The sequence below is a fragment of the Callospermophilus lateralis genome, chromosome 4, assembly GCF_048772815.1.
Source record: "Callospermophilus lateralis isolate mCalLat2 chromosome 4, mCalLat2.hap1, whole genome shotgun sequence".
Lineage (NCBI taxonomy): Eukaryota > Metazoa > Chordata > Mammalia > Rodentia > Sciuridae > Callospermophilus > Callospermophilus lateralis.
This window is the reverse complement of record NC_135308.1, coordinates 263,269-335,357: the sequence shown is the minus strand read 5'-3', so window position 1 is coordinate 335,357 and position 72,089 is coordinate 263,269. Positions and strand designations below refer to the sequence as shown.

The following is a 72,089-nucleotide window of genomic DNA, read 5'->3' as shown; positions in this document are numbered from 1 at the left end:
GGTTCCATTTGAGTTGGCAATGTAGTGTTTAACTTTGATGACAAGAGTTTAATATCCTGAAAGCAGATGTGGAAAACATAAAGTCCATGCAAATGACGTGGAGGCAAACCCTTTTCTTACCTGCCTGCAGGACTGCTCTAAGTCTTCATGGCATACTATGAATAGAAATAGCAGAAGTCTTATCACAAAGATTCTGTGGATAGCTAGATGTGGAAAGAAAGTAACTAGGTTATTTAAAGCCAAAGAATATGTTAGAGGTGGAGCTCTAACACTAAGGATGGTCCTCAGTGTTCAAATAGTACCTTTCTGGTAATTTTTGTGAATGCTTGTGACAGAGTTCATCTCCACTTGCCCATGAGAGGGAAGATATGGTAGAAGGCTTTTTACTCAGCCTCTGGAATTGTGATTCCATACTCAGCCAGGGGCCAAGGGAGAATGCTAAGTTTTGCTTAGTTTCTTTTCTCTCTCTCTGTGGAATTCAGGGATAGTGAATGGGCCTTCTGACCTTAGAGGACTTTTATATGTGTACATAATTATTCAAACTGGCACAGGCCAGCCGCCCAGCCACACCGGAGGAGGAAGATGCCAGGTGCGGAAGTCCGGCCCCGCCCCGAGTGCTAGTCTGGAGGAAACCCATCAACCCTTAAAATGCATCAAAGGGGGTGTGGCTACCAGCACGGTTCTGCGGCTGATCCAGGTACCCAGTTTCCAACTCCCCCACCCTTAGCCGCAATAACTCAAAATATTTCCCACAAGCTTTTGGGGGTTGTAGCTATCAACGCAAAACAACTGTACAGGCACCTGGTTTCTACCTCAGAGACTAGAGTAGGGAAGATACAGGTGGAAGCTCATTTCCTTTCACACTGGCTATACCCACCACCCTGAATACAGAGGCTTAAGCTAGGAATAGACGACGCCACCTACTGGAAGCAAGGAAAACAGTGTTCTGAGAGTCTTTTTTTTTCCCTCTCTCTTTCTCTTTTCTTCTCTCTCTTCCACAACTTCAGCATATGTGAAACCAAGAATTGTGCATGAACAACTGAATTACCAAAGTAATATAATATAGAGGAATTGCATATACCCCACCTCCCCCCCATTTTTTTGTTATTTCTATCTTACTTCCCTTTCCCTTGTATTATTTCTCTTTTCTTCCTTGTTATTTTTTTTCTTTTTTTTTAATTCATATTCTCTCTATCCCACTTTCAACCTCCTAACTTTTGCTATCTATACATAGGGTAACTATCTAAATAGGAGGTTGAGTCTATACATTCTTCCGTAAATTACCAGTCTAGTGGTTAGAGTTCTCCAAAGGTGCTAAGTTAGTTTAACCTCATACCCTCACTCCTTTCCCTCTAAGTATAACATCCTTTGTCTGAAATTAAGTTTTCTATATGCCACCAGATATGGTACACCTTTTATGAAACTAAGGAATATATTCTTAAGTAATAATTAAAACCAATATCTATAGTCTTAGAATCTAACTATAAATGTATTAATAATGAAAACTTGTGCTTAGATAATGTACTGTTGATATTGGGATCTGTTAACATTGTCTTTCTCCACAAAAGAGGGATTTTGGAGCTATACAAGAACAATACAAATATATAAGGGGAAAAACATTTGCACAACAGTTTCACAAAGCTAGAAAGAATCATGAGCAGTATGAAAAGACAAGGAAAGAAAGGACCACAAACAATACAGGTCAATTCAACATTAGATGAGGTAATATCTGCAGCTGATGGAATGTCAGACAAAGAGTTCAGGATATACATGCTTCAGATGATCTGGAGTTTCAAGGAAGACATTATTCATCAAATTCAGACAATGAAAAATCACTTTGACAATGAATTACATAAACAAATCCAAGAAGCAAAAGATCAACTCTATAGGGAGATAGAGGATATAAAAAAGAAACGAACAGAAATCCTGGAAATGCAGGAAACAATAAACCAAATTAAAAACTCAAATGAGAGTATTACCAGCAGAGTAGAATACTTGGAAGATAGAACTTCAGACAATGAAGACAAAGTTTTTCAACTTGAAAAGAACATAGATAGCTCAGCAAGAATGTTAAGAAATCATGAGCAGAACATCCAAGAATTATGGGATAACATCAAGAAACCAAACCTAAGAGTTATTGGGATACAAGAGGGTACAGAGGTCCAAACCAAGGGAATGAGCAATCTATTCAATGAAATAATACTAGAAAACTTCCCAGACTTAAAGAATGAAAAAGAAATCCAAATACTAGAAGCCTACAGGACACCGAATATACAAAATCATAAGAGATCCACACCAAGACACATAATAATGAAGATGCCCAACATACAGAATAAGGAGAGAATCTTAAAAGCCATAAGAGAGAGGAAGCAGATTACATTTAGGGGTAAACCAATCAGGATAACTGCTGATCTTTCAACACAGACTCTGAAAGCTAGAAGATCCTGGAACAACATATTTCAAATGCTGAAAGAAAAAGGGTTCCAACTAAGAATCATGTATCCAGTGAAATTAAGCTTCAGGATTGAAGATGAAATAAAAATCTTCCACGATAAACAAAAGTTAAAAGAATTTGCAGCTAGAAAACCAACTCTTCAAAACATCCTTGGCAAAACATTACAGGAAGAGAAAATGAAAAATAACAATGAAAACCAACAGCGGGAGGTAGTACAGTAAAGGAAAAACTAAGCATAGAGGAAAAACAAATCATACTAAGTATCATACATAACCAAATATGGCTGGAAATACAAACCATATCTCAATAGTAACCCTAAATGTTAATGGCTTAAATGCACCAATCAAAAGACATAGGCTAGTAGAATGGATTAAAAAAAGATCCAACAATATGCTGCCTACAGGAGACTCATCTGATAGGAAAAGACATACACAGACTGAAGGTGAAAGGTTGGGAGAAAATAATATCACTCATACGGACCCCAGAAGCAAGCAGGGGTGTCCATACTTGTATCAAATAAAATAGACTTCAAGCCAAAGTTAATCAAAAGGGATAAACAAGGACATTACATACTGCTCAAGGGAACCATACACCAACAAGACTTGACGATCATTAATGTATATGCCCCAAACAATGGTGCAGCTACGTTCATCAAACAAACTCTTCTCAAGTTCAAGAGTCTAATAGACCACAACACAATAATCATGGGAGATTTTAACACACCTCTTTCACCAATGGACAGATCTTCCAAACAAAAGTTGAATAAAGAAACCATAGAGCTCAATAATACAATTAATAACTTAGACTTAATTGATATATACAGAATATACCACCCAACATCAAGCAGATACACTTTCTTCTCAGCAGCACATGGATCCTTCTCAAAAATAGACCATATATTATGTCACAGGGCAAATCTTAGCAATTACAAAGGAGTTGAGATACTACAATGCATTTTATCTGATCATAATGGAATGAAATTGGAAATCAATAATAAAATGAGAAAGGAAAAACCCTACATCACATGGAGATTAAACAATATGCTACTGAATGAACAAAGGGTTACAGAAGACATTAAAGAGGAAATTAAAAAATTCTTAGAGGTAAACGAAAACTCAGACACAACATATCGAAATCTTTGGGACACTATGAAAGCAGTACTAAGAGGAAAATTCATTTCATGAAGTTCATTCCTTAAAAGAAGTAAAAGCCAACAAATAAATGACCTCATACTACACCTCGAAGCCTTAGAAAAAGAAGAACAAATCAGCAGCAAATACAGTAGAAGGCAAGAAATAATTAAAATTGGAGCTGAAATCAATGAAATTGAAACAAAAGAAACAATCAAAAAAATTGACAAAACTAAAAGTTGGTTCTTTGAAAAAATAAATAAGATTGATAGACTACTAGCCATGCTAACAAAGAGAAGAAGAGAGAGAACCCAAATTACTAGCTTACGGGATGAAAAAGGCAACATCACAACAGACAATTCAGAAACACAGAAGATAATTAGAAATTATTTTGAAACCCTATACTCTAATAAAATGGAAGATAGTGAAGGCATCGATAAATTCCTTGAGACATATGAACTACCCAGATTGAGTCATGAAGATATAAACAACCTAAACAGACCAATATCAAGTGAGGAAATAGAAGAAGCCATCAAAAGACTACCAACCAAGAAAATCCCAGGACCGGATGGATATACAGCGGAGTTTTACAAGAACTTTAAAGAAGAACTAATACCAATACTCCATAATCTATTTTAGGAGATAGAAAAAGAGGGAGAACTTCCAAATTCATCCTATGAGGCTAATATCACCCTGATTCCCAAACCAGAGAAGGACACCTCAAAGAAAGAAAACTACAGACCAATATCCCTAATGAATTTAGATGCAAAAATCCTCAACAAAATTCTGGCAAATCGTATACAAAAACATATCAAAAAGATCGTGCAGCATGATCAATTAGGATTCATCCCTGGGATGCAAGGCTGGTTCAATATACGGAAATCAATAAACGTTATTCACCACATCAATAGACTTAAAGATAAGAACCATATGATCATCTCGATGGATGCAGAAAAAGCATTCGACAAAGTACAGCATCCCTTTATGTTCAAAACATTAGAAAAACTAGGGATAACAGGAACTTACCTCAAAATTGTAAAAGCTATATATGCTAAGCCTCAGGCTAGCATCCTTCTAAATGGAAAAAAACTGAAGGCATTCCCTCTAAAATCTGGAACAAGACAGGGATGCCCTCTCTCACCACTTCTATTCAATATAGTTTTTGAAATACTGGCCAGAGCAATTAGACAGACAAAAGAAATTAAAGGCATTAAGATAGGAAAAGAAGAACTTAAATTATCATTATTTGTGGATGATATGATCCTATACCTAGAAGACACAAAAGGGTCTACAAAGAAACTACTAGAGCTAATAAACAAATTCAGCAAAGTGGCAGGATATAAAATCAACACGCATAAATCAAAGGCATTCCTGTATATTAGCGACAAATCTTCTGAACTGGAAATGAGGAAAACCACCCCATTCACAATATCCTCAAAAAAATAAAATAAAATACTTGGGAATCAACCTAACAAAAGAGGTGAAAGATTTATACAATGAAAACTACAGAACCCAAAAGAGAGAAATAGAAGAAGATCTTAGAAGATGGAAAAATATACCCTGTTCATGGATAGGCAGAACTAACATCATCAAAATGGCGATATTACCAAAAGTTCTCTATAGGTTTAATGCAATGCCAATCAAAACCCCAATGGCATTTCTTGTAGAAATAGAGAAAGCAATCATGAAATTCATATGGAAAAATAAAAGACCCAGAATAGCAAAAGCAATTCTAAGCAGGAAATGTGAATCAGGAGGTGTAGCAATACCAGATTTCAAACTGTACTACAGAGCAATAGTAACAAAAACAGTATGGTACTGGTACCAAAACAGGCGGGTGGACCAATGGTATAGAATAGAGGACACAGAAACCAATCCACAAAATTACAACTATCTTATATTTGATAAAGGGGCTAAAAGCATGGAATGGAGGAAGGATAGCATCTTCAACAAATGGTGCTGGGAAAACTGGAAATCCATATGCAACAAAATGAAACTGAATCCCCTCCTCTCGCCATGCACAAAAGTTAACTCAAAATGGATCAGGGACCTTGATATCAAATCAGAGACTATGCGTCTGGTAGAAGAAAAGGTTGGCTCCGATCTACATATTGTGGGGTCGGGCTCCAAATTCCTCAATAGGACACCCATAGCACAAGAGTCAATAACAAGAATCAACAAATGGGACTTACTTAAACTAAAAAGTTTTTTCTCAGCAAGAGAAACAATAAGAGAGGTAAACAGGGAGCCTACATCCTGGGAACAAATTTTTACTCCTCACACTTCAGATAGAGCCCTAATATCCAGAGTATACAAAGAACTCAAAAAATTAAACAATAAGAAAACAAATAACCCAATCAACAAATGGGTCAAAGACCTGAACAGACACTTCTCTGAGGAGGACATACAATCAATCAACAAGTACATGAAAAAATGCTCACCATCTCTAGCAGTCAGAGAAATGCAAATCAAAACCACCCTAAGATACCATCTCACTCCAGTAAGATTGGCAGCCATTATGAAGTCACATAACAACAAGTGCTGGCGAGGATGTGGGGAAAAGGGTACTCTTGTACATTGCTGGTGGGACTGCAAATTGGTGCGGCCAATATGGAAAGCAGTATGGAGATTCCTGGGAAAGCTGGAAATGGAACCACCATTTGACCCAGCTATTGCCCTTCTCGGACTATTCCCTGAAGACCTTAAAAGAGCATACTACAGGGATTCTGCCACATCGATGTTCATAGCAGCACAATTTACAATAGCTAGACTGTGGAACCAACCCCGATGTCCCTCAATAGATGAATGGATTAAAAAATGTGGCATTTATACACAATGGAGTACTACGCAGCACTAAGAAATGACAAAATCATGGAATTTGCAGGGAAATGGATGGCATTAGAGCAGATTATGCTAAGTGAAGCTAGCCAATCCCTAAAAAACAAATGCCAAATGTCTTCTTTGATATAATGAGAGCAACTAAGAACAGAACAGGAAGGAAGAGCAGGAGGAAAAGATTAACATTTAACAGAGTTATGAGGTGGGAGGGAAAGGGAGAGAAAAGGGAAATTCCATGGAAATGGAAGGAGACCCTCATTGTTATACAAAATTACATATAAGAGGTTGTGAGGGGAATGGGGAAAAAATAAGGAGAGAAATGAATTACAGTAGATGGGGTAGAGAGAGAAGATGGGAGGGGAGGGGAGGGGGGAAAGTAGAGGATAGGAAAGGTAGCAGAATACAACAGTTACTATTATGGTATTATGTAAAAATGTGGATGTGTAACCGATGTAATTCTACAACATTTGTAATGTTTTGAATAACCAATAAAAAAAACTGGCACAGATTTAGGAGTCTTTTGTAGATTACTAAGTTTCACATCTGGTTAATGTGAAATTATTTCTCATGAGGGCTCACTCTTTGTTGAAATCAGAGCTGAACAAAGCTTAGCTAGATCTAATGGTTATAGTATTTTCTTTCAAAAAACAGTCCGTAGTATCCAGTCATCATTCAGGCAGTAAGTACCAACTCTGTACTAGGCTCTGCAGATAAAATGATCAATAATATGGCCTGACTTTTAAGGGCTTGTGGTTCCATTAGTGTGATATAGCAGCTTCACAGCAGTTCATTTTATGTACACTTAAAAAAATAATATCTTTATTTCGAGGTACACAATGAAATTGACTTGTGAGGTACCTAATTCAGTACTTCCACACCATTGTGCACCAATCACCACTGTCTATGTGAAATTCTTCTCTACCCCAAAAGACAACCACTTACTCAATTGTAGCCATTCCCATTCTTACTTCTTCTCTAGCTCCAGGAACCATAAATTTTTCTTTCTCATTAATTTTCTCACTCTGAAGATTTAATACAGAAGAATTTACACTGCATGGCCTTTTAACACCATTTGTGGCCTTAACTCAGCTCATTTTCTTTTCTCTTATCTTTTGATGACCATCATATACTTCACTGAGTCATTTTATTTGTACTTCTATGGCCTGTGTTCTGTGGAATAAAAAAAAGGCCCACCTTTCTTCAACTAGTACTTATCAGAAGCCTCACTTTTGTCATTTTCCATGGTCCCTGTTACTAAATGAATAGTCTGATAAAGGTAAAATGACAAAAATAAGCAAAGCATAAACACATAAACATAATCAAATGATCAGAGAAGACTTGACCAAAGATAAGACATTTAAACCAAAATTTGAAGAAGGATCCAGTGACAGAAAAAATGAGGGTAGACACTGGGCACAGCATTTGCAAAAGAGCTAAGGTGTGCAGTAGTCTGGTGAGTTCCAAGTCCTGAAGGATTGCCAGAGTGGATCCAGTGCTATGAGGAGGGTGGCCACAGTTCAGAGGAGCAGGCCCAGGTCACCTGGGACTTTGTCTTTGGACACAGTTTTGGATTTTTTTCAGATGCAGTAGAAGGTTTTCATCCAGAAGACTGCCATGATCTGATTTTGCTTAAGAAAAACTAACTGCTCTATGGATAATGGATAGCAAAGGTCAAGGGGTAAACAATATTTGGGAAGCTTTTGCAGAAGTCCTGGCAAAGGGCACTGGCAGCCTTGGTTAAGACAGGGCAGAAGAAATGAAACAGAGTTAACACATGAAAAGATGTATCCAGGCCCATTTACTCACCTATTGCCTACCTATCACCTGCCACCTGCCACCCATCCATGGATTACCCAGTGTTAGCCTGCAGATTGCTCACTCACTGCAGGTGAATCATTGATCACTGCCCTTTGATGCCTGCAAGTGCATTGTCACAGTACCCACACTTTTGTTTACATATGACCACAACCATCTTGGGACACACACTGGACAGTGCATGTTTGCCATCAACATTGATGCCATTTTGAGGCATGGCCACATCAGTCTGGGGACACTGGCCAGGGCCTGAAGACATATTGGCATGCTACTTGTGGGTCTGGTTGCACCTGAGGTCTTTCTTTTGGTTGTGCTAGTGGCCACCATCTGGATGCCTCTTTGCAGGGTCACCCCTTAGTGTAAGTGCATCTCTTGTGATCTCTCTGCAAAATGAAATGGCACTGAAATCTTGGAACTGGAGCAAAGCAGAGTCTGGGGAAGCTGAAACACAGGTTCTTCAGATTGCAGCTAGGTTTGTGTGGGCCAGTCTGAGTCTGGAAAGCTGTGGAAAGCCAGAGACTAGGAGCAGTTCCTCAGGGGGAGCTCAGGTTGAAGAAACTGGAGATACCCCCGCTCGCTCCAGCCCAGTAGTCTTGAACTGCCTGGGTAGAGAAAGGGCTGTCTACAAAGGGTGTAAAAACTGAAAGAGGATGTAAGAGCATCTTGCTATTAGCTCATACAACCAACAGGTCTGAAACCCACCAGAATGAAGCCACCATCAAACTTCAGAAAATTCTATCTATTGGTGGAGAAGGAATATTGAGAAAAATTTTGAAAGGAAATAGAAACCATCATTTAATTTTCAATTGAGACTTTCCTCCCAGCCCTCATATTTCTATGTTCTTTGAATGCAATTTTTTTTATTTGTCAATTTATTGAGGATCCCATGTCTTAAAATTATATTAAATTATATATAATTCATATTAAATTATATATGTGTATATATAGAGAGATAACTTGCACAACCAGTAATATGAGATTATATATATATATATATATATATATATATATATATATATATATATATATAATTTGCCTAAATCTGTATATATTTTTTCTCTCACATGTCTGTCTTCCTAGATTCTCTTTTTCACTTCTCTCATACTAAAATCAAACATCAATTAATCTTTTTTACTTTTACCTCTATATTCTTTTTTTCTCCCTTAAAACACCACATCTTACAGTACTTCTTTTCTCTCATTTTCCATCATTAGAAATTGTTAACCCTTTTAGAAAACTTACTATTTATATTGTAGACAATAGTTTAACACATCATTTCTGTTTATTATGACAAAACAGTGGCTGCTTTAATAGTAGCTATTAGAATTAAACGTATATATTGTTTGCATTGGGTGCTAATAGTATTGGTCTTCCTCTTAAATGTGAGGTACTGCGTGACTTCAGGGACACTATAAGACTACAGGGTAGAAACAGCTGCCCCAGAGTCATACTGCTAGGTGGGAAAAAACACAAAAAACATGAAAATCAAGACATCAAAGAGCCTAAAAAAATCCAGCATGTTCGAACAATGGAATCTATAGATGACAGAGTAGAAGAAATATCAGAAGAGAAATTTAGAAGATACATAATTTGGCTGAAATTTGAAATGAAGAATGATATAGTAAAGGAAATACAGGATGTAAAATATCACATCAATAAAGAGGCAGAGATTATGGAATCAAACAGAAATCTTCAAATGAAGACAACAATAAACCAAATTAAAATTTTAATGAAAAATATCACTAACAGACTAGACCACTTAGAAGAAAAAAACTTCAGGCGATGGAGACAAAATATATACTGTGGTTTTTTTTTTTTTTTTTAGAGAAAGAGAGAATTTTAATATTTTTTTTTTTTTTTTTTTTTTTTTTTTTTTTTTTAGTTTTTGGCGGACACAACATCTTTGTTTGTATGTGGTGCTGAGGATCGAATCCGGGCCGCACGCATGGCAGGCGAGCGCGCTACCACTTGAGCCACATCCCCAGCCCCAAAATATATACTCTTAAAAATGAAATCAATCACACAAAGAAGGTGGTAAGAAATTATGAACAGAAATTCTAAGAAATATGAGATAAGATGAAAAGACTTAAATAGATGAAGTCTTGAAGATACATACCAAAGTAATGCATAACCTTTTATGAATTACTAATATCAGAAAATTTTCCAAATCTAGAGAATAAAATGGAAAATCAACTACAAGAAGCTTACAAGACCCCAGATGAACAAAAATACAGCAAAACCACACCAAGGCACATTATAATAAGAGTGAATAACCAACAGATTAAGAATAGAATTTTAAAGCCTGCAAGGAAAAAAATACATATAGGGGTAAACCAATTTAGATTTCAGCTGATTTCTCAACCTAGACCCTCAATGCCAGGAGGTCCTGGAATAACATATATGAAGCTCTAAAAGAAAGTGGATTCCAACCAAGATCTTTTTTTTTTTTTTAAATTTTTTTAAGAGAGAGTGAGAGAGGAGAGAGAGAGATAGATAGAGAGAGAGAGAGAGAGAGAGAGAGAGAGAGAGAGAGAGAATTTTTAATATTTATTTTTTAGTTATCGGCGGACACAACATCTTTGTTTGTACATGGTGCTGAGGATCGAACCCGGGCCGCACGCATGCCAGGCGAGCGCGCCACCGCTTGAGCCACATCCCCAGCCCCCAACCAAGATCTTTATATATGGCAAAATTAAGCTTCAGATTTAAAGATGCATGCTCTGAGAATCTGCCATATTTGGCGAAGGACAGAAATAACATGCCAAAAGAGTGCAGATTGGGAGGAGGCATCAGGAGAGGTTGGTGGCATGCAGCCACCAGAAAGTAGCCTTTTCAGCTGATTCCACTCTTGCTTAGGAGTCTTGTCTCAGTAAGAAATGAATTCTGTATAGCATGAGTAAATAAGAGATGAGCAAAGCAGAAGCTGAGAATGGGAGGCATTAGGTAGAAAAGTGAGAAGCAGAGAGCAAGCAGTGGGTGAGCCTGTCTTTATAGTCTTCCTCATTTTTATACAAAATTCATGTATGAAGATGTGAGAAAAAAAGAATAGCATTACCCTAGATTATGTAGAAGGAAGTGATAGGAGGAAAGGGGTGGGGAGGGGGAGATAGGAAGGAGAGTAGAACAAAACAGAAATTATTATTGCTGTGTGTATATATGTGACTTCATGACCCATGTGATTTTGCAACCTGTATACTCAGAAAAATGAGAAATTATATCCCATCTGATTCAAATGTTTGATTGTCAAGGTCATCATTGTACTGTCGTGTGTAACTAATTAAAACAAATAAAAAAGACATATAACTAATGAATATGCAAAAAAAATCCGCTTACAACAGACTCAGCTCAACAGCCTGGTTAGGAAAAGGTTCAGCATCTATCTCACCACAATCATTAATTGGAAAGACCCCTGTGAAAAATGTGCTGTGAAAAGATTAGAAAATTTAGAATCAGACAACCCTAGCAGCACTAGTTCATCCTTTACCCAGGATAATTATTCTTCATGATTTAGTGCTTAGTTTAAGTACCTGCTCACAAAACTATACTGTTTACCTTGGAAGATTATAAATTAGGAGGAATTCTTAGAATGTATTTATCTTTGAGAACATAAATCTTTCCTTCAGTTTAGACTTGCCCATTCATTATTAGAAAGAATAAATTATGTTAGTTGAGAGATAAATTATGTCTTCTAGTGATATGTAGAATGTGTATATTTTTATAATTAGAATTTATAACTTAATGCATGAGGCTATTTTGACAATGACATGCTGAGTAATTTTTGGTATTTAGAATCTCACCTCTATGAAGTCTGTGTTCATGTTTTTTTTTTTAACACCTACCTTTGATTCTATAAAAATCATTGAGATACCATTATTGCCTAATTTAGTACTCTAAATTATCATTTATCAGTGCTTTTTAGAATTTAGCATTCTATTTTGAAATCTACATCATTCAAGAACTTTGGAAAATTAATTCACTCCTGATACTTTTATTAACATTTTTTCTTAATTTCAGTCTGGATAGAAGCTGCCATGTTTGGACCGAAGTTACTTAGTCAAATTATAGCTAAATTTAAGAATTTTGTCTGTAGAAATGAATATGAAAATTACTTGTGTCAATTCAATTTGAAGTGAAAGGAGACATTGGCAACCTGTCTTTGGCTAATCTCTGATTCTTGTTTGTCTAGTTATTTAGTGCTTGGCCTTCATCTACTAGATTGTTTATGAATTTGAATAAATTGTAAATGCCATGGGTACAAATTAATAATTTCTTTCATTTTGTGATGAATTAAGAATATTGGCAGTTATGAATTTTTGAAAAGCATTTAGTAATTAAAATTTAAAATAAAATTATTTCTGAATTCTTCATAGAAAACATCCTTTATTTAGTACAATTTTGTGTTCTTACTATTAACGTCTTTAGGAATATATAATAGTTAAACATTGAAAAGAGGCAATACAAAATGGTAGATAAAAATGTGAACTCAGAAATCTGACTGACTGCCTGGGCTCAAATCCTGGCTCTGACGCGGCACAGCCATGTAGCCTTGGGCACACTACTTAACATCTCAGGATTTTTCTTTTCTTTTCTGTAAAGATGGCATAATAATAATGCCTGCGTCAGAATTGCTGTAGGATAACCTGTTGAAAATGTGTAAAAATGTGTAAATCTTTGGGCCTAAAGTAATACCTGGGTCATAGAAAAAGCACCATAGCTTTTCTTTCTTTCTTTTTCTTTTTTTCTTATTACAGGAGATCCCTCTTATTCAGTTTCCTTTCCATAATTTTAGTTACTAGGTCAGCTGCAATGCTAAGTTGTTACATGGAAAATTCCAGATATAAAGAATTCATAAGTTTTAAATATGTGCTATTCTGAGTACAGTGATGAAATACTGATCCTTCCCATTGAGGAAGAATCTACTGGCCACTAAGAAGATGCTCATGATGCTGATGCTGTGCTTCACTGGGGAGAGCTCCAGCAGACTGTCACTTATGTCCGCCTGCGCGCCGCTGATGCGACAGTCTGGGAGCACCTGCAGGTGGGAGACAATGCCCACGTTGTAGTACAGCCACTGCAGACGCTTGATGCCCCACAGGTAATCGCCGGCACCGCTCTCTGGATAGCAGCCTTCCTGTGCTGTGAGGCTACCGGCAAGCGCGCCCCAGGCTCCCCAGTGACCGTCCAGCTGGGCCTCCAGTGCCCTTGGTTGAGGTGGTTGCGGCAGCGCCCCCTCAGATCACCCAGGGCGGCAGCAGGGCCAGCAGGACTGCCAGGAACAGAGCCTCCAAGGCTATCCAGGGCCCCACCATCCTGGCCCAAGGACTGTGTGTCCCTCCAGCGGTCCATGCACCCTGGAAGCCAGGGACCTAGCTGCGCCAGAGGCGGCCCACGGGAGCGCAGGGTCTGAGCCCAGAGGAGCGGCAGAGAGAGGAGCTGGCAGTGAGCAAAGGCCACTTGGGGCTGCAGAGGGATGCGCTGCGGCTGCAGCTGGGACTCCACCAGACAGTGTGCGCCTCACTGCGCGCCAGTTATGCCGGTTTTAAAGGTACTATCCAAATTTCTCACAGTGCTTCTCAAATGACACTGTTCTTGTTACAGAAAATTCTTGGTTTGATTCTTCTAGAAACTGGAAGTGAAAAACACATCTTCTCTTTGCTTCCTTTTCTCACCCTACACATTAACCCTGAAAGTAAAACCCATCTTGTGGACAGTACTTCAAAGATGCTGTTTGTCATTCAAGACCCTGTTTTGGCAGACAGAGAAAGAACTGGTGATCCAGACCTTCTATCTTGTTATTCTGAGAAAAGAATGGTGCTGACAATGCCTGCTGAAGGGAGGGGGCCCCCCTCACAGTCTAGGCTGGAGACAGAGGTGCACAGCAGCAATGACAGATAATTTGCCCTCTGCATCCTCCAAATGTGTCTCATTTTACATGGTAAATCTATGTAATGTATCTGCAAGTGTGTGTGTATGCACACAGATGTGCATTTGTGTATCAGACACCCAGTGTACACATTTTATTTCATTTTGAACTTTGATAAGTAGACTTAATTATTTCAATTTGATGATTAAATAATTAGATTATTTTATTTCCACATATTATAACCTATTAAAGGGTGAAAGACTTTGGTTCTTCTCCATGTCTCAAGTAAAATCATGATATTAATTTTTAGACTAAAATTTTTTTTTTTTTTGGGTGCTGGGGATTGAACACAAGGATTTGTGCATGCAAGTGCAAGGCAAGCACTCTATCAACTGAGATATATCCCCAGCTAGAGAAAGATTTGTAACAAAAATAAAATATTTTATATCAGAGAAGTGGACATACATGTTTTTTCTCCAAGTGGGAAGTTTCAGTTGGAGAATAAAAGCTGAATCTTGTTTTATACATACCTATCTTCCTCTTAACATTTTTAACTAAAAACATTTATGGAAGTAGGATTCAGGTTCAGGACATATCTCTTTGGTCTCACGGTTTTGTTGCTCTACTTTCTTTGAAGCTTAGAAGTTTCTGCTGATATTGAGCATTCTTTACTACGATAAAGGAAATGTTGAAGAGAAAGACCATTTAGACCATATGTCTAGAGGTTGTGCATGTGAGTGTAGGGTAACCAGATCAGTTTAGTTTTTACCTAGATTGACCCTGTTTCAGTGGTTAATATTTTTTTTAGTCCCTGGGAAAATCAAAGTGGTTGGCCACCCTTCTTGTTTACTATTCCTGGGGTTATATAACTTGCCCTGTTGTATTTGTCTTTTCTTTACTACTTTCAAAGTTTTTATATTTCCAAGGAACTTAGAAAGTTCAGTGCTAAGTGGGGCTAAAATATTTTGTGAACAGAACTTATTTCCAAAGTATTTTCCTCAGTAATGTAACACTCTCTCTACAGCAGAACTTACTATATATTTCTCTTATATAACATTATTAAAATTAGAAGATGGCAAGTTGTTGGGTGTTAGTGAGGTAGGGGAGGGCCAAAGGTGAGTGGATTAGAGGACAGTCCAATGGATCTTTGTGGCCATGGAAATACTCTACCTTGACTGTTTCACAGCAGTATTCTGGTCAGGTGTCCAGTTGTGATTCTCAGACTGTTACCATTTCAGGAAATTTTGTAAAAGGGATGCATCATCTGTGGATTATTATTTCTTTTAAAAAAAACCTGTGAATCTGTAGTTATCTCAAGCGTTTAGATACAGAAAATGGGAAGAGAAATGTGAAAGCTGCTAACTGTATTAGAAAAGGTTTTATTTCCAGGTTAGGTCAGTGGCTTATTGGCAAAATAGCTTGCCTAATATGTGTGGGTCATTGGGTTTGATTCTTAGCATGACATACATAAATAAGCAATAAAATAAAGGCATTCTGTCCATCTACAACTACAAAAAAATAAGAAAAATATTTTATTCTCAAAGTCTGGATGGTTTCCAGAAGGAAACTCCTCTAGAAAATCTTTGTAGTGTTACGGGTCAGGCCCTGTATTAAGAGCTTTGAGACCATAGATACTTATTGCACAGCTACTGCTTAATTTCTTTTTGATGCTGGACACACCATGTTCAGCATATTAGTACTATTTCAAAATGTAGAGGCTTCTGAGTATTTCTTAGAGATGTGATGTGCTTTCTCAGGGCCCCAAAGAGCACTGAAGTGAAAAGGAAGCTGCGGTCAGTACAGTCTGCAGAGCCTGGGCTCAGACACCACAACAGGTTCATGCCTTAGATCTATGGTTGTATAATCTTTGGCAAGTCATTTATTATTTTGGAATTAGATCTTAAATGTAGCAAGAGATCAGAGAAGTCAGTTGTATCTCTGTCATAAGGGTGGTGTGAAGAATAATTGAGACAATGGATGCATTTTATGAGTGCTCTGCCGATGCCAACTTTTATTCAGTTATTATTGGAAGCAGGTATAGTAGTGGTGCACAAAGTCAAGAGATACATTTCTTCTTTCCTATCAACAACTATGATTGTAGAAAGTCTCTTAACCTTCCATAACTGTGTTTTCTTCTGTGGAATCTCATCATGTCTTATTGGATGACAGGTCAACAAGCTTCTTGGTTCCAAATGCCTGGATCCTGAAGTGAACTTTCTAGAGGCAATAAAGCCATGACTGAAAGCACAGGCTAGAGTCTCACAGGCTTCAATTTGTATCCTGCCTCTGCCTCAATTCCAAAGCACATGTATCTCACTGCTGATCCATATCTTGAATCCTCTGCTTTTCTATAAGACTGCAATTTTTTTTTTCAGAACAGCACTGTAAATCAACCCACCCCAGGTGCAAAACAAAATTACTACTACAGTACTAATACCTCTAATATTTCTACTAATTTCCTACTCAAACTACTGCCCAATAGGCAAATTTACCAGTGCCACTACCCTCTTCCTGTCTTGTGTTTCTCCAGTTAAAGTTTTTTTGGACAGCATTACTGATTCTTTACATCTTGGTTTTGCTTCTTTTCCAGCTCTATGGTTAGAGTTGGGTAAGTGGAAGAGACCATACAGCCTGAAAATCCTAGCTGTTTGCTGTTTGGTTCTTTGTGGAACATGTTTAATGACCCTCATCTAAAAAAAAAAAAAAAAATGTGACAGACACACCCCTTAGTTTCCTGGCTTGCCTTCCACCTGAGGATTTGAGGCCTGTGTTTTCCTCCTCCATTTTCTGGCTGAGTTGTATTAAATTGTTTCTAGGTGAGATGTTTCTAGGTGTGGTAACCTTCCAGAATTATACAGCAGTGAGCATGTGGACAGGCCAGGTGGAGTGGAGGAGAAAGAAGGCAAGGCAGGATTCTCCACAGCCATGCCTCAGCTGCTTTCCTGGTCCTGGGCTACTTATTTTTAGTATTTTTATTATATATATAAAAAATTCATACTTTTGTAACACTTTTTAAATCATTGGTTGTTGTTGCCTGTGACTGGATGAAACACAACCATAATATATAGTCTTATTAGTAAAATTGTGAAAAAAAATTGTTTGACTACTCTGTGCTTCAGATTTTCTATCTGCTTCTCATTTTAATAATGATGATGATGGTTAAAATAGGTAATCAATATAAAGCTTTGTCTCAGTTTTTTTGTGAAGCAAGCAAGTAATTGGAAGTTATTATTTTTATTTCCTATTAAGTCTATACATAATTTTAAATTACTTTGAGTCTATGTCTACATGGGCATATATTCACCAAATCAAGTACATTTATTTAGAAATGTTCTGACAAAAAGAAAATTTATTTCAGTTGGAAACCAAAAATATTTTCACTGTAGATGTAGTTAATTTGATCATCTGTGGGTAAATAAATGTTTTTTTTTTTATTTGAGTTGAGCTACAAATATGTTTGCTGAATGTTTTCAGAAATATACACATCCATTTTTTAAAATATTGTCTCAAGGAAGTATCCAATGTCATTTATGCTAATTGGCAATGTTTACAGTTTATAACAGAAAACAATAGGAAAAAATTATCTGTTTAAAAAATAAATGATAATAATAATATTGATGAATACTAATTTGGGCAGGATCTGTGATCTAAACATAACATTATTTCAAATATCCATTCTGTGGTACTTAATCCATAAAAATTGTTAATGGCAATGCCATGTAACCATGGCTATTTCAAAGTATAAAATTCAAGAGATGTTTTCCTTTGAATTCCTTTGAGAAAGAATTCATAATTACTTCTTTTGAGTGGGAGGACTTCAATACAAAAGTAGCCATATATTTTTCCTGAGTTGTCTTACATTAGGGATTTGAAAAATTTTATAATTATTTTAATACAAGTATATCTAAAGTGTTAGCTGTAAAGGAATTCTTTCACAATATTTGAATTATCTGTTTATAGTCAACCCCAACTGTGAATACAGATATTTAAATAATTTATTGCTGCATTAAACCACATCACCTCATGCAGACATGAGGTGTCCACTAAGATGACTTAGTTTTCTAACCAAGTCACCTATCTGGGATTCCAGATTAGCCAATAAACTTTAATTATAATGTCATATTTAAAGCAGGTTGTCTCGAGTCTTATAAAAGTCAGAAAACAGAGATAGGTGCGTGGGTTCTTGGAAATATGATTCAGATATTATTTTTCCCCCAGAAGCTCATGTATGAGACAATGCAAGAGGGTTTAGATGTGAAATGATAAGTTTTTGATAGTCTTACCTATTCAGTGAATTAATCTTCTGATAAAGATTGAGTGGTAACTAGAGGCAAATACGGTATAGCAAAAGGAGAAGTGTCCATGGGGTCAGGCCTTTGGGGCTTATATTTTCTCTCTAATGAGCAATGTGCTCTCTGTTTCCTGGCAACATCTTTTCAGCTTCTTTTTCCCCCCACACTCTCCTGCCATGGTGTTTTTTCTCATTCCAGACCCTGAGGAATGAAGTTAGCCATGTCTGCACTGAGACCTCTGAAACTTTGAGCCCCCAAATAAACTCTTTCTCCTCTAAATTTTTTTTTTGTACTTAATTTTGTTCACAGCCATAAAAAAAGCTAAATAAAACAATAAGATGCTTCCATATTTGGGTACCTAATTTTAGACTAATAGGTCAACTATGTGAGGCCTTACAGAGTTCAAATCAAATGTTGACTCTGCACCAGAATTTCAAGATGCCTTTGAAAAGTTAAAACAGCCTCATGACAGGAGCTCCCATAGGCTTGTCTGACACATATAAAGTGTTAAGGGTATATACAAATGAGAAACAATGTATAGTCCTTGGAGATCTCTTAAAAACATTAAAGACATAGTGTGATCAGTAATGAGTCAGAAGACTTTGACCATATAGTGAAGAAGGATCTTCCTTCATTTGAGGTATTATTGTCATTTTTTTAATATCACAAAATATTGAGAAACCCAATCTCAATTACTTCTTTTGGGGAAGATATATCTCAACATAGTACAGCAGAAATGATAAATTTTTAAAAAATCACATAGGAGGAAACATTCAAATGACACATAAATTTATGAACATGAGTACAAAGCAATACTATTTGAGGAGCTAAAATTTAAGCCAACAGAAACTATTGTACACTTACCAGGAAGAAAAAAAGAAGAAGAAAACACACAGAAGAAACTAATGGTAACAGACATGTTAAATGATTGGAATTACCCAGCCTGCTCTGGCAAGATAAAAGGTAATGGCACTTTGGAAAATGGGTGGTACTATCTACTAAGGCATATACTATGAACCATTAATTCTAAACCACACAGAACTGAAGTGGAAAAGTATTCTATGGAAATGCTCTAACTGCCCCCCCCCCCCTGCTGCCTTCACCACTGGGAACTCTTTCTCCAGCATCCACCACACTCTTCTGTCCAGGATTCTTCAACCTGGACACTGAGACCCAGTTTTCAAACAAGTCTAAACACCACTTTACCACAGAGAAAATCACGAGGTAGTGCTCTTTTAATGGCAAGGAACTGAAGAATAAGAAGAAAATGAAGAATGATGCAAGCTTGAAAGACCAAAATAAAGAATGAGAAGGGGGATTAGGAGAAAAAATTATCTGATGAGGATGTAGAGGGGAATAAATAGGATACAGAAGATAAGGAAGAGGATAAAGTGAAGCCCAATTGGCAGAAATCAGAAACTGTGGTGATAGCAGTAGAACCCTTCCAGTGGGTTTGGGAAGGGCTTCCCCTTGGGAATTGAGAGTGGAAAAAAACTACTGAAGTGAACATTGGAGAGCTGCCCCAGAGATGCCACTTTTTAAAATTCAGGCTTTGTATTCCCACCTATCTAGATGCTGACCTGCTGACTCTACCATTGTTATACCAGCTGGCCTGTTCCATTTGAGCTTTACCCTGGTTTCCAATTTCCCTTCTCCTCTTACTTGCTCTTTTTCTGCATCCTACTATTTATTCTCTGGTAGCCTCTCTTAGCAGGCTCTAGCATTGTGTCCTGCCTCAGCCCCTCCTTCCACATATCAGTATTTACCTCAATCCTCTTCTATCAGAGAACAGTGGGCTGAGGTGGGGTCAGGGTTTAAAAGAACCAAACAGATTCCCCCTTTTTGTATTGACTAAAGAGAGTAACACTTCTTTTTTTTAATTTTTTTTGGAAAGAAATAAATAGCACTATATAGAAAACAAAAAGAGTAATTACCATTGGGGATTATGGAGGTATATTAACAGGAAGAGAGCATGAAGTGACTTTCAGGACACCTTTAATGTTCAATTTCTTGATGTGTGAAATAATACATGGTTAGTTTACTTTGTGGGAATTCAAAGATCTCTTATCATTTTGATGTTTACCTGTTCTTACTGTGCTCAAGAAGATCAGATTTATGATGTAAAAATGTGGAAGGGAAATTAAAATGAGGGATTTAAAGTAACACTAGGAGACATATTATAGTAATGGATATGATAATTTTGTTGATTTTGGTGTTGGTTTCATGGATTCGTACATATACAAAAAGATAAAAATATACATCTAAGATAAATACAGGTAAATATCTGCCAATTCAACCTCCATAAGGCTGTAAAAAAGTGGGATGTGTCTAAAGTCAAGAGTAAAACAAAACAAAACAAAACAAAACTTAGTAAGCCATAAAATGACTAAGAATTTGTTAGAAAATCATCTATCTCAATCGTTGGAAAAGTACATTTTGTAAAAATAAGAGGAAAGAAAATCTAAGCAAAAGAGCAAAATTAGAAGCTATTGAAAATTAACATACCACAGAAGAAATTATCAAGGTGAATGTTGGTGCTTCTAAAAAGCAAATAATCAGGGCTGGGGCTGGGTCTCCGTAGAAGCACACTTGCCTGGCATGTGTGAGGTACTGGGTTCGATTCTCAGCACCACATAATAATAAATACAATAAAGCTCTGTCAACAACTAAAAAAAAATATTTTTAAAAAGCAAATAAACCACAGAAGTGGTGAAAACTTTTAAACTCATGATGTTAAAGCCAGTCTCAGAAACTTAGTGAGGCACTTAGCAACTCAACAAGATCCCTTCTCTAAATTAAATACAAAAAAGTGCTGAGAATGTGACTCAATGTTTAATTGTAGACCTCATAATGAAATAAATAGGTGGAGAACTCCAGACAAAACCCTTTCTTGCTATTTAGGCAGTGGTACCTCATAGATGTTATGTGTACAGAAGAAAAAAAATGGCATTCATTCCAAAGAACGATGTTAGGGTATTGAGACATCTGTGTGATAATAAAATGCTGTTGTACCCTTCACTCTTACACATGACTGCTTATTTTCATACACTAAATATTGAAAATAAGAATTAACAATAGATAATACTTAAATAGAAAAGAAAACATAAATAATTCATAATTTTACATAAATAAGAGGGTCATACAATGTATATTTTGTGTACACCTGAAATATCCTGTACTCTGAAAGCAATGGCAAGAGCACCACAATTCTAAAGTAAAATCGCACAACTGAGCAAAACCCCATCTCAAAACAAAATTTTAAAAATAGCTGAGAATATAGCTCATTAATAGGACACCTGGATTTAATCCCCAATATAAAAAAATAAATAAAAAATAAAATCACATCATATACACAAATATTATTGATTAACATATGGAATAAATGATTCTCAAAAAAAGAATATAGAGTTTAATCTGTTAGTATTCATTTTCAATTTTTTTTTTTTTTTTTTTTTGGCTATTAAACATACACGATACAAGGTGCAAACAGGGACAGGGCCTGGTCATGGTGGGCGCTGGTTTGGGCACTGGAAGACCCCAGATTCCAACGGGGGCTCTTGCCCCTTCGTAGCTGTGTGACTCAGAGCCCACTGTTTAACCTGGCCAGGCCAATTTTTCCTCTGTGGAGTAGGGAGGAGGGTGATACCCTCTTCTCAGGGAAGATGTGAGGACCCAAGAGGAGTCATCAAAGTTCTAGGCCACTATGATCTCTACTTTCACTGTGGTCCAAGCCTGGGCTGAGGCTCCTGGGTCCAGGGCCAGGGCTGGCACGTGCACACAAACACCTGGCCGGCCAGGTGAGACCAGGTGACCGCCTAGCACCTGGATTTTAATCCTTCAGGGTCAGGGGGGTTGGTAGAGAGGTTTTTCAGGGCGGGGATATGGATAGAAGGTTGTGAGAATGGCTAGTCCTGACCCTGGCCCTGTGGGCCTTGTAAAAGGGAGCGTGCTGAGCTCGTTCCAGACCTGGTCTGGGGGCGCCACTGTGAGGGCAGGGGAGTGAGGAGAGGAGTGAAGTCTCCTGAGATCTGGCTGCGGCGGTGGCAGCGTCCCTTTTGGGCTGAGGAGGTTGAGAGCCGCAGAGACCTAGGCCTGGGCAAGGGGAGCGGGTCAGTGGGTGGCCCGCATCTTTGGAGACAGCCCAGCATGCCCCTCAGCTGCAGCAGCGCCTCCGAATCCCTGCCATTCAGGGACCCAGAGTGGGGCGAGGTGCCAAGGGCCATGGGCCAATCCCCCTGGCCAGTCATTCCTCCCACTTGGGTGCAACCCCGGGGCCTGCCTCAGTTTCCCAGGGCGACGGGGTTGGCGCTTCTAGCCAAGGCAGCACCACTTTGCTGTGTGTCAGGCACTTAACTTGTGCACTTCCATGCTCAGGCTGCACAGAGAGATGCCACGTCCTGCCCAAAGTCACACTGCTGGGCTGTGGTGGGATGGCCTTCCAACACCGACGCAGATCTATGCCCCTTCCTTGCCTAAGGTCCTTCTCCCAGAGGTGCTCGCAGCTGGTTTCCTGGGGTCCTGGTGGGGCTGCAAGGGTGTGTCTGGGACTCACTCTGAAATTGGATGCAGCAGGGTGTGTGAGTTCCTTGGGACAGGCTTTTTCCATGCCTTTTGTCCAATTCCCAGGTCTACCACCCCTAAACTATCAAACTATCATTTGGCCCTGTGTGAGAGAGCAGAGGTGGGCTAAAAGTGACCTTTGTATGGGGGCTGGTGGTGTCACTAGCCAAAGTCTTGCCTCAGGCAAAGGAAAGTTTGATTCCCCTTGAAGCATGTGATTCCAGTCTGGAACTGTTGGTTGCCAACCACAGAACCAAGACTCCTCTCCTTGGTGTTGAACATTTGTCAAGCCCACTTTGCTACTGAGCAGTGAGGTTCAAAAATAACAGAACCTACCTACACACATAAGTGAAAGTGGGTGTGATACTTTCACTTACATGTAGAAGAGAAATAAAGGGAGGACAATATATGACATGAGTTGCTGTCTCACTTATATATAACCAGAACTTTGAGCTGTGGTGGAAGACAGCATGTGTTTGAGTGCTTGCACCTGCTGCTAATGAAGAAGTTTGAGTTGATTAAAAAAAAAAGTATTAGGATCTAGTTCAAACAAGAAAATCAAACAGGGAGATGAAGATGGAAACTAGGGAGAAAACACTTAGTGTTGGGATAACCTTATTTATGCTAATGAAAAGGAGAGACTAGATTGAACTAGGGATAACATGCCAAGGTCAATTACAGGCTGCCTCATCTACCACAGGTCATACTATGACCCTTTCATGGATTCCTTCTTTTTCCACCATGTCGGAGCACATTCTTTGTGTCTTGTGTTTGAGGTACTGCTACTTGAAGGAACAGTAATGAATTCCTTCAGTTGCTAGTAATAACAAGTAAAATATTAACAAGATTAAATTTTGGGATTCATTAGGGTGAGATTTATGTGCCATCTCATACTGTTTGCATATATATTAGTCTATGTATACTTGCTATAATTTTAAATTTATGTTGAGTTAATGTGTAGTGTGAAGAAATGAGCACTAATTTTCAGACAATATCCTTATTCTCCTGAAGCATTCCTTACTACTTTGTCTTACATAATTAGAGGCAAGGGGTGGGGTTTTAAATATTGTGTCTTAAAGTAATGCTCATTTAAAGTGGGTTTGATTAAACCATTTTAAGATCAAAATTCTTGTGACCAGGATGAATCTTGATGATACAGATCCATCCCACCCAAGCATTGTGTGAAGCCTAGATCCTGGCCCCCAAAGACTAAATTGGTGTCCCTCAATTTCTTTGATAACTAAAAATTTTTCTTAAGGATAGTTCTGCCTCTTTGAGAATATTATTAAGAACATATCCATTATCTACTTAATTTTAACAAGAAAGGGGTGCCAAACAACTTCTTTCTGGGAAAATTATTTTTTTCTGAAGTGTCTGACATATAAAAAAGGACATGATCTTGGTTAGTGACACTTTTGTCAATTATTCTAGAATCTTGGGAGGCAAGGTTGATTTCTGTCAGAAAATTTTATCTGTGTTTAATGGCAATTCATATTAGAAATGTTGACAACTAAACACTAGAATCATTTTAGCAGTTTGATGTGAGAACAGAGTTGTGAAGTGACAGCAGTGTGTACGACAGCAGATCTGAGTTGAGTAGAATATACATTCACGGCATCACTTTGGGGGGTGGGTTACTTACTAGGAATTGAACCCAGAGGGGCTCTACCACTGAGTTCCAGCTCTTTCTCCCCTTCTTGAAACGGGATCTTGTGAAGCTGTTGAAGCAGTCTCAAATTTGGGATCCTCCTGCTTCAGCCTCCCAAATTATTGGGATTACAAGCAAGCAGCAACATGCCCAGTTGTAAGCACTTTTAAAATAACCCTTTCTACTTACTGGTGTTCATATTAGCAAATTTTGAAAATGTAGATAGATGTACATATACCAGTCCTCATGGTATGGCTCATTTCAAATTATCTTTTCACTTGAAACACTGCTAGTTATGATAGAGTGTTGCAGTAATTCACTTGCAGGTCAGCATGGGAAAAGAAAGAAGAAGAAGAAGCATAGCAAGCGAAGCAGCAGCAGAAAAAAAGTCCTTTATTGTGTACAAGCAATCTTTTTATAGTATTGTGAACAAAGAAGGCAGCCTTCCAACAGCAATAAATCAGGTCTTTCAACTAATTAAACATAGCATACAGAAGTTTTACTTTCTAATCAGAAGTGACCCGCTTCTCATGGCTAATCTACTTTTGGCCCGGAGTATGTTGAGCTCTGTTCTTTGTTAAGAACAGATAATAAAATTTCTCGTAGTGCCCTCCTAGCCCACTTGGCAGAACATCCCTTTTGCAGGCAAGTCCTCCCAAGGACAGCAGATACCTCGTTTTTAAGCATGTCCACTGTTACCTTATCTAAACCTTGAAGGAGCCTCTCTTTTGCAAGCAGGCCCTCCCAAAGACAGCAGACACCTCGTTTTCAAGCATGTCCGCTGTTACCTATCTATACCTTGACAGAATATCCCGTTTGCAGGCAGACTCCATCAAGGACAGTAATAGTAACACAGTCACATCTGATTCTCTACAATAGAGAAGAAATAAAATAAAGTTTAGCTCAAGCTAGCTACAGTGTAACAAAAATTCCTTCAACTTTTAACTTCTAAAAAGGATGTTTATTTTGATTTTTAAAAAATCTTGTGTTTGTTATTTATTACTATTGAAAGGTGCTATGGAAACAAACATGTAAATAACGACTTCTCAGAAAAGAATATATTTTCAATTGTTTAGAGATATATTGAATCTCTTTGACCTGAGAAGTCAGCCAAATTAAAAATAATTAATTTTTATTATTTTGAGCAAGTAAAATGTTCCAGTTTCTAAGCATGGAGGATATGTTGTCAAATAGAAAAAACTTGTATGCCTTTATGGAGTTTTACCTTTGAGATACATAAGAGTTAACTAGAAGGAAAACAAATAATTTACCATACAATTCTGTGGTTTATAATTAAGGCATTTCATTGATTTTTAAGATGCACATTTGAGATGGATGGAATCTTAAAATTGGCATGTTGAAACCATATGGCATTTTTTCTTCTGAGTGGTACATAGAATAAGAATGTTCTAACTGTCTTAAAGGTGATGGCATCTCAGAGGCAATAAAATAGGAAATATATAAAAAATGTCAGCACATTGGTTAATTTTTAGCACCCAAAGCTAGTCAAAGGTGACTTGCAAAAAGAAGTTCCAGATTTCTATATCCTTTATTTTTGCGGGAGGGTGAGTACCAGGGATTGAAATCAGGGGCACTCACCCACAGACCTACATACCTAGCCCTATTTTACATTTTATTTAGAGACAGGGTCTCACTGAGTTGCTTAGTGCCTCACCATCACTGAGGCTGGCTCTTGTCTCAGCCTCCAGAGCTTCTGAGATTAAAGGCCAGGTGACACCACATTTGACTTCAAAATCCTTTTGTCTAAACTAGCTTTTTTTTTTTTTTCAAAAGTCAACAATCTTTTATTGTGGCTTCCTGGAGGCCCACAGCGGGGAGGGGAGCGCCATGCTGCCCTGGAGCCTGGAGCAACTGTTGCGAGCCCAGAGCAGCAAGAGGGAGGGGGCCAGGCCACTGGAAGCTAGCCAACCAGCCCACCCCATTGGCACCCCGTGGGAGGCGGTAACCATGGCGACAGCCATTGCCAAGCACGATTGAAATTCAGGGCGTCACCCAGGCTGTTTCAAAAACCCTCCCACACAGCGTCGGGGAGGGGAGGGGAGCCCGCAGCCCAGTCCGCCTTGACGTCGGAGGCTCGGCGCACACTTGCGTGCTCGGGCACCTTGGGGGCGCTGGGCTGGGCAGCCTCTTCCCTGTCTCGCTCCCCGCCAACGCTGCTGCTGCCTTTGTCCTGGCAGCACTGCCTTCAGGTCAGCTGGTCGGCTGCGGAGCCTCTGGCAGGCCAGGGGGCGGCGCCTCTGGCTTCTTGGGCTTGTCTGCGGCCTGTGGCGGGGAGGGGCGCATTCTCACAGGCCTCCAGCTGCTTGAGGTGGAACTTGAAGGCGTCTTTGCACCCTTGCCATTGACCTGCAGCAGCAGTCGTCCTGCACCAGCATGCATGGAGTTCTTGAGGTAGGTGCGCCCTTTGTGGTGGTGAACCACCGCCACCTTCCTGGCCTCCACTTAGATGGCGCCTCTTGCCCAGACTGCAGATGGGAGAGTCTGTCCCACCAGCTGAGTGTGTCCTGGCCCAGTTGGTTCTTCTTGCCGCTGCCCACGCTGCTGCCGCCACCCGCCACGCACTGTTTTCTGGGCGCCCCTGGGCGGCAGGGCCTCCTCCAGCTCCACCTACATGGTGGCCAGTGGGTTGGTGGCGGTGGTGCGCAGAAACCGGGGAAGAGGAAGGCGAGGGGCCGCTGCGGGCTCAGGGCACAGGGTGGCTCCACGCGGGAGCGGCCCCCACGGGCCTGGGGTTGGGTGGCAGGGCTGGGGCTGAGCGGGCCTAGCGCGTGAGGGCGGGGGGGTCTGGGCAGCTCGGGGGCTGGGGAGGGCTGGGAGCTGGGTCGCGCAGGCGCTGCTCAGAGGCCTTGCAACCTGGGGCGTGGGCGCAGAGCTCAGCTGAACCAGAATTCTTTATTCAGAAGTTTCCTATAGAGATCTTTCTCTTCATGTAAAACAGATGGCAGACTGGTGTTCATAAACATGACTACAATTTTTTTGAAAAGGGTTTGAGGAGGATAAACTTCTTGGTGCTTTTCCATGGAGAGCACATAGCGGGCAGTTAATGCATTTGAGTTAAGTTGTTCAGAAAACACAAGCAGAATTTATGGAATATGGATAACTTTTGTTTTTTTTTCCCCATTTCTGAAAGTTTGTAGGTCCCCTTATACTTTTTTTTTCAAGTAAGACGTCCTTAAGTTGAATTTCGATGATTCATAGTTGTTATAGTTTTTATAAGAGTGCATTTGAAAACATTTATTCTCTGTGTGCACAGTTTGCGTGGGAATCTAGCGCCATGCTCTCTCTTGGCTAGGAAGCCTGTATAAGGACTCTTTCTTTCTGATACCCAGGACTGCTTTCATAGGAAACTCAACCATATGAAGGTCACATACCTTTTTTCCCCAGGAGGACTTCAGCTTTGCTTATCCAAGTCTGAGTGTGGTCCTAGAGCAGCATATCTGAAGCATCCTGGATCTTGTTGGAAATGCAGACTGGTGGTGTACATGAACACAGACAAGATATGTGACTCTCAGACTTGAGGGCACTACCAGGACTGCTGGACTAGTACAAAGTTTCTGATTCAGTAGTGGGTGGGAGCCTGAGAATTTTGATTTTAACAAGTTATCACATGATGCTGATGCTGCTGATACAGGGACCATACTTGGAGAACCATTATACTAAAGTGTCCTCATTGTACATTTTTCTCCTCTTTCCTAATTTCATACTCCTTCAAATAGCTTTTTAAAAACAGATTATCATATCCTTTAACTTGATTGAAGGGGGGAAAAGCATATATATATATATATATATATATATATATATATATATATTTTTTTTTTTTTTGCGATGACCACACCAAGATTGCTTTTCAGCATCTAATTTCAGAGCAAAAAAATCTCTTTAAAGCTTGGTTTTAAGTCTTATCTATAGGTGTCTCTTTCTCTTCTTTCTGTATTTTTTTTTTAAATGTTTAAAAATTCTTTTAATGTAGATAACATGTTCTTATGGTTCAAAAGTTAAAATGACACAGGCATGCTTGGGAAAATCTGATTTGTAACTGCTTTGCCCCCCCCCCCCCCCCCCTTACCCTTCTTTATTAGGTAACCTCCTTTAATTTATTTCCCATAGATGTCAATTGTTTCCTTTTAGAGTAGGAGAAATGCCAGTGTACTATATTCTTTTTATATAAAATTAGCATACAATGTAAGTAATTCTGTCCCATGGCTTTTTCTTTATATGCTCTTGAGATATTTTCCTTTTAGTATTTATTTAGAAAGAATATAATATTTGTTTATAGAAAACACTTTAAAAAAAAAAGCAGCTATATTTAAACAGTGTCTATTAATGCCTTGTTTACTTAACCATCCCCCCCTGGTGGGTATATGGCTCTTAAATCTTGCAATAATCTCCATTTACCAGATTTCTTTTTAATGACAAAAATGGGAGTATTATGGGGAGATATGGAAGGTTGCATATGTCCCTCCGCTAATTGTTGTTTGACCAGATCATGGGCTACTTGTATCTTTTCTTTAGTTAGGGGCCACTGAGGAACCCACACTGGTCTTTCTGATTTCCAAGTAATTTTTATTGTCTCAGTGGCCCTTTCTGAAAATCCAACCCATGTCTGTCTGTTCCTTTGTTTGGAACTCATCACTGTCTCTTCCACCACCACCATATGCTGAGGGGGTGGTTCTTTTTTTCTGCTTGTACTTTGCTCACTTTTTTTTTTTTGAATTTTTTAATATTTATTTTTTAGTTATCGGTGGACACAACATCTTTGTACGTGGTGCTGAGAATCGAACCCGGGCCGCACGCATGTCAGGCGAGTGCGCTACTGCTTGAGCCACATCCCCAGCCCCCAACTTTGCTCACTTTTAAAGAGAGAAAGAAAGAAAAGAAAGACAATAAAAAGATATTGGAGTTGAAGTCACAGCTAAAATCTTTCTGTTTCCAGTTTGAAGATCATCAGTGCATTTCAGAACAGGAAACAGACAGTCTTTCCTTCAAGGCCTTCCTGCTTATCCCTATCTTGGGTGCACCCTAATAACAGTGCTACTCAGCATTCCCCAAAGGCCCTGTGTGTCCTGTGATGCCATCATTTCCACCCAGATTCTTCCACACCTCATTCTGCCACTTAAGATATGTTCTACTCCCAGCCCAGTAAAAACCAGTATCTGTCACTTCAAGCAGCTTTCCTGTGTTGTAGCATCAGCCTTGGTAGATGGGATGCTCCTTGAGAGAAACTGGGTCTTTTCTGTATAGTAAAGAATCCCAGAACCCAGCAAAATACCTGACAAAGTTCACATTGAGATGTTTGTTATACCAGCAAATGAAGAATTTACTTTGGACTTTTGCCTTACATGTCTGGGTAGCTCATCTCACCCATTACACATTAGCCTCTAGAATACAAAGACTATGCCTCTTTTCAATAATAGTAATGAGAAATATGATAAATAATAGGGGTTCAGGCGGTGAGTGGCAGATTTTTTAATTACATGAAAGGCTATAACAGTAAAAACATTGAATGTTTGTTATGTTCTAAGAACTATTTTAGAGCCTCTGATGTGGATTATCCCTCATATTCCTTAGCAATCTTCCTAGTTGGGCATTGTTATTATACATATGAAAAATAGGCCCAAAGAGGGGGGCTGACATGACTTGCCCTCAGTCACATACAGGCAAGTGGGAGAGGTGGGGTCCAGGTGCAGGTGCTCATTGGTTCTATAAAACCATGGTGCCCCAGACATATGCACTGAATGCAATCATTTATGTAGGTTAGATTTGTAGTGGTACTCAACTTTACTTCACAATTGTCCCATTCTTTTGACTTGTGTTTTGTCCTGATTGATCTCAGATGCTCACATCCTCCAGGTGGATTTCTCTGACCACCTTTGCTGCTGGCATGTAAGTATTTGATAGAAAATAATTTTTACATTGCTTTTTTTCCCGCCTTCTTTCAGGTTCATAATAAAAGTGCTACAGTAAGACAGGAAAATAACTAAATATTTTTACTCTGCTAAGTGTTTTATGATTTTATATTTTAAAAATTCTTTAATTATTGTTTTTAGTCTGCTTCCTTAACGTGTAAAAGTGATATTGTTTTAGGAGTTTTTGAGTTGATAGAACCTATGGGTGGTAAGGTGGATTCCAGGAATGTGGGCTGTTTGAATAGTGACATTTGTCTTTCCCTATCTTTTCGAATCTAATGTTTTAATTTCTATTATCTCATCATTTTAAAGTTTGGTTCTGGGAAGGAGATCCTATATTACATCTACTTGCAATATTCAATGAATTCTTTTCTCTTAAAGAGGAAGTTGAAAAGATTTGAAGTAATATTGGTGATATAGAGGCACTTCTTTATCTTAAAAGTTTGTTGTGATTTTTTATTATAATAATTAGAAAAGTTTCCACCCACATAAAACAACATAAAGACAAAAATAAGCCCTCAACTTCTGCACAAAGAAATAACCACCATTAACACACTTTTGGAAACTTATTGATGGATATGAAAGTATATATAAGACTTTAAATAAACAGCAGTCTCTCTCTATATATGAAACTTTTTAATGTGTTTTATATATCTCTATTTGTGAGTTGAAACTGATGTGTATAATCAGGGGTGATCAATTTACTGGCTTCCTAGTTTTCTTTTTTTCTTCTTTGCCGGGGTCCAGCCCCAGCGGGGTCCAGGGAGTCCTGAAGGAGGAGTGGCGTCGGCGAAATGATGAGACAGGAGTCGTTCCGTTTGAGCAATCTCCAGAGAGAGAGCTAAAGCAGCTTTCTCTGGGTCCCCTTTTTATTACAATTTTTCTCATCATTATAGATTCACAATATGTCATTGATTATATAATTTAAAACTTTGCCAAGACATGACATTTCCTTAACCATGATTGAGAGCACACCAATCTACATTCTTCCAGGATATGACCCCCAGCTATACAATCATCAAAGTACAAAATCATCAATAAAACATGTCACCAATTTACATCCTTCAGATTTTCCCAAGATTTACTATTTTTCCCAAGATATGTTATTTCCTTATTAACTAATGCCAAACTACGTAACCAGACTCTAAGTCTCCTAGCCAATCATTAACCTAAAGTACACTTGTACTTTATTTCTAATTCAAAATTCCCATCTAAAAAAGTCCCTTTAAATCTTATATTTAAAATATCCTAAAGTTTATGAATCATCCTTAAAACATATCAGAAACCTATACAACTTAAAGACTTAAGAATTTCTAAACTTAAGAATCTAAATAAAATAACATTTCTAACATTATTTTAAAACTGTGTCTTATAAACCTATTTTAATTGATTCCTAAATTTATTCTCATAAAACTGGTTGAGCTGCTTTCTCGAAGAGTTTCTTTGTTTCTCAGTCAAGGTACACTAGTTCTCAAAGAGTTTGTTTCTCAGTCAAGGTGCACTAGTTCTCAAAGAATTTGTTTTTCAGAGGATGATTGTTGTCCATTATTAGGTTTGTCCACAATGTACTGAGATAGAAGAATAGCCTTTTACTTTGTCCTTGATATGCTGAGGGGTGGGTAGAACGGCCTCCAAGGCTTGAACTACCTGTTCTGTTCTAGCCATCTGAAATTTAATTTGTTTGGCATTTAACATACTCATGCCTCCTGTGAGAAACATAAGCATGAAAATGCAAAGTCCCAATTACATAAAAAAGGGTCTCATGGTTTCGGTTACCCACCAACCAGCGTGGCTTTGCCAGCATTCATCCTCGCTGTGACCCTGTCAAGACAGTGGGAGAGCGGCTTTGCCAACACTTTTTCTCACTGTGATCCTGTCAAGACAGTGAGTGGGGGATCGCCTCCACCACTTCTTCTTCTTCTTCTTTTTTTTTAGTTGTCAATGTGTCTTTATTTATATATGCATTGCTGAGAATCAAACCCTGTGCTTCACACATGCCAGGCAAGTGCTCTACCACTGAGCAACAACCCCAGTCCTGGCTGCCTAGTTTTCCATAATTTAGAGGCATCATACTTTATCTAGCTATTCCTTTGATAACAATTTAGATTGTTACTAGTTTTTGTTTCTTGTGAATAATGGTTGATGATAGTATACTTATTATTTATCTTCTTAGAGTTATAACTGCCAGGTCAAAGATTATATACATTTTAAATATTGGCTAAGCTATTATCTGTAAAAGTTACCCCCCTCAATGTCCGTGAGAATCCTATTTTTAAAACCCTGGCTCATACAAAGTTTTGTTATCTTTTTAATCTTTGCTAATCCAGTAGGGGAAAAAAAGTACATTTTTGAGATAACATGTTTTTTATTGGTACTGGGGATTGAACCCAGGGTCACTTCATCAGTAAATTAGATCCCCAGCATCTTTTATTTTATTTTATTTTTTTATTTTGAGACAGGGCCTTGCTGAGTTTCTGAGGCTGTCCTTGAACTTGAGATCCTCCTGCCTCAGTCTCCTGAGTTGCTGGGAGTACAGATGATGTTTTCCACTGTACCCAACTATTGAAGGAAACCTTGTGATATTCAAAGACTTTTTTAATTCAATATTCTTATTAACATAAAAAATTCTCTTCCTTAAGAACCTACTTGTGATTCTTATGTGTGAGAAATTCTTAGGCATTAAATGTAATGAAAATATCTAAATAGATTGAGTTATTTTTAGGTCTTTTGCCTTGATTTTAACTCATTATTAATATTTAAAACTTGAGGGTTGGGGTGTGGCATAAGTGGTAGCATACTTGCCTGGTATGCATGAGGCACTGGGTTTGATCCTCAGAACCACATAAAAATAATATAAAGATATTGTGTCCACCTTAAAAAAAAAAAACCTAAAAACTAAATATTTTAAATAATATTTGAAAACTTGATCAGCCAGCTATAATTGTTTTGAATATAGAATGTTTTCCTCTGCAAAGAGCAGTACTTTTGTGTTTTATTCCACCTGTAGGGAAGCCTAAAGTAACTTTCAAAATAAATTTCTTAACATTTTTTAAACATGGATACCAATTGCTAAATAGCATACTAAATATGGATTTTTATAATTGGGTGATAATAGTGTTTTTGAGTTATGTAAACTATGTGATTGTGCATCATTCATGTGTAAACCTATGTGTGTCTCTTCAGTCCAAAAGATTTTATCACTTCTTGATGTAAATATTATTTTTTTTAACATTTTATGTTTGCTTTAGATTTTATTTCAATCAAATAAGAGTTACATATAAGGATGGTCTCACATGAAGCAGATGCACAACTTTGTCATTGACCTACTGTTTATCCTTTGGTTTAATTAAAAAAAAATAAAATAAAATGTTTTCTATATATAAAGTACATCTAGATTGCCTTTCCTGAGTGTGCTTGACTTTTCACTTCAATTAACATTGTTTCCTGAATATCCAAAGGCTGGAACCACATGATTCAACTAGTGTTTTATTCACCAGTTTTCATTCAGCACTGAATACCTTCCTACCTGGTAGGCATCCACAGACACCAAAATGATTATTTACTTTATAGATTGATTGATTGATACTGGGGATTGAATCTAGGGGCACTTTACCACTGAAACACATCCCCAGCCCTTTATTTTATTTTAATTTTGAGACAGGGTCTTGCTAAGTTACTTAGGGCCTCACTAAGTTTCTAAGGCTGGCCTTGAATTTAGGATCCTCCTGCCTCAGCCTCAACCTCCCAATTGTTGATATGTATTGTCATTATTATGTTAAAGATGCAAAGAGAATAGTCTAAATTTTAATTTAGAGAAGACTAACATGGTTTCATTTAAATTTAGATGTGCATAACTGTATGGAACTCACTGCCATAATATTTGATGGTACTTTGTTTCAAATTTTGATTTGGACTATATTCTATTTAATTTTAATAATCACATAAGCCATTTATTTTAAATAAATTTTTCCATTATGGGCAGAGTAAGTATCTAAACTAGGTATGCTAGTAGATTGTATTTAAGATCTGTTTATGTTTCCAGTATAGTCATGATAATATTTTTCACAATATGTTGTTTGAAAATAAGGATAAAGTGAATGCCCCCCAAATAAAGTAAATATAATTGTATGGTTCACATTTTTAAAAATAAAAACAGAGAATTAGTTTGCCAGGCTTTGAATAGAATGAATATGTTTTTGTCTGGGACCTGCCTGTGAAGCTTTTCTGACTCCTAAACCAGTTTTTCACAGCCAAAGTAAACAGAGAGATGGAAGAATTAATGATCTAATAGATTTAAGCAGTATTTTTGTTTCTATTTTATATACTTTATTTCAATTGGAATACAGGATTCTAAAGACTACATATAACTAGTTTTAATCAGTATTTTTGTAGAAGTCATTTGCATATGAAACTTTTAAAATCAATTAAATAATACTCTAGCAATTTTTATTTGCACTTTAATTTGCCTAGCAATTGTCTCTTTTTTAATATTTATTTTTAGTTGTAGTTGGACACAATACCTTTATTTTATTGATTTATATGTGGTGCTGAGGATCGAACCCAGGGCCCTGTATCTGCCAGGCAAGCACTCTACCACCGAGCCACAACCCCAGCCCCCCCAGCAAGTGTTTCTTAATACATAGTTCAAAATTATATCAAGGAAGACTTGAAACTACTGGGTCTTCATTATTGGGCCAAATTAATGAGGTTTTCCTGGACTTTTTCTTCTAGTATCTCATTGTGGCTAATGTTGTAATCTTATTTGTTTTCTAAAATATTGAAGTTCTAGGTTTTTTAATCTCTTTTTTGTGGCAGTATAGGAATTTCTTTATACAGTGCCTTTCATTTTACTGATGAGTTAATTTCTTTAGTTTTGTGCTCTAAAATGTACTAAAAATATTCCTGGAAAGTGAGGGATTAAACAGAAATTGTAATTAAAATGAAGGCTTTATCCTTTATTTCTCCTGTTAGCAGCATTTTTTTTAAGAGAGAGAGAGAGAGAGAGAGAGAGAAAGAGAATTCTTTAATATTCATTTTCTAGTTTTCTGCAGACACAACATCTTTGTTTGTATGTGGTGTTGAGGATCAGAGGATCAAACCCAGGCCGCACGCATGCCAGGCGAGCATGCTGCTGCTTGAGCCACATCCCCAGTCCCTTGTTAGCAGCATTTGTTAAAAGTTTTATACTACATTTAAATAGATATTAAGACTTTATTACAGGGCTGGGATTATGGCTCAGTGGTAGGGTGTCTGCCTGGCATGTGTGAGGCACTGGGTTCTATCCTCAGCACCACGACAAACAAAGAAACAAATAAATAATTACAGCTATTACGTCCATCTACAACTACCAAAAAAAATGAAAAAAGACTTTATTACCTATTAAATGAGTTGGATTTTGTGCGTTTGAAACAGGGTTTTCCTATGTTAGGCATAAAGTTTAGTGTAGAGTGGGAGAGTACATGATCATTTGATTGGAACGTTGGGTAGACAGAGAAGTTCAGTATTCCTGAGCAGAATTTGAGGCTGTGGACTCTGAGATGAAACAGCTTTGCAATCAGGGTGGTAGTACTAAGCTGCAGTAGGAGAAAAGATGTTAAGTGCTCCTGTACTGTGTAGATGAAAACCCTCAGGGCTTCCTTTTATAGACTCTGCAACTGACCAGGTCTCCCCCAGGGACACTGTTAACTCAAAGTCTTATGGGTGGAGTTTTAGAAAGTGGAGGGAAGAACAGTAGCTCCGGGGCACAAGGTCCATAATGAGCTCAGAGCCTAGTGAAACTCCTTAGGGATATCCCAAAGTTCTGCATGTCCCATTCCCCTGAGAAATTTCCTCCCTCCTAACCCTGAAAGTTTTGTCCAGTGTGTAGCATGATTCAAATTTGTGTGCAGCTAGGCAGAGCAAGTCTATTACTACAGAATCTAGATGCTGTCTTTAAATAGACATCAGCATGGGAATATGGCTGAAAACCACTGTCCCCCTCCGTACACCTTATGTGTAGCAGTGCAACTGGAATTTAACACAGTCTTTTCCTTCTTTGGTTTGTTTAGAGAGAACACCTGCTTGAAGATTGTGTATGTGTATGTTAAACCCCATGTGTTTTGATTTAGATATATTTCAGTCTGTTCTAATATAACAAAGTTTTTCAGTCTGAACATTCTAGCAGCCATCACTCAAACACTAATTGCTGTCAATGGGAAAAGATACCTTCCCACATCTTTTTTTGGTCCTTGAAACCATCCCACTTTTTCTTTCTTTTACCTTAAGGACCAATTACTGACACTTGGGAATTATAATCAGATTGTATCAATTTTTATGAAAAGGTTACCAGTTATTGCACTGCAAAATGTGCATTTCTTTCTAATAGAGAGTGTTTTTCTCCATGTCTCTCTTTCTCTCAGTTCAGTGCTTTTATATACCTCTTAGGTGAATGAATGCTTTGTGTCATGCCCTGAGATAATACATTTAAAGAGACTTTATTGATAGTTTTTTAAAAAACCTATATGGGAGGGGAATGAAGGAGGAATATTCTTCATTCAATGTGAAATCTTAATAGATCTTTAGATGTTCACAAGGTAGTAGGATCGCCATTGTTAATTACACCTTTTCTGGTATAAGTTCTGAAATCAGTATTTGATGTAAAGAGTTGTGACCAGTGAGGATTTTTGTGGTGGCTTGTGGATTGAGCATTGCACTGTGCTCTTTGTGTGTATTACTTTATTTTGTTCTCATAACAAGGACTCAGTAAAATTGTGAAATTTGTCCTTGAGCATGTAACTAGCAGGTTTAAAAAAACAAACAAACAAACAAAAAACACTTGAGGCTGGGGATGTGGCTCAAGCTTGCTTGGCATGCATGGGGTGCTGGGTTCCATCCTCAGCACCACATAAAAATAAAACAATAAAGATGTTGTGTTCACCGAAAACTAAAAAATAAATATTTAAAAGCGCTCTCTCTCTCTCTCTGAAAAAAAAAATCACTTGAATTCAGATCTTTCTATCTCTAAGTTCCAGTGCTTTCTTTGCATACAGACAAGGGTGTTGGTAGAATCTTAGAAAGTTGTATGTTACTTCAGAGGCTGTGACAGGAAGATTGATAGTATAATGCCAGCCTCAGCAACTTAGTGAGACCCTGTATTAAAATAAAAAGGTCTGGGGATGTAGTCCAGTGGTAGTGCACTCCTGTGTGGTTCAATCTCCAGTTCCACAAAAGAAAAAAAAAAAAGAAAGTTGTTAGAATGTTTCCATTGTTGTATTCTAGATAATGGAAATGTTGAAAAGACTGACAGTAATGCTATTCTGTCACCACCACTGCCATCATTCATACTATCCTCCTTATTTCTAATGTTCTTCAGCATCAAACTAATGATGCCAGGGTTTCCTGCTCGTTGTGTTCAATACAACATAGGCTTGTTTAATTTAGCAGCACTCTGAAATGAAATGTTCATGCTGCCAAGTACAAACAGTTCTGTGGGATGTTAATTTTGTTAGAGGAGAGAATGCTTGTTTTTCCTTGCTATGTGCTAATAAAGATGCTGGAAGATTTTCTTATGAGTATAATGTATTTTGACTTGTTTAAATCCATGTAATCAAAAAGAAGTGGGCAGTCCTAATAAACATTTTTCTTTTTGTAGGTTTTTGTTAGTTTCATTCTGTAACCTGCCAGCCAATTGTGAGTTGCATGCTCTTTTGTTCTTTGCTCTTTTTACTTTGGATCTGTTTTTGTGGATGGTTGCAATAGGGATTTATTGGTAGGAACATAGATTATTTCCCCATTTGAACAGATTGCATGTTTTTATGACACATTATCCTGTCACAGGCAGAGTGATTCAACCAGACCCTTGTGCAGAGATGTTACTATATGACTTTGTGCAGCCATTTTAAAAAATAACAGCTTTGTTGATAGATAACTCACATTACCATCAAGATCACTCCTTAAAAGTGCAATTCACTGTGTTTTCACACAGTTGTATGCTTAGCCTGCTGTCTAATACTGAAATACTTTCATCGTCTCCAAAGAAGACCCATATCCTTTAGCAGTCACTCTCCACTCACTCTTGCTCCATGTAGCTATGAATCTCCTTTCTCTATTTGTGGATTTATTTGTTCTGGACATGTTATATAAATGTAATCATTCAATAAATGGCCCTTTGTATCTGGCTTCTTAGCCTGGTTTTGAGGTAGCACAGATCAGAACTTTATTTTTTTTATTGCTGAATAGTGTTCTGTTATATGGGCACACTGCAGTTTGTTTATCCATTTATCAGTTGATGGATTTTTGGCCTCTTTGTGGTTCTTATGATCATGCTGCTGTGAATATTTGTGTACAAGTTTTTGAGTTGACGTATTTTATTTTAGGTAGATACTTAGGAGTAAAATGTATGGGCCATAAGAAACTCTGCCAGACAGTTTTATAAAGTGACTCTGCCATTTTACATTCCCATCAGCATTGTTTGAAGATTCCAGTTCTCCATAACCTTTCCAATACTTTGCCATGATATTTTTCCATAGTTGTCATCCTAATAGGTATTAAGTGACATCACATTGTGGTTTTGATTTGCATTTTTCTGATAACTAATGATATTTAATATCTTTGTGGACTTGTTAGCCATTATTTATATTTGTTAGACAAATGCCTATTCAGATTTTTTGCCCATTATATAATTGAGCTGTTCTTTTCTTGTTCAGTTGTAATAATATTTATGTTTTCTGGATATACACAAATGTACTCTTATCAGATATGTGAAGTATAAATTTTTTCTTATTCTATAAATTGTCTTTGTACTTCTTATGAAGCAAATAGGTTTTTTGTTGAAGTCCAATTCACCAGTTTTTTGACTGCTTATGCAGTTTTCTCTGAAATTTTCTATAAGTTAAAAACAAACAGATCTTATTTCTCAATATCTCCCATTAATTTTTTTTAACACAAAAATGATCATATGGTTAACTACACAATGGGTTAGAGATACTAATAAATATTTTGTATTTTGTATTTTTAAATATTTTCATCAAATTTAATGGTAGAAGTCCAAGTTTTCTATCCTGATATCCAGAAAAAAATCAGAAAATGTCTGAGTGTCCTGATTAGCTCAGAATGTACACATTATTCTGTAAACATTTATAGGTGTCTAATGTATTCTGAGGATTTGACTGGGCTTGGAGATCCAGGAATGCTTGGAATATGGTCCTGTCCTTAAGGAACAAGAGGTCATGTGCCAGGCTACAGATTCCTTCAGAGGGCAGTGGAGGGTACCACTGGAGGAGGAGGGCACTGCCTGGGTAAGAAGCCCCACAGGGAGTCAGAGCTGGTGCTCTGTCGGCAGAGATGTGTGGGTGACCAGAACCTATTGTTATAGTCTGTGATTATTCTTTCAGATACTTGCTGCTGGGTGTGCAGTGTACATTGGCACTGGTTATTTGTAACAGCAATATTTAGGGATATCGATGTAATGAAATGTAGACATTAATGTGATGACTTTGATACCTGGAAGCAAGCCTGAAGAAAGCTATTTTTATTTTTTTTTTCCACATTTTCAAAGTTTTCAAGAATAGAAACATCCTACTTACTAATTAATTAAGTGGTGTGTGTGTGTGTGTGTGTGTGTGTGTGTGTGTGTGTATCTGAGCCCCAGCCCAAACCCAAGCAGTTCTGGGTAGTCAGAGCTAAAATGTGAGTCAAAGAGGAACAGCTGTTTGGCCGGAGAGAAGATTGTCTATAGAGTTGGGTGAGTCCTGTAAAGGAATTTAGATCTTTCTTTAATAATGGAGAGCCATTGACAAGTTTGGGTGTGTGTGGGGAACATGATCCTTCCTGTTACTGTACCACAGATGCTGGTTGTGAGGAATAGAGATAGGAGATTTATGGGCCTGTTGGATTAGTCCAGATGATAGCCGATGAGGACCTGAGCTAGGGCACTGATAATAGAGGTGGACACACAGACTGAAAATGTTTAGAAGATGCATGTTAGGATGCTTGTCTGCAATCAACCATCATAAGTTAAAAGGTGAATTACTGAAGAAGGAATATTTCTGAAGAAGGTTTCAAAGAAATGAAATGCCATAGAAGCCAGCATGATTTTAGGCCCTTGTGGGTTAAAAGTGACAGAGCAGGGGCCATTCTCAGGCTCTCCCACAAGAAGAAGGAAAGAGGGTCTCCTCTCTGCTGTGCTTTTTAAAATCCCAAGAGCACTTTTTTATAAAAATTATATTATTTTTTAAGTTTTTGATGAACTTTATTTTGTTTATTTTTATGTGGTGTTGAGAAGCTAGACAAGTGCTCTACCACTGAGCCACAACCCCAGCCCCCAAGAATACTCTTAGCCTTGGGTTTTGTTCCCCCTGCTCAGGCAGAAGCTTTGCTGGGAGCTTGCTGCCATCATCACTAGCCTTCCTAAAGTAGGGAAGGATTGTGGAGCAGAGCCATCTGTTCCTCTTTGGTAATTCAAGCTGGCTTGGGCAATTGTTAAGATCTGAAGTGGAAGGTTGAGAATGCCCCAGAAGCTTGTGGCCTGGGTAGCCTGTGATGACAGCATTTCTGTGCAAGAACAAGGTTCACAAATGAGTAGACTAGAATTCAGGAAGTAAACAGAGTTCACTTTTAGACCACCTTAGTTTGGGTTATGACTGTCCAGATGTTATGTTTCTGTGACTATTCACTTGACTTCCTTCACTAATAGAAGTCCCTCTAGGGACTGGTTATTTTCTTTGTATGACTTTCCAGAGCCTAGCATTACTGTACTTGGCACATCTGTGAATGAATGCATACCGGTGACCATGCATAGCAGGCACTGGATGGATCATTTCATTAGGAAATATAGATTTAGGAGCCCCATGTAGAGCTAGGTGGTTGATAAGTCTTGAGATTTATTCTTATTGGCTAAAAGACATTTATGAAAGTTCAGCTATTACGTGGACCTGTAATTTTCATGTCTAAGAAACAAAATTGTGCCTGTTTTCTTTTTTTTCCTTTTTGCCCTGCCTAGAATTTAAAGCCAGTAATTATTGTTGACAATCCTGTCCATGATTGTGTGTGTGTGTGTGTGTGTGTGTGTGTGTGTATGGGAGAGAGAGAGAGAGAGAGAGAGAGAGAGAGAGAGAGAGAGAGAGAGAGAGAGATTAGAATCAGACTTGTGATAGGGAAATGAAAGTGACAATGGCAGAGAAACTCTATTTCCTTTTAAGAATAACTGACTCAGGATGAAATCTGGAAGTGATTTCAGATTACTCCTGTAAACTCTCACAAAAAAATGTTTATAAAACACTTGGACCAATACATATTGTACTGAGAAAATGTGCTTTGATCAAATACAAAGCAGGGAACTTAAATCAGGGCTTATTTGTGAATGGAAGGGACTGAACATTGACCTTAAAAGTAAGAATTCAGTAGATATCAAGATTGTATATTCTGAGTAGCAGAAGTCAACATAGTTCCATTTTTTATTTAAAAATAAAATGATTATAGATTTCAGATCTTGGCATCTTCAAATCTGACTCCTGATTCCTATCTCTTAATAGCTATTGGAATACCAGTCAAGAATGGAATTCAGCTTTGATATTTTTACTCTTTAATTTTGAGATGACTGTGCTTCCAAGTCTGTCTTCACTCCATATTCAGTAAAGCCAAAGTATTGTTACCTTGGGTATGCCATAATTTTTATTATTTAAATTTCAGAAAAACATAATTGTGTTTATATAAAGTAGTAATATTACTCTCCTACTTGGGAGAGGCTCTTTGTTTCTTTTAAAAATTTAAGGCAAAAATACAGTTATATTAACTTAAAGGCTAAATATTTTTGTCCTACCACCCTACCATATAACACAATATCATAGTAAGTTGGATATTTGTCCCTTGGTGTATGTGAGAAATTGGCTTCAGAACCCCCTGTGGACACCAAAATCTGCAGATTCTAAACTATCTTATATAAAATGATGCAATATTTGCATATAAATTATGACCATTGTTCCAAATACTCTCCATCATCTCTAGATTACTTACAATGTCTAATATAGTATAAATATGTTGTAAATAATTGTGAGATTGTATTACTTAGGGAATAATGACAGTCCAAAAAGTCTGTACATGTTCAGAACAAAAGCATGTTTTTTCCAAATATTTTCTATCTATAGTTGGTCAAATCCATGCATGTAGAACCCTGGAACAATGAAGACCAATTTTTAAAATATTTATTTATTTATTTATTTTAGTTGTAGTTTAACACAATACCTTTATTTATTTTCATGTGGTGCTAAGGATTGAAACCAGGGCTTCCCATGTGCTAGGTGAGTGCTCTACTGCTGAGCCACAACCTCAGCCCACCAATGTGTTTTTAACATTTATGTTTATTGTCTCAAATCTTCCTATTTCACACAGTAGATATGAGCCTTTTAAAATTTTTTTCTTAATTTTTTTGTTTTGCCAAAGAACTTTCAGATGCAGCAGTTGAAAAAACAGCCTCCACCTCAGAGCAAAGCCTGTCCAAGAAAGGGGGCCTGACCTCTGTCCTTGGAAAGACCCAGAGAGCACTCCTAGGCACATACCAACCCTACTGAGTTGTTTATCTACAAATAACAGGAGAGATCTGCTGCGCCAGGTGTCCCTGACTCATTCAGGCTAGGTGGGGACCGAGAGCAACCCCCTAGCAGCTACCAATCAGCATAAGACAGGGAAATGCCTGGGATGCCAGATGACCCTCCCAGTAGTTTATGCTGGGAAACCATGTAGTTCAGCACGTACACCCCTCTTGGCTTAAACCAGTCACTTCAAATGAATCCCCCTCTTGTAGTGACCAATCACCCCTACCCAACTTGTCCCACCAGTGAATGTGCTAATTATGTTTTAGAGTTGTTTTATGATTTTCCCGTGGTGTGTGATGATTTGCTAAGAGAGGCTATGATATATGTGAAGTCCCTGCCTTCCCCAGAGAGTGTATTAAACTGTTGTAAACCCTGGACTCAGGGCCTCTTAGCGTCACCAGTTGCTGGGTAAGCATGGAGGACCCAGCTAGCTCGCAATAAACACCTCTTTGCTGCTTACATTGATCTTGGTCTCTGGTGGCCTTTTGGGGGTCTGAATTTGAGCATAACACAGTGTCTTTAAGCAAGTTGTAATTTCAGGTAAGAGACACTTTTGCTTTTTTTCTAGTGTCTGAGACCAGTCTCCTAGTGAGCTTCTATTTGCATTTCAATGTAAGTCCTGGCAGAGGTCCTGAATGAGCTAGGGAAAACTGCCTTTTTGAGCAGAAACATCAGGCCTAGGGAATTTGAAGCTTTTTTTTTTTTTTTTCTGAGTTGGTAATTGGACAGGTTTGAATGTCTAAAATTATGGTACCTTACTTTCTTTTACCTTTGAGAACAAGTCTACAATGTTAAGCTTCTTACTGAGATAAGCCAATTGCTGTTGAGCAGATCCACTTTTTTGTGTGACCATTCTTAGGTTTAGTCTTTCTCTCTCAGTGACAAACAGGTTAAATCTCTCTCCAAAGCCTATTTGTAACTGAGGGAGAGTAAACCTTTTGGTAATAGGCTGTTTAGATATTTTTAAGAGGTCTATGGTAAGAGATGAGAACAGAAAACCTGGCACATGTATTAAAGAGAAAATTGACTTCTGTCTCCCTACAGAGAAGAAGAAGAAAAATACCTGGGGCATTTGAGGCTAAAATTTGGCTAAGTAATAGCATAACATCAGGTGATGTCAAGAATTTGGCACAAGTTCTAAAATATCTCAATATAAAGAATACATTGATTACATCTGAGCACAAGGACAGTAATGAAGCCAGATTTAAAGTTAGGTAGTCAGTGTAGTTAGGTAAATCAGGTCTAATACTGAGTGAAATCTAAAATGGAGGCCATGCCAAGAAAATGAGGCACTTTTTCTTGAGCATCTGAGGTTCAAATTTATCCCAATTTTTTGATACGCAGCTTAGTGGTGCACCTGGTGTATTAGAGAGAGAAGCTCCCATCTAAGTGAGAAGAAAACAGGACTCAGGCGCCCACGCCGCGCCGGAGAAAACTGTTCTCATTAGGGACGTCTCCCTAAGCTTGAGCTTCCTAAACGGTCCAGAAAACCTGTCTCTCACCTTGCTTTACCAAGGGGTTTCTGGTCCCCTTTAGCAAAGTGCTAGGGTCTCAGTTTGCCCTGTGCCAGAGACCCTGGGAGGATTCAGACTTAAGGGCATTACTGCATCCTCCTGGCCACTAAAAACCCATTGCAAAAAGAGAAACATGCTCTCTTTTGTTGCCTTTGCTTTGTAGACTAAAGGAACCCCCTAAGGGTTAAGGGATATCTACTGGTTGTAAGGTAGTGGATTACCGGAGAAGTTGATTCTAAAAATGCCTCTCTAGCAGCTTGAAGAACACAGCACATTTTAAACATTGGGGCGGTAAAACAGACTATTGAAAGTTACCTATGCACCTTAGGGAACCTGGGCAGATTTTGCTAATTATCCCATGCCTTTTTCTCAGTCCTACAATCTGATTTGCTAACATTTCTGACCTGCGAAGGAAGGGGAGCATCCAGGAGGAATGGATGCGAGGTTGGGAGTGTTGCATGGCCCGTACGGAGGCAAATGTGATTGGGGCTTTCCCTCAGTGCCATTCATCTACCAATCACCCTAGATACCCCTGAGGGCTGTCGGGAGGGGGCTCAAGAGAAAGGAACCTTAGGAATCATCTGAGAGTAGCCCAGACCAGAATTCCGCAGTTGTTCCAAACTCCTTCCTCCACCTCCACGCATCTGAGGCAGATCAGGATTCAGGACACTGTGTACTCACGCCAATTGCTCTCCCGGCCCAGACAGAAAAGTTGGAAGCGGCTTTGACAGAACCCAACATGCCTGCTGTGTATTGAACAGGTGATTGAGAGCTGCCTAGGCCGGGAAACCTCTCACCTGAGTCTTGAAGAGTGGCGGCTGCACTAATTGCGTTTAAGTAGCCGTCAGGTGCCCACCTTACCCTCCAGAAAGAAAGAGAGAGAAAGATGCACCTCAAACAGACATGGGGTGCAAGCACTTACCTCAGTGTAGAATCTCGGTGGGACCTCCAATATGATACCACTGTTGACCCGTGACGAGTTCTTGCTTCCCCAATGTTGAAGAATAACACCAAAGAAGCACACCGAGGAAAGGTCAGAGTAGAAATTAGAAGTTTATTAAAGGACAGCAGAAAAGACTTCTCCCGGAGGAAGAAGGGGACCCAAGAGGTGGAATCCGTGGAAGTGCGGTTGTTTCCCCTTTTTATAGTTTTAATGATGGAATGTAGGTTGGAGGCCCGAGGGGTGGGACACAGGTGGGCTTAATTATTACCTTTTGGGATGGGATTATCACTTCTCTGGGATAGGCTATCTCCAAATCTGTTGGGGCTGTTTCCTGGGCTCCATTAACATTCCTTTGGGATGGACTTTGGCCTAGGGCCTTTTCAGGACTTCATTGACATTCCATGAGTTGTCCTGGAATTATTCTCAGCATGGCCTCCATTTTAGATTTCACTCAGTATTAGACCTGATTTACCTAACTACACTGACTACCTAACTTTAAATCTGGCTTCAGTAATGGGAGATTTTAAACTGTCTTATGAAGGCTAACTATGTGAACAGAGAGAACTTGGATATTTCTTACAAATTATCTCATGACATTTTTTTTAGTCCTATGATCTAAATTGGTAGTGTTTCTAATAATTATTTTACCTCTGACAAACCAATTCCCAAATGCAAGATTGTACAATATTTCAGAAAACCATTCAAAGACCAGATTGTTACAGTAAAACATAGTTTTTAGACATGTTTACATCTATAGGTGACCATTTCAGTCAAGACTGTTGTCAAAAAACAATCTATAAGATAAACACATTATAACCAATGTCTTAAGTGCCAGAAACAGATACAAACAAAAACACAATGACAGACAAACCAGACAGACCAGGTAGTGAAAAATATCTTCAAGTTGCCAACTCCTATTTAACCATGACTCCTACATCAGTGGCGCCAAAAATTTCCCAAATAGTGTATCAGATGCTCTTACAATTGGAAACCAGAAGTGTAAAATCAAGGGTTTCTGTGTGGCAACTCTGCTATATTCTCTCCCTCCCTCCCTCCCTTCCTTCCTTCCTTCCTTCCTTCCTTCCTTCCTTTCACGATGGATCAAACCTTACAGTGCAAAGAAAGAAGATGGCAGTTCTCTGAAGCAAAAGGGCTTTCGGTAGTTTCTGATAGTCCCTCAGTCTCTCTCTTTACTTAAAGACATAACTCTTCTTGTTCAGTTCCTGTCTCCCACCTTTCCAGGAGTCATCTCTCAACATCTTACATCCTTGGAATGAAAGTACAGTTGCTAGGAGTGCTAAGCTGTCCCTAGTATGAGAAGTGTGAGCTTCTCTGAAGTCCCACCTGGTGTGGCAAGATTTCTAAACAAAAAGCTTGGTCCCTATCCAAAGCCAATTAATTCCAATTTAATATTGAGGAAACACTTTTGAGAAAAAGGAAATAGAGGGTTTATTGCTTTACTAGCAAAGAACCACAGGAGACTCCTGTTTCAAAGGCTCTGACTCTCTGGATCAGGAGGGACTAGAGGTTTCCAAAGAATTTTTCAAGAGTTATATTTCAGTAAGTGTTTCCAGCATGCCCTAATGGCATGTTAGAATTTACTTGTTAATTTGGGAGACATTAATTTCCTACATTCCCAGAAGTCATCTCCCTCCTGCAGTGGGTGTACTCAAGGGCAGCCAACTGGAGAAATAAAAGGAGACATTGTTTCCATAATCCTGCTTAACAAAAAGAGGGGTAAAGCTTATCAAAGTTCCCTAAAACACAGCTCAAAGGAATATCAGGCTTACTTGTTTTATTACCCATTTTTTTTGTTGTTGTTGTTCAATTTTCTTAAGTTTCTACTAGAGAAGACACACAATGAAAAGGCAGAAAAAAAAAAAAAAACCATGTAGAACACAGAACAAAACACAGGAGAACAAGAAGCAGACCCCAAAACCCAGGGAGCTATACAATGTCTTGCTAATGCTTCAGACAGAAGCGCCAATGTGCCTCATCAGATACCTCTCTGTCTCCACCAAACCAATAAAAAAAGACAGTGTGATATCTTGCTACTGTCCTGGACAGGAGTGTGTTGTGTCTCATCAGACAACTCTCTGTCTTCCCTCATGCAAAAAAAAAAAAAAAAAAAAGAATCTTACCAACCAATATCAGAAAACAGTGCAACATTTCACTACTGTCTTGAACAGGAGTGTGTATGTGCCTCGCCAGGCATCTCACTGTCCCCAGAAGAGATCTCTCTTAACCCAATACCAGATGTTATAAGAGTGCCACTTACCCATGAAGGCCTCCTTCACCAAATGCTTGCTAATCGTTTTAGTGTGGAAGTTTACTTCATCAATCTGATGCACTAAAGGCTCACCCCAGGGCCTTGGAACTTCTCAAGATGCACACTCCCTGGGGCAGCACTCCAGTCCTGGAAGCCCAGAGTGAAGATTCAGTTTCATAATTTTGGGTGGTCTTGTCTCACTGGAGTCTCCAGATATTTAACCTTGATGCAAAGAAAAGACCACCAACTCCAATTTTAAATCAAATTAAAGCAAGCTTGTATTTGTACACAAAAGCTGGCCAGCAACTGTATCTCCTGAATACCCATGGCTACATATCTGCCTCCCAGCTCTCCAGGAACAAGGATTTTTAGTATAAAAATATGCAAATGGAGGTGTCTTAACAACTACAGATAACAGGATTTTGACAAGCATAATACAAAGGCATATAGCAGGTTAATGATCTACACGACATGATAGTTCAAGGTAGGGAGTAAATTCAGAACTTAAAACCAGAATTTATGAGGCACTGCTGAGGTTTTGGAGAGTGTTTTTATCTGGTCAAAGGGAGCCAGGATTTATGAGGTGCCACTAAGTTTTTTGAGGTTTGTTATCTTGTTAGGGAAAGCCAGGCATGGGTAAGTTCAAGGCATGAGCAGGAAATCCAAACAAGTATAGAAATCACAGTGATTTATAGTAAAAGAGAAATTAGCTTTTCATGACTTTGTGATGAGATGACTCTCAATCTTAAAATGGAATTAGGCTGGGTTCATTACCCTTCCATATGAAAATGGCTAACAGGCACATGCACATTGGCCTTTCTTACCTCCTCAACCAAAATCCCCAAAAGAAGAGGATTTTTCTTCAAAATTATACATGGACAAGATTAGAAACATAGTAGAAGAGGCATCATACAACAGGAATTTGGAAACCTGAGGAAAGTTGGATTGAATTATATGGAGATAGCTTAATCTTGCATCAGTTGCAGGACAAGCTGGGAACCAGCCTAATTTTCATTATCTGAATCCCCAAACTTTTGGGAATAGTGGCATTTGGAAGCCATAAAAACCAAAGAGATGTGTGAGGAGAAATATATAAGAAAAAATCTCAGAGCCCTTCTGTACACTGAACAAATAGTGGCACATGACTTTCAGTATTTTCAAAATATATTTACCAACAAAATTTTTTCCTGTTTTTTTTTTTTTTAACCAGGGATTGAACTCAGGGACACTTGACCACTGAGCCACATCCTCAGCTCTATTCTTCTCCTCCTCCTCCTCCTCCTCCTCCTCCTCCTCCTCCTCCTCCTCCTCCTCCTCCTTCTTCTTCTTCTTCTTATTATTATTATTATATTTAAACACAGGGTCTCTCTCACTGAGTTGCTTAGTGCCTCACTTTTGCTGAGGCTGATTTTGAACTCATGATCCTCCTGCCTGAGCCTCCCAAGCCCCTGAAATTACAGGCATGCACCAGAGCACCAGGTTTTTTTTCTACCTTTTAGCATCTTAAGGAACACAGCTTGGTCAATACCATTAAAATTTGTCTGGAAAAGGGAGTTGGAGTATGTATCAGAGGTCTTTATTCAGGTCATATAAACCTAATAACTCATCAAGTCATTATTTATTCATTAATATTGGGTTTGTTAAACACAATGTACACTAGGCAAGGGGCTGACTGCAGGATCTGGGCTGGATCCCCTGTACCTGCTGGGGTGGTACCTCTGTCATCATGCTGAGCTAGCTTCATCAAAATTTTCTTTAGTTTTTAAATTACCTAAAGGTTAAAGTCCAGAATAAATCTCCCACATGAAAATATTTTAGCACACTTACTTCTCAGAGATGTGAGAGGTAAATTTAACCTGTGGGGTGCTTGGACAGCATTCAAAATTAATAGTGAGCATACATTTTAAAACTGATAAGAAAATTATTTGATCAGGGAATTACCACATTCTGTATCTGGCATGCTTTAAAAACAAGAGTATCTGTGGGGGTGATGAAGGAGCATCCCAGTGTGGGGATGCCCTGGAGGGGATAAGGAACAGGTTCTGTGGTCCCTGAGTGGCATGGCTGAGGTGGCACTCTGAATGTAGATTAGAAGCAGGTTGCAGACTGTTGAATAGACACCCTAGGACATCAGTACCTCACATTTATCCTTTGAATCTATTATGACTTTATTTTTCCTGGATTAAAATAGCACTTACTTGACTACTGCACATAGGCTGAAGGATTCTGGAAGCTTTTCTGTTTGCTACCGTGAGTCACAGATTGAGGCAGGAAAGTCCACCAGCCACAGTTACGTCTTAGGGCTCAGTGGTTTTACCATTCATCTACTATCCTAGTCACAGTGGATTCCCCTGAGAGTGGTAGAGTTGAAGTCCATCTCACAAAGACTTGAGTTCCAGAAGATGCCAATGGTACCCCATCTAGGACACTCTCAAGATGCTTATCTGGCTTTTCCCTGAGTCAGAAAAATCCAGAAAGTTAAGTAGGCTCCAGGACTAAGATATTAGAAGTAATCTCAGGAATATCTTCTTTAAATACCCAAGTCCCCTCGACCTCACCTCCCCTGGCATGAATGCTAACCCCTCATCTTATGCTCAGATTCCCCCAAGATCATCAGAATTAACTAATTCTTTGACAGATTCTCATAAACTTGCCACTTCCATGTTTTCTGCTTTTTCTTTAATAAGTCCTTAGGAAAATCACTTATTATTAAACAATGTAGTGGGTTCAGAGCTTTCCTGCATTGAGGTAAGCTGTGTGCTAATAGAAACAGATTTCTGGGGCTGGGGATGTGGCTCAAGCGGTAGCGCGCTCGCCTGGCATGCGTGCGGCCCGGGTTCGATCCTCAGCACCACATACAAACAAAGATGTTGTGTCCACCGATAACTAAAAAAATAAATATTAAAAATTCTCTCTCTCCCTCTCTCTGTCTCTCCCTCTCTCACTCTCTCTAAAAAAAAAAAAAAAAAAAATAGAAACAGATTTCTGGTTCCACAGCCTATTTTGCTGAGGTTTTCCTACACTGAACAGAGACAGAGGGCCCCAGGGCCTGTGTGGTAAACATGGTGGTTTCTCTGCAGGTCGAAGGGGAGGGTGGGCCCATGCTTTTCTGAACTTATGCTGCTGTTTTTCATATCACAGAAATGCCGTGTTCTGGAGGCCTTCCCTAATGTTCCCACAGGGAGAATTTCACCTTCCCCACATGGCACTGACCAGCTCCTCTTCTTACCTGCCTGCCTACCCAGGTGATCTGGCTCTCTCCTCCTGAGAAGGGCCAGGGGTTGCACCTCTGGCCCTCCAGCAGAGTGGATGCAAGGCCATCACAGAACTCCAATTTCCTGCCCTCTGGGGTGATATAACATGTAGGGCACTGCCAGGGAGAGGTCTAAAATTAGTTCTCTGGATCTTGCCCTTGGCAAGCTGGGCAATCAGTGTCATTAAGGAAGTGGGTTATAGTCAGCCCAGAATCAGGAAGATCAGTAGGAGACCAAAATGAGATTTTTAGAAAACAATTCATGATAAGCAGAAAGAGAAAGCAGCACTCGCTCCTTACTTCGGTCTCTGTGGGTCATATGTGAAGCCAGTGCTGTACACCTTGTGGGCAAGTCCTTCAGTACATGTACAGTCCAGCCACCCCAGGTTCTCTTTTCCAGAGATTTGTGACCCCTCCTGGCTCTATCTACACTGTGACTGCACATCAGAGACAAAGCCAGAGGAAAAACCCTCTTGCTAAGTGAATAGTGACTTAAAACACAGTCCAAAGGCTGGAGGCCATGAAGGAAACCTGAGGAAGCTGGTAGCATCTGCTACCTCCAGCCACCTTGACAGAACACTTCTCTGTGCATCTTCCTTATCCCTGATGCAAGAGTGTGTAGGCCTGCAGCTTGTAGCGTCCATCCTCATCCTTTCCTTGTGGTTTTTGCAGAGTGCTGGAATTAACACTGTCTCCACCCCTCCGCGAGGCTGCTGCAGGCTGGGCTCTTCAAAAGTACGGCCAGGAAAACTGCATGGGCATCCATACTATCATCTCCTGGTGGGTTCTGGGCAGGACGGTTTCAAGGAGGGGCACACATCCCAACATCCCATATGTGTCTTCTGCTCCTACACTGGTGCCAGTGATTGGCGACATGCTCTGGGCAAACATTGTCTTGTTCTTTTACCATGTGCTGGATATAGACCCATGGGCTGTTTCAAATTCTGAGAAAATTTGCAAAGAGGAAGGCAGTGGGGACAGGAGTCATCTTCTACATTGCTATGAACTCATATAGTGAAGCCACATCTGGGAAACACTCTCTGGGGAACTTGCTATGAATGTAGTCGACTAATGAGTTTGTAAAGGATAATTATTCCTAGCTAGTACCTATCTCTGATAACAGCACTGTGCCTTCATTTCTCAAAAATTATTCAGAGATCACTGTGTCATGTGATCACTGGTCATCCTAAGATAGCTGTGTGGTAATTCTTGCCAATGCTGCTTAAAAATAAAATTTAATTAACAAACAAATTTATTAATTAATTAATGACAACAGGTGACCAGACTTGACCAAATGTCCATGAGGACTTGACCAAAGGCCATGCTAGCAGGCGACCACCTGGTGCTGGGCGCAGCCTGTGTTCTCCTGTCCTGCTGGATGCCAGGAGCCATGTGGAAGAACAGCTTTAATACTCACAGGGAACCTGCTCTGTTTGCCAGCTGCTCTCTGGCTTCCAGGCCCAGGTTTTCCCTCAAAGAAGGGAAGCTGCTGTCCAGAAGTCATACTTTCTGCTACAGTTTATCCAAACCCTCAGATGGCCATCCCACATGGAGGGAAACAGCAGGCTAGCAAAGCTGCAAAGAAAAAAAAAATATTTAAAAAAACTCACTCTGTTGGAAGGATGAAGACTGGAAAAAAAAGAAAGTGTTTGGGTCTCCACAGAATCGGCCCTGGGCAGGTCCAAAGCCCCTCCCAACAGCAGATTTCCAGGCTGGGCACATGGTATCAGCCCAGGGAACATGTCACAGGGAAGATTCTGGCCCTGCCTGGAGACTCTGGTTCAGCAGTCCTCAGTTGCCTGACAACTGTGCATTGAGGCACTTAAGGGATCTGAGGGCACATGCCCCTGGACACTCTTTAGGGGACACTTCCTTGGACCATGCACCCAGATGCTGAATGTTTTCTGAGGCACTGTTCTCTTCCAAGTAGGTGATATGTTTGTGTCCACCTGTGACTTTCTCACTTTAGGACTCCCAGACAATGTTGATTTCTGCTATGAGGTGTCCTCAAAAAGGCCATGGCAGGAGGCAGGTATGGCCACACGCATGAAGATGATGCCTCTCCAATGAGGCTCTGAGCTGCCCCTGCCCTGCTCACTCCATGTTCATCCCAGCCCCTCGCCCTCCTTCCAGCCCTGGTATCCCTATCACCTCTACATCTCTGACCATGCAGCAATAGGGCCCTGAGCCTCCCCTGCCTCTTCCAGACCACCATCCAGGAGGAGGTGTGGCTGCATCAGGTGCCACCTCTACAAGAGTCCTTCCACTGCCCTCCATCTCTATGCTGTGTCTTCCAAGTGGGCTCCTGCCCCTTATGCTACCACCCCCCATCTCTTCTGCCCTGTAGGAAAACCAACTCCTGTGGCTCTCAGGATGATCTGGCTGAGCAGAAGGTGGGAACACCACTGGAACATATGTATGACCAGATGCCTCTGAGAAAGCCCCAGTGATTCCTGTTGAAGGAAACCCCTCAGTCGGTCCACACAAGGCCCAGACAACCCCGAGGCTGTAGTTTTCTTGACCCAGACATCAGCCTTCAATGAAAACACAGGATGCCAAAGCCCTCAGTCTGGCAGCTTGCCCTGGTTCCCTGGGTGACAGGGCAGGTGCACAATGAAATAACTTAACACAGAGCTACATTAGGAAGACTGGTGGCCCAGAATGACATGAATAAACACTTCTCAGAAGAGGATATTCAACTAATCAACAAATATATAAAAATGTTCATCATCTTTAGCAATCAGAGAAATGCAATTCAAAACTACTCTAAGATGTAATCTCACTTCAGTCAGAATGGCAGCTATTATGAAGACAAACAACAACAAGTGTTGGTGAGGATGTGGGGAAAAGGCACACTTATACATTGCTGGTGGGATTGCAAATTGGTGCAGCCAATATGGAAAGCAGTATGGAGATTCCTTGGAAAACTTGGAATGGAACTATCATTTGACTGTGCTATTCCTCTCCTCAGTCTATACACAAAGTACTTAACAACAGCATACTACAGGGACACAGCCACATCAGTGTTTATAGCAGCACAATTTACAATAGCCAAACTGTGGAACCAACCTAGATGCCCTTCAGTAGATGAATGGATTAAGAAAATGTGGCATATATACACAATGGAATATTACTCAGTAATAAAAGATAATAAAATCATGGCATTTGCAGGTAAATGGATGGAGTTAGAGAAAATAATTCTAAGTGAAGTTAGCCAATCCACAAAAAAACAAATGGCAAATGTTTTCTCTGATATAACGTGACTTACTCATATTTGATAGGGAGGGGGAGATTGGGAGGAATAGATGAAGTCTAGATAGGGCAGAGGGGTTGGAAGGGTAGGGAGGGGGCAGGGGGTTAGCAAGGATAGTGAAATGTGATAGACATCATTATTTATAATACATGTATGAAGACATGAATTGGTGTGAACATACTTTATATACAAACAGAGATATGAAAAATTGTTTTCTATATGTGTAATAAGAATTGTAATGCACTATGCTGTCATGTATTTAAAAAATAAAAGCAAATAATAAAAATAAATGAAAAGTGGTGGCGTGGCTGCCCTCCCAGTTCAGTCTCACTTACACCCTTCTTAGGCTCTCTCACTCAAGCAAGGTCAGTGCTACAGCTCTTTTCTCGGCCTTTTACTGGCTCATAGGGAAAACAATCCTGTTGATGGGCTTTGTTTTCAAAGTGGGATCAATTAATGTCTCCTTGAGGTACTGGACATAAAGTCTCAGCAGACCATGTGGCTTGTGCTGTGTGACTGGGCTTCAGAAGCAGCACAGAGTATCCATGGTGAGCATAGCCATGTTCTGATAAAACCATTTACAAAAAAATTACTGTGATTCTCTTAGCCATCAGGAAGACTATCTGAGATATTAGAATCATGCTTCCTGCAATCTATGGAAGGCCACACATATGCAGCCAGAACATTTCATGTCACTGCAGTTGAAGGCTGGCTGTATTCCCTGCACCACAAGAAGACCAACATCATTTCTTTGCTGATTATAATGGTGGTTCTACTGTGGTAATTCATATGGTGGTTTATTTACTCTCCTATTCTCTTTCCAATCTTTAGGTGGAAAGAAGTAATATAATACAATAAGTGACATTTGCAAACACATGTCAGTGACATATAATGATGACATATAATAAATGCCAGATAAATGTCAAATGAGCAAACATTAACAGACATGGTAATGAGGATAGTGTGCTGGTGAACAGCCACCTGCAGCTGAAAGATGAAGCAAGCCCCCAATGCCACTCAGCTCATCAAATTCAAAAAGCTTTGCCATATTTCCAGATACTTCATTTGGACAAACAGTTCTCAAAGATACTAGTCTGTCATTTTCATGTTAGGATACATGATTATAAGTCATTAGGAGGTGGTGCCACAGTAAAATGTAGAAACACCCACAATTTGCAGATATTCAGACAAGTTGTATACTGCTGATCTAACTGTGTGCATGTACCTTGGTTTGGAAAAGTCTAGCCTTTTACAATCTAATTATTGTAGGTAAGATTTGCTTCTGATATGCAGGGCCTTGACTTTGGAGTCTGACCTGAAGTCATCCCAGGTCCACTCCTTTCTACAGCACAGCTGTTCATGCAAAGAATCTATTCATTGTTTCTTTCATGCATTTACTTATTTACCATTAGAGGTTGTTTATGGAGGGCCTGTTTGGTGTCAAGCTTCTCTGCAGACACAGGATAAACAAGGCCTCAAGTTGCTCCCAGCCCAGTGAGGAGACCAGTGTGCAAACTCAAACTTGTTAGCAAAATTTTAAAAAAAAAGAATTACTGTAGCATTCATTTCTTGAAATGTATACTCATAATTATATGAGATGCATTTTGTAGATATACATGTATACTATCATTATATATAATTAAAAAATAATTACTACATCTCACATTAACCACATTTATTTCAAATTAATTTGTCTTTTGAAAACACTAATATATGACACTCTTTGGATATATACATTTGGTGTGTCTTCAAATTTGTCACTTTTTGTATTATGTTCTTTTCTTTATTCTCCTTTTATAGGATTTCTTTTTCCGAATTATTGAGATTGATGAATTTTAGACACTTCAATTAAACAGTGTATTCTGTAGATTTTCTTTTTAACCTCAGATAAAATACATCCCACTTTTTATAAGCTTATTGTTATGTAAATGACTTCTAAAATCCTGCATGTATAACACCCTAAGCTGACTTTACTCTGGACTATTGATATCTGAGTGGAGGGGATCTCAAAGTAATCCATGGAAAAGGCAGAACTGGGATGGGTCAGGATGTGAGATTGGTGGATGTATTTGTGAAATAAAGGTAGAGAAAAAAAGTGCTGTGAAGGAAAGAGGGAAAGAATGACCAACTCAAGGGTTCAGATTTAAAATGTCTAATGGTGGATCAATGGTAGCATGAGGGCAAGGGGTAGTTTCTTTGGAGGCAGAAATAAGGTAGAAAAAAAAGAAGGTAACTCTGGCACAGTCCCCAGGAGAAAGAGTCAGATGAATGGATTATTTGTTTATTTCTTCCCTCCTTAGAATGGAATTGATCATTCACAGTGTATGTTTCAGTAGGTAGTATAAAACCATTTCCAAGTAGCTTTACCAATTTGTGTGGCCACAATCAACCTTTGACAATTCCAATCACATAAAATCTTTGTACTTTTTTGTCTGTTTATTTATTTATTCATTCATTCATTCCATTTTTTTCATTCAGTTTTGCTTTACTGTTATTGTGTATACACTCCTGGTGAGTGTACAATGGTACATATATATAACTTCTATAACATTAGACTAAAGTCAGCCAGCCTCAGCAACTTAGTGAGGCTTAAAAAAATAAGCAAAACCCTTTTGCTTTATAGAATATTTTATTAAAGGCTGAGAGTGTTTCATAGCAAAAAAGCATATCTGATTTCAATTTGTAGTATGAGAGAGAGAGAGAGAGAGAGAGAGAGAGAGAGAGAGAGAGAGAGATCTTGCAAAAATAAAAAAGTAATCAGTGACACTCTTAGTGTCAAGGACATAAATAATTTAAAAGTAATAGTGAGCTAGTTGGAAAACTCATCTAGGTTATTAACTGCTTCTTGGGGAAGTTAGTCTGCTCTCCAATATATAAAAGTGAGAGAGGAATTCTTTATTAAGTTTTGTATAAGAAAAAAGAGGAGTTTTGATACAGCTGTAAGTTGACCTAGACTGGGTCAACTTTAGTGGGTGATTAGGGTTCTGCTAAGATGATAGATCCTTGAATTATTTGGAATAATGTGATTTTATCTAGTCTAAATAAACAAAGATAAAAGTCTAATATAAATCATTCTTGGCCAAGGAAAAAACATTTAAATGAAAAGTAAATTTATGAATAAACACATAAAACAATATTTAAGAAAAAGTTAACATTCAGAATATTTATGCAATTATATAATCACCAGTAATGTAAAAACAATGACAACTAAAAAAAAAGTGAATTAATAAAGGAACAAATAAATAATGGAATAAATTAATTAATAAATGAATAACTAACAAGTGCAAAGATGTAATGTGACTGGAATTGTCGAAGTCAGCTTGTAGCCATGACAAAGTGTAAAGGTACATGGAAATGGTGTTTTACTACTTATTGAGACATACCCTGTGAACTATAAATTCCACTCCTAGGCGGGAAGAGTTGAACACAGAGCCCATTCACCTGGCTCTCTCACTTGGGAACTGTGCAAAAAATTAACTTTTTCTTTCCCCCAAATTTTATTGCTGCTTCCAAGAACACTACCCCTCTACATTCATACCATCATTGTAGACTTGTAGCATATGAACCCCTCTACTGCTCAAGTTTTTCTTTCTTTTATTGCTCTTTTTCTCCCTACTCCCATGTAGTCCACCAATACTTATTTTGTAACGCAAAATCTACATACTCAGCAATCTCCAGTCTTACATCTTATTATATGCATTTCCTGCCTTGTGTATGACCACTTTGAGATCCCCTCCATCAAGACATCAATAGTCCAAAGTGATCAGATTTGGGGTAAAATATGCAGAATATTAGAGGTCAGTTACACAATAAGAAAGCTCTAAAAAGTGGGCTTCATTTTAAGGATGAAAATAAAAAGAAAATCTATAGACTTCACTAGTTAAAATAAAGGATCCAAAATTTATGAGTCTCAATAATTTGAATTATACCTGTGAGTCACTTTTTTTGGGGGAAGGATATGGGGACATTGCTAATGAGTTTAAAGCTCAAACTGTTTTTTCATGAGACAAAGAACAGAAAAGTTAAAAAAAATATTAAACTTGTGATACCATTTTCATAAATAAAAATATAGACATATTTATTCAAAAATTGCATTAACCTTATAAACAGTTATAAGTGTCAATGCACTTCCCTCTGGGATATTATCCTAGTATTGGAAGAAAACTTTGCCTTAAAATAACCACATTCACTAACATAATAATAATAATAATAATAATAATAATAATAATAATAATAATAATAATAGATGTGGGGAGGATTTCAGGGTTGTGAAGCATACCTGTAATATAAGTTACTTGAAAAGCCAACATGGGAGAATTTTATACACTGTCTGAAGACATATATGTATAAATTATATATAAAAATGTTTATGGGTTCTGTAGTGAAGGGGCACAAGTCCAATACACAGTCTTTATTTTTGTTTTTAATATTTTTTTTTGTAGATGGACACAATACCATTTGTAGTTTGTTTGTTGGTTAGTTTTTTAATGTGGTGCTGGGTGTTCAACCCAGTACCTCACCCATGCTAGGGAAGGGCTCTACCCCAAAGTCCTTTACTTAATTAATCCTTTGGTGCGAGTGTATGTGTGTAGTGCAGGGGATTGAATCCATGGCCTTATATAAGCAAAACAAGCACTCTACTGACTAAGCTATATCCTCAGCCCTGATCTGTAGTCTTTTAACAATGACAGTGGAGCAGCCTGTCATTCAGCCTTTGATTCTGCACCCACTTGGCTCAGGTTGGAGGCAGTGCCTGAAGCCTTGACCAATCAGTCTCTTAGGTGAGAAGTGTCCAATCCTCACGCAGCCGGTGATGAGGGGGAGGGCTTCCACAACCTTCTGTTCCCTTCCCCTCAGGAGCCCACCATTTTTTTCAATCTTTGTAGGCTTTCTATGCTGGATCTGGAGCCCAGGTGTCTATGCTATGCAGAAACTGAAAACAAATCACAGGGAGAACGCTGAGAACCCTGAGAGCCAGGAAATGGTAAGTGTGCCTTGTTATCTTGAGACTGGGTGGGAAAGTGGCTTAAACTGACAGGAGTGGCAATGGTGGAAACTGGCAGTCCTGGCCAGGGACTCCTCATGGTCCTCTCCAGAGTCTTGTGGCCAGAGGGTCTCTCTGTGGTAGCTTAGCCTTCACCTCCCACTGACTAGTATAGTAAGGCTTATATCGGCAGTTGAAAACCTGGGCATTTTGTTCTATCATTGTAAGGTGTTTTCAGCTTCTTTCTAAAGCCCTTTGTGAGCTTCCATGTGCCATAAGTCCAGCATGTCTCCAGATTGTGTAGTAAAGACTGAGATAATTATCAGGAGAGAACCCCAAATCCATTTGTTGTAATCATGCATGAGATAGGCTGTTGATTTTAGGGCTTGTTACTCATGAGGGTTTATTTGTTTGTTCATTTATTTATTTAATTTTGTGTGTGTGTGTGAGTGTGTGTGTGTGTGTAATCTTATATATATTACCTAATTTTTTTGGTAATGGCTATTTGAGAATAAAATGTCTATTCAATGCAGATGACCAATTTTGAGTATTTAACTTTATGTTGTATACTGAGCACATTATCTGTAAATAAAACAATATTTAATGCATATTAATATGAGAGAGGCTAGATCTTTGTTTCTGTTTTAAAAGGCAAGTATTAGGATACAATTTTCTCACTCAACAAATCTTGTCCAAAAGGATTATGGGAAATTTCATGATTTAAAACTGTATCTTATTGATTAAAAATTTGTAAAAAGATGATATATAAAGGCAGGGGAATTATCCATCTTTAAACCAATAGGGCCTCTAGGAGCAGATCGTGCCTGGTTTCTTTCCATGCTCTCTGCTGGAACTGACTTGGCAGTTTCTTTTTTTAGATTCAATCCTGTTAGTAATTTTTTTCTTTTGTGTTGTGCAATAATGCATTGATAATGATAAATATTTTGAAGTGAAAAATTCATTATACGTCTACTTTGTAAGTTGTTTTCTATATTTCTTATTTTCTATTTTGATTAATGATTTAATTTCTGGATCATTGCTTTTTATTGTGGCATGCTTGGATTATATACATATATATATATATATACAATCCACTTCTCTTTATATATCCTTTAGGTTTTTAATTTTTACAGTACTTCACAAGTTACTTAGACTTGTCTTAAACTTTGTCCTGCTTGATAAGCCTCTCCCATATTGGTAGAGTTTCAGCTTTGCACACTAGGACTGCTCCTCTCATTTTTTCCTAAAGAATTATTCACATACTCAATTTGTGATTATTTATATTAATATTTTTGTCTCAATTTCACCCTCTAAACTTTCTATAAATAGTTATTTAGTGTTCTTTGAGTAATTCATAACTGCCAGTATCCTAATTTTCAGTTCTTAATTTTGTTTTTCTTTTTTGTCTCTTGGATTAAGCCATGCTTCTCTTTGTTTACATTTGCTGTATTATTTTTATTTGTTCATTAAAGGAGCCAACAGTAGATTATATAGTCCATTTTGGGAAAAAAGTATAAAAACTTTTATTTTATTTTATTTTATTTTTTTATTTTTTAATTTTTTTTATTGTTGGTTGTTCAAAACATTACATAGTTCTTGATATATCATATTTCACACTTTGATTCAAGTGGGTTATGAACTCCCATTTTTACCCCGTATACAGATTGCAGAATCACATCAGTTACACTTCCATTGATTTATATATTGCCATACTAGTGTCTGTTGTATTCTGCTGCCTTTCCTATCCTTTACTAACCCCCCTCCCCTCCCCTCCCCTCCCCTCTTCTCTCTCTACCCCCTCTACTGTAATAAAACTTTTAAATAAATAAAAATAGGCAAGAAAAGTGCCGCATCCTTGTAATATTTGCTAATTGGGAGGCCATCAAAAGTATTTCATGTTTGAGGTAAGTCATAGGAATTTAGAAACAGCATGACTCAAACAATGTTTAAAAGACTTGTGTTATAGTTCAGTGATATAGTATTTGGGGAGTTAATCTCAAGCACCACACATAAAAAATTAAACAATCCAGAAATGCCAGTGCTAAATATGTATCCATGAAAAATTAAATCAGAAAATTGAAGAGATACCTCTGCTTTTGTGTTTAAGGCACACATTGTTCTCAGTATTAAAGCTAGGGACTCAATGTAGGTGCCCATCAATGATCAAATGAGTAAAAATATTGTACTTATATACTATTATTATTTAGTTGTAAAAATATTTTGTCTCTTAAAGTGTTATAAGAAATATATGCACGACTTTGCATTAAGTGAAATGTAGTAGGCAGAGATAAAGTTGCACGAGCATTTGATTCACATGTGGAAGTCAGAAATTAAGTGAGTAAAATTTTGCTCACCATGTACTGTGTTTTTTGTAGGGTTGATATTATAGTCAAATTCACATATTTGTATTTTATTGAGCATAAGAGGGTCAAGAGTGTTGTTTTACCACATGGTGAGTGTATTATGTTCTTCATAAATGCTAATAGAAGGAATACAATACCTTGTAAGAACAAAACTGATGATTGTGTTAATTTATTCTTTTTTTGTGTTAATTTATTATATTTAGTCATTTTACCTTATATATATTGTTTAAAATACCATGATATATTTAGGAAATAAACAAACGTGTATTTGTCGATGAAAGAAATCGTCATATCACACGAATTTAAAAATATAAAAATCAATTTATTATACTTGAGTGTTATACATTGATTGGTATTGCTTTTTTAATATTTTTGTTTATTTCAGCCATAACTCCTCATGATACCCAAGAATGTTCACCACAGAAGGGCATAAAACATATACTTCACAAAGTGATAAGTGGGAAATATAGAAGTTGTGATCTTGACTATTTACAACAAAAGAAAATATGGAAAACTACAAGTGAGAGTGAACACCAGAAATCATAAAAAATCAGGCCTTGTTCATCACCAGAGAATTTATACTGGATAGAAGCCCTACAAATATAAACAATTTGGGAAAGCTTTTAGTTAAAAAAAAAAAGATCTTATTTATCACAGAAGAAACCACACTGGAGAGATGCCTTACCAAAGGGCAGAATGTGATAAAGTTTTTAAAGAAAAATCAATCTTTATTAAGCAAAGCAGAATTCACACTGAAGAGAAGCTGTACAAATGTGAAGAATATGGTAAAGGTTTTAGTCAAAAATTAAACCTTATTTACCAAAGAAGAATTCACCCTGGAGAAAAACCCTACAAATGTAGAGAATGTGGCAAAGCTTTTAGTCAAAAAACTGACCTTATTAGCCACAGCAGAACTCACCCTGGAGAGAAACCCTACAAATGTAAAGATTGTGGCAAAGCTTTCAGTCAAAAAGTAGGCCTTACTCGCCATAGCAGAACTCACACTGGAGAGAAGCCCTTCAAATGTAAAGATTGTGGCAAAGCTTTCAGTCAAAAAACAGACCTTATTTGCCACAGGAGAACTCACACTGGAGAGAAGCCCTACAAATGTAAAGTATGTGGCAGATCTTTCAGTCAAAAAGTAGGCCTTATTTTCCACAGCAGAACTCACACTGGAGAAAAGCCCTACAAATGTAAAGAATGTGGCAAAGCTTTTACTCAAAAATCAGGCCTTACTCGCCACAGCAGAACTCACACTGGAGAGAAGCCCTACAAATGTAAAGAATGTGGCAAAGCTTTCAATCGAAAACCACACCTTATTCGCCACAGTAGAACTCACACTGGAGAGAAGCCCTACAAATGTAAAGAATGTGGCAAAGCTTTTAGTCAAACAACAGACCTTATTCACCACAGCAGAACTCATACTGGAGACAAACCCTACAAATGTAAAGAATGTGGCAAAGCTTTCAGTCGAAAATCATACCTTATTTGCCATAGCAGAACTCACACTGGAAAGAAGCCCTACAAATGTAAAGAATGTGCCAAAGCTTTCAGTCAAAAAATAAGCCTTATTCACCACAGCAGAACACACACTGGAGAGAAGCCCTACATCTGTAAAGATTGTGGCAAAGCTTTCAGTCAAAAATCACATCTTATTTGCCACAGCAGAACTCACACTGGAGAGAAGCCCTACAAATGTAAAGAATGTGGCAAAGCTTACAGTCAAAACTCATCCCTTATTTGCCACAGCAGAACTCACACTGGAGAGAAGCCCTACAAATGTAAAGAATGTGGCAAAGCTTTCAGTCGAAAATCATACCTTATTTGCCACAGCAGAACTCACACTGGAGAGTAGCCCTACAAATGTAAATAATGTTGCAAAGCTTTTAGTCAAAAACCAGACCTTTTTAGGCACAGCAGAACTCACACTTTCTACTGGTTGAACTCTGCTTTCTTCTGGTTGAATATCTTGAGCCCAAAGAATGTAACCTGGGAGCTAAAAGAAGTATGACATAAATGAAGAGGTCCTTTTTGCATAAGGCAAATTGCACTTTTTGTATTTGATTTTTCTGCTTGTGAAGATGTACACTTCTCTACCTACAATGGTATTATGATTGATGGTGACTTGTGTGAATACACGAGGCTTAAAATACAGCTACATGATTTTGAGTCCTTTCCCTGGTAAAAAATACTATAATTTGTACTCTAATAGGAGACTCAAAATGGTGCAAGACAAACCTATTTTTTTTTTAAATCTGCCTCTTTATTCATGGTATTCTAATGGTTTTGATCTTGTCAGTTCAGACCATTTCTGATTAATGGGTATCATCAAGATGTAGTCACATATTCAAATTCCCTCTGTGATCAGTAGCAATTCTTCCCATTAAAAATCAAAACATTCTCATAGAGTCTTTGCTATATTTTAAAGATCCACTCTTGCTTTTGCTTTACTAAACAGAATCAATTCCACATAGTTGAGTCCCAAAGTAAATGGCAATACATTAATCTAAGCACTGTGAGGAATATAAGAAATACTAAATATCACCTTTGAAATATATATAAAAAAATAAGAATCATAAATTCTAAGCCATTACCATCTAAACTATACCAGGGCTTTTAAAATGTAATCTTAGAAGTTCTACCTACTCTCATAGTAAGAGGCCTTAGACTCAAAGTCATTTTATCTTGTTGTTTTAGTCTGTTTTATAATGCTATAGAAAAATACCAGAAATAGGCCAATGTATAAAAAGAGATATAAATGCATAAATTTGTATAATCTGTACAATATGGTAAGTGGTTTTTCATGTTTTTAGCTACAACTTATTGAATATTATAACAATATTACTATGTGGATAAGATGTGGGTATGATGAACCAATAATAAATAAAAATTGCATGCTGCATTGTTAGTAATTCACCAAACAATTTTTTCAAAAACAGACACTCTGATGTGTGGTTTTTATCAACTATTTTATTATGAATGAATGAAGTTAAGTAAATGAATAATTAGAACTACATACTTGCTTAGGGTGCCTATAATCCATTGTTAAAAAACCTTTAGCTATATAAGATTTTAATACTGTATCTCACATTGTGACTTAATGGAATTTTGATTAATAATGCTGAAGTCTTTCATTGAATCTTATATCAGTTTATGAAATAAACACGCTATATATGATTTCTTCAATTCTAAGTGTCTTATGTTTTAAGAAACTGTAAGGACAATTCAAATTAAAGTTAACATACTAATACCAATAGCAGAAGCACCACAGGAAAAATTAAAACAAAGAATTGGGAGATTCCACCATTATAGATGTAATTTTCTCAACATCTATTCAATGTACCTAACCCAGTATTAATACCAAAATTAATGAGAAACCTCTTTTCATGCTGAGTGTGCATGATGCTATTATATAAAATGAAAACAATTGCAAATGTTTCAGAGATGCATTTTACAACATTAGTTGAAAACACAATTGATTGATCAGTATCTCACTGTGTTTGACCACAGCAAATACCTTCTCAGTGTTCAAGATAAATGGGTAAATATTAAAAAAAAATCAACTAAAATCCATGTTAAACAATAACAACTATTTTTTCATAAGGAAACTATCAGTGTTTTTTTGAAACAACATGACAATAAACTGTGCCTTATCACATGAAGGAAAGAAACAATTCTTCATTTTATTATTTGAATATGCCAAGTATTCTTTGGCAAACTGCCACATATGTTGTTTTAATTTCACAGGTGTGAATTATATCTGATTTTCTCTAAATTGCTACTTATTTAATATAAATTTGTTGAGAAATTATTTCTGCATGTGCTGATTAGTGAAATATAGTGAGGAATAGAAGTCATTTAAAGCTCTATGAATTGCAATTCTAGAATGGTAGGAGGAAGCTGTATATAATCATGAGAAACATATTGAATAATATTAATTTGTTCCAGATATTTATTTCCCTTAGCATCCACTTTTCACTATACTAGTGCTTTTAAATTGAGCTATTAAATATCATAGGAAAATCCATCGGAACAATCAGAATAAGAAATTTAAAAGAGAAACAATAAAATCATAAACATCTGGTTGAAACAACTAGCCAACTGTTGGATCTTAGCTTTTGACTTTTTCCTCCTATTTTCTTTTGATGATGACTAAGAGGAAGGTACTTCTATTAAGAGCATGACCAGAACAATTTATGGCAATTTGTTTTTCTAAACATATATAAAATTGACTTGCTAACTCAGAATACAATCTATTGAGTATATCTTTTTATGATCAAAAAAATGTATAACTGCACAACATAAAGATTGGCCTGTTGAAAAAAAGAATGTGATGGTGAAAACCAATTTGGAAAGGTAGTATTGAATATTTTATTTCAAAGAAAAGGCAGGAATATTTAAAATAGTTTTGATTATTAGATTCATGTAAAAAAATAAATGGTAGTATCCAGGCCTGATGTGGTAGTACATACCTGTAATCTCATAAATTATAGAGTCTGAGGCAGAAGGATCACAACTTCAAGGCCAGCCTTGGTAACTGAGACCAGGTCTCAAAGTAAAATATCAAAGAATTGTGAATATATATGAATGACAAAGCACTCCTGGGTTCAATCCCCAGGACTATATAAAACTATAGTTTCCAAAATTTACACCCATCAGCAGCCTCTGCTCTATCTGCAACTATGTAAAGTTCTAAAAGGAAACTAAATTTAGCCATACCTACTACTAGTTGTATCATATTGACCATAATTTTGAAATATATACATAGAAGACCCTTTACAATGTATTAGGTGTTCCCATTATTTTTTGCAATTGCAATGAGAGAGGGAGGAAAACCAATTTAGCTTATGGGGCCACTTCTTTCTCTTCAGGACTAATGAGTTCAATATTAAAAGGCTTTAATGTTTAATTGATTGTCATTTATGTAATCATAATGATATATGTTCTGTGATTTCCTGCTTAATCTACATTGGACACTTTATTATTTCTGAGTATCAGCATCTGTACAGACTACTACACCCGACTCTATTATTTAATAGTTACAAGTCCCCGTGTTCATGCTTCATCAGTTAGTTATTTTCTTTTAAAAATAATTATGTGTTGCATTCTTTGTCTACAGAAAATTTATGAAGGTTAAAAACCAGTAAGCATTTTCACAAATTTGACTTTAAAATAATTTTCATCGCAAAACACACACCAGAAGTAAGAATGATTCATTTCTCTAATTTATTAGCCTTTCTAACATCCAATATCAGGACATGAATGCTGCTCATGGAGGGATGTTCTTTCCATCAAGAACAATCAATGCTATTTTCTTCTATCCCATCAAATGTTACAAAAAGTGCACATTTTACTGTGTTTCATATGCAGAACTTGACTTTCCATTATTTTTGTTTAGTGGGTTTTTACTTCCTTTTTCATCACTTTGTTTTTTCTGTATTTTCTAATCTAATATTCATTTTTTGTGTGTGTGGTGAGAAAAATAGATCACTAGAATCTTCTAACTTTTCCTACATTCAATCACTGACTACTCACTAGCTAATATTCCTATTAAACCATCATTTTAAAGGTACGACTGAGGTATGCTAACACAACAATTTTCAAGATCTACTGCAGAGTCAGCATAACTTTCTTGAGCTCTGTAGTTAGAGCCACTGTTTCTGTCCACAAACTCTGCTCCCTTTGTTTTATTTTTCTTCTATATTGAGTAACTGTCTTTGAAATGAGGCACAGAAAACAGCTTTTTAGAATTTTATCATATATAAAAATATTTTTATTCATCATTAAAGGACAATCTGCTTCAGTTTAGAGTACCAGGTTGAATACTAGTTTTCCTTTAAATCATAAGGTTATTCTGTATTTATCATCTATAATCCATCATTAGTGATAAATACTTGGGTTCTATTCTTGCTTTCTTGAAGCTGACCATGTTTTTTCTTTTCAGGAAATTCTCTTTGTTTTAAGCATATCTACTTGAGAAATTCTGGAGATATATTTAGCATATTTAAATTTTATTTTCTTGATTATAGCATTCAATCAAAATGGAATATTTCCAGACCTGATTTTCTTTCCAGTATATACATGTAGGAAATTGGGTAAAATATGGAAATAATATGTCTGTTTTTCAGACACCAAAAACAGGCATAGCAGGTGAGTGAAACCATAAGCAATAAGTACAGACTGGTGAAGTAAACTATAAATTTATTTTTAAAATTGTTCTTAATAAGTGCAGTTTGATAAAATGCTGTTAAAACTTATGGGTAAAGGGGAAGTAAGAATAATCAAAGTATACCACTGTAAGAAAAACGTGAAATCTGGCACCTGAGGGCAGAGTGTGGGGGAAACTTCATTATGATAGGAAAGAATCCCTCACTTTCCCTTCACCCTCTCGCCCACTTAACCTCACCAGAAATCACCAAGACACTTAGAATAAAAGGTTTTAAGTTCAATAGTCACACTCTCTTCAAATACAAAAAGAAGTTAAAATTCAACTGAACACAGAATCTTGTGTGCAAAGTTACAGGGATCTGAAACATCATATAAAAGATAATTCTGTGTTGTTGTTTTTTTCATTTTTTTTTTTTTTTTTTTTTTTTGTGTGTGTGTGTTTTGTTTTGTTCCAAGGGTGTGGCTATTCCTTGGTCACCTGAAGTCAGCAAAGAAACTATTATTTTGATGAAGTATCAGTGGCTGACCCACATTAAATACAGACAAATGTTAAAAATATTTTTAAAAGGCCTGAAAAAATATGTTGCTGCTTTCTCCCTCCACATTTTTTTTAAAGTTTTGTTTGTTTGTTTGTTTGTTTGTTTTTAGTTTTGAAAAATAGTAAAAAATTCTGGAAGACTTTACAACCAACTGCATGAGGGTCTGGGAAGCTGAGAGGCTGGAACAGGGCTAGGAGGAGCAGACAGGAAGGGGTCTTTCCCTTAGTTACTGGAGGCCAAGTATAACTAAAAAGAGACAAAAATCAATAAGTGTTTGTAAACCAGTAAATGATACAGACTATCAAGTTATTATCAGTTATAAAAAATTTATATAATCAAGAAAATAGAGAAATCATGAACAGGATTAGAAAAAAATAGGTGTAAATTTTATTTTTAGAAATTTATTGGTGATACATAAAAATAAAGATGAATTTTATATTTTGATTTTAAATGGAAGGCAGAGAGATATGCAAGTCATATAGTACTTCAAAAACCTTACTTAAGATACAAAAATATAATCAATTGATAGCTTCTACTTATTTTACTCTCTATCTTCCTTGGCATTTCCACTTATAGAGTGTGACCAATAACTAAGCAAATAACTAACCAAGAAGATAGTCACTGATGTTATACTCTTTCTCAGAAAACACAAATCAATTTCAGAGCAAAGAAGTGATACAACACCTATTCATTTCTTTCTTTGGAAAAAGGTCCCTTTTTTGAATCAGATAGAAGAGGAAATTTGTCAACCTTTATCAAAATGTTACTAGAAATGAATACGGGTTAGCTTCATTTAGAAGTAAACTGAAATAAAAACACTATTGCAGTGTCTTTCAGGGTTAGCCTTGAAAAAAAAAAAAAACTTTTTCCAAAGAGCAGAATACTTGGCAGCACACTTCATCCTTAATTTCACGTGGAAAAAGAAGATAACTCGGGTAAGAAGGTACATAACTAATAGGAAGAAATCAAGACTTGGTCAAGGGTCTAGAAGAAACTTTTGAAGACTATAAAATTTGAGGGGTACAGTAACCAGGATGGATCTCTGAGAGAGACAATGCAGTGTAAATATCATGGAATTTTATGCTATCATATACCAAAGCACATACATCATGAACATTCTAGAAGACAACCAAGTTGACAACTTGACTTGGCTCGTTGCTTTATCCAGCCTTGGATGATGCCCAGGATGAATGAGGACTGAGTACCATAGTGGTTTCCAGTCACCGCATTTTTTTTTAATGAATTTTTATTGTAGGTTGTTCAAAACATTACATAGTTCTTGATATATCATATTTCACACTTTGATTCAAGTGGGATATGAGCTCCCATTTTTACCCCATATACAGATTGCAGAGTCACATCAGTTGCACAACCATTGATTTACATATTGCCATTCTGGTGTCTGTTGTATTCTGCTGCCTTTCCTATTCTCTACTATCCCCCCTCCCTCTTCTCTCTCTACCCCCTCTACTGTAATTCATTTCTCCCCCTTATATTTTTCCTCCTTTCCCCTCACTTCCTCTTGTATGTAATTTTGTATACCCCTGAGGGTCTCCTTCCATTTCCATGCAATTTCCCTTCTCTCTCCCTTTCCCTCCCACCTCTCATCCCTGTTTAATGTTAATCTTCTTCTCATGCTCTTCGTCCCTACTCTGTTTTTAGTTACTCTCCTTATATCAAAGAAGACATTTGGCATTTGTTTTTAAGGGATTGGCTAGCTTCATTTAGCATAATCTGCTCTAATGCCATCCATTTCCCTCCAAATTCTATGATTTTGTCATTTCTTAATGCAGAGTAATACTCCATTGTGTATAAATGCCACATTTTTTTTATCCATTCGTCTATTGAAGGGCATCTAGGTTGGTTCCACAGTCTTGCTATTGTGAATTGTGCTGCTATGAACATGGATGTAGCAGTGTCCCTATAGTGTGCTCTTTTTAGGTCTTTAGGGAATAGACCGAGTAGGGGAATAGCTGGATCAAATGGTGGTTCCATTCCGAGCTTTCCAAGAAATCTCCATACTGCTTTCCAAATTGGCCGCACCAATTTGCAGTCCCACTAGCAATGTACAAGAGTACCCTTTTCCCCACATCCTCGCCAGCACTTGTTGTTGTTTGACTTTCTAATGGCTGCCAATCTTACTGGAGTGAGATGGTATCTTAGGGTGGTTTTGATTTGCATTTCTCTGACTGCTAGAGATGGTGAGCATTTTTTCATATACTTGTTGATTGATTGTATGTTTCTGTTCAGGTCCTTGGCCCATTTGTTGATTGGGTTATTTGTTATCTCATGTCTAATTTTTTTAGTTCTTTGTATATTCTGGATATTAGGGCTCTGTCTGAAGTGTGAGGAGTAAAGATTTGTTCCCAGGACGTAGGCTCCCTATTTACTTCTCTTATTGTTTCTTTTGCTGAGAAAAAACTTTTTAGATTGAGTAAGTCCCATTTGTTGATTCTAGTTATTAACTGTTGTGCTATGGGTGTCCTATTGAGGAATTTGGAGCCCGACCCCACAGTATGTAGATCATAGCCAACTTTTTCTTCTATCAGACGCCATGTCTCTGATTTGATATCAAGTTCCTTGATCCACTTTGAGTTAACTTTTGTGCATGGCGAGAGAAAGGGATTCAGTTTCATTTTGTTGCATATGGATTTCCAGTTTTCCCAACACCATTTGTTGAAGATGCTATCCTTCTTCCATTGCATGCTTTTAGCCCCTTTATCGAATATAAGATAGTTGTAGTTTTGTGGATTGGTTTCTGTGTCCTCTATTCTGTACCATTGGTCCACCCGCCTGTTTTGGTACCAGTACCATGCTGTTTTTGTTACTATTGCTCTGTAGTATAGTTTGAAGTCTGGTATAGCTATACCGCCTGATTCACACTTCCTGCTTAGCATTGTTTTTGCTATTCTGGGTCTTTTATTTTTCCATATGAATTTCATGATTGCTTTCTCTATTTCTACAAGAAATGCCATTGGGGTTTTGATTGGCATTGCATTAAACCTATAGAGAACTTTTGGTAATATCGCCATTTTGATGATGTTAGTTCTACCTATCCATGAACAGAGTATATTTTTCCATCTTCTAAGATCTTCTTCTTTTTCTCTCTTTAGGGTTCTGTAGTTTTCATTGTATAAGTCTTTCACCTCTTTTGTTAGGTTGATTCCCAAGTATTTTATTTTTTTTGAGGATATTGTGAATGGGGTGGTTGTCCTCATTTCCATTTCAGAGGATTTGTCGCTGATATACAGGAATGCCTTTGATTTATGCGTGTTGATTTTATATCCTGCCACTTTGCTGAATTCATTTATTAGCTCTAATAGTTTCTTTGTAGACCCTTTTGGGTCTGCTAGGTATAGAATCATGTCATCTGCAAATAGTGATAATTTGAGTTCTTCTTTTCCTATTTTTATGCCTTTAATTTCTTTCGTCTAATTGCTCTGGCCAGTGATTCGAGAACTATGTTGAACAGAAGTGGTGAGAGAGGGCATCCCTGTCTTGTTCCAGATTTTAGAGGGAATGCCTTCAGTTTTTCTCCATTCAGAATGATGCTAGCCTGAGGCTTAGCATAGATTGCTTTTACAATATTGAGGTATGTTCCTGTTATCCCTAGTTTTTCTAGAGTTTTGAACATAAAGGGATGCTGTACTTTGTCGAATGCTTTTTCCGCATCTATCGAGATGATCATATGGTTCTTATTTTTAAG

At 37.8% G+C, this 72,089-nt stretch overlaps 1 protein-coding gene across 1 annotated transcript; it reads left to right on the top strand.

The window, feature by feature from the left end:
- The first annotated feature begins 26,748 nt into the window (after positions 1–26,748).
- LOC143397461 (uncharacterized) lies at positions 26,749–64,853 on the top strand. The gene is made up of 3 exons (XM_077109252.1): positions 26,749–27,013; positions 59,216–59,313; positions 62,062–64,853. Exon 3 carries the CDS (start codon positions 62,353–62,355, stop codon positions 63,529–63,531), a length of 1,179 nt encoding a protein of 392 aa, XP_076965367.1. The 5' UTR covers positions 26,749–27,013; positions 59,216–59,313; positions 62,062–62,352; the 3' UTR covers positions 63,532–64,853.
- Positions 64,854–72,089: the final 7,236 nt, after the last annotated feature.

Bases quoted from the DNA above. Each gene is read 5' to 3' on its own strand.
- LOC143397461 (XM_077109252.1), top strand. From the start codon at position 62,353: ATGCCTTACCAAAGGGCAGAATGTGATAAAGTTTTTAAAGAAAAATCA.